Source organism: Schistosoma haematobium, chromosome ZW, assembly GCF_000699445.3.
Source record: "Schistosoma haematobium chromosome ZW, whole genome shotgun sequence".
NCBI lineage: Eukaryota > Metazoa > Platyhelminthes > Trematoda > Strigeidida > Schistosomatidae > Schistosoma > Schistosoma haematobium.
In genome coordinates this window covers 64,421,823-64,491,102 of record NC_067195.1, presented here as the reverse complement: position 1 = coordinate 64,491,102, position 69,280 = coordinate 64,421,823, and the positions used below count along the sequence as shown (strand labels likewise).

At 36.8% G+C, this 69,280-nt stretch overlaps 4 protein-coding genes across 4 annotated transcripts; all 4 read left to right on the top strand.

Annotated features, from left to right (window-relative positions):
* The first annotated feature begins 8,916 nt into the window (after nt 1–8,916).
* On the top strand, nt 8,917–17,126 carry FUT9_4 (Alpha-(1,3)-fucosyltransferase 9). Its single transcript, XM_051212025.1, has 6 exons — nt 8,917–9,054; nt 9,940–10,319; nt 12,066–12,302; nt 13,437–13,655; nt 15,572–15,729; nt 16,629–17,126. Exons 2-6 carry the CDS (start codon nt 10,017–10,019, stop codon nt 16,960–16,962), a joined length of 1,251 nt encoding a protein of 416 aa, XP_051072168.1. The 5' UTR covers nt 8,917–9,054; nt 9,940–10,016; the 3' UTR covers nt 16,963–17,126.
* A 12,473-nt stretch (nt 17,127–29,599) lies between these two features.
* FUT9_6 (Alpha-(1,3)-fucosyltransferase 9) lies at nt 29,600–31,109 on the top strand. Its single transcript, XM_051212027.1, has 2 exons — nt 29,600–29,706; nt 30,591–31,109. The coding sequence occupies exon 2, from the start codon at nt 30,668–30,670 to the stop codon at nt 30,986–30,988; it is 321 nt and encodes a 106-aa protein (XP_051072167.1). The 5' UTR covers nt 29,600–29,706; nt 30,591–30,667; the 3' UTR covers nt 30,989–31,109.
* A 1,036-nt stretch (nt 31,110–32,145) lies between these two features.
* Nucleotides 32,146–33,768, top strand: FUT9_9 (Alpha-(1,3)-fucosyltransferase 9; the record flags this gene model as incomplete). Its single annotated transcript, XM_051218826.1, has 2 exons — nt 32,146–32,394; nt 33,529–33,768. Coding segments are annotated over 2 exons (489 nt in total), but the record flags the coding sequence as incomplete, so codon positions are not given.
* Nucleotides 33,769–45,652: 11,884 nt separating this feature from the next.
* FUT9_5 (Alpha-(1,3)-fucosyltransferase 9) lies at nt 45,653–47,160 on the top strand. The gene is made up of 2 exons (XM_051212026.1): nt 45,653–46,011; nt 46,644–47,160. Exon 2 carries the CDS (start codon nt 46,721–46,723, stop codon nt 47,039–47,041), a length of 321 nt encoding a protein of 106 aa, XP_051072165.1. The 5' UTR covers nt 45,653–46,011; nt 46,644–46,720; the 3' UTR covers nt 47,042–47,160.
* The last annotated feature ends 22,120 nt before the right edge of the window (nt 47,161–69,280 follow it).

The window sequence follows — 69,280 nt, the reverse complement described above, 5'->3', positions numbered from 1 at the left end:
TCACGCCTGCAAGGCCGAGCCATTCCGTCCAACGAATTCAATTTCAAATGAATGTTACCGAGTCCACCATCATCAACCTTCTCTTAGTGTTACACGTTGAGAGTCTATTTTCCAGTTATCTCACGTTCGACTCTGAGGGTTGTGGTTACGATCCAATGACACTATATGTTTTCCACTACTCCTGATGATATTTTGTACCTAAATGTTCGTGTTAATATTCCTCCTTATTACGTAAATCTGTCCTTGAAAATCTTCATATTGGAGATTTAGGTGCTGAGAAAGTGGAGTTCATGGTAAGGCTCACATGTTGTTGACCGGAGATATATGTGCAAATATATGTCATACGGCAAACAATTGTGGAAAATGTGATAAGTTGAAAATTCAACTTTCGAAGTGGACTTCATGGCCAGTATTGTCCTAGGCCTGGTAGAGAATTCGAGCAGAATATTGTGGTCCATTTTTTGGCGAGTGCTACGCACTCGTAGTCATAGATTCTTTTTCTACGTTGTGTGAAGATTATTTTACTACTTCGTCCAATTTCACCTTCACAAACCAATCATTAAGAAAGGTGTGTAGTCGAGAAATGGTTCCCATGGTGTCAGGAAATCTATGGTGTGAATTCTGCACATCAATGATCTCAGTACACACAACCGATATGTCTACCAAATACGATTCGAGGATTCAGTTCAGTTTATTCCAATTTCGGTTGATAATTCTAATCCTGATCATCAGATTCTGGATCATACAGAGCGTATATCCAATACACAGTCTAACAGACATACGATGAACCTACGGAGAAGTTATTCAATTGACTACAAATTTTCGATTCCAATTAAACTCCCTCCGACAACTGCTGCCGATCCCAAGCCCGAATAAAGGAGGAGGGTTGTGGATGGGTTAGCGACACCGTCCCGTAGAAGACTAACTCACACAGAAAACATTCAAAATGGATCTTACAGAGCTGCAGTGTATCCAACATCAGCTTTCGCTGCCTTACGAATGCCTAGTAAGACGAGTGGAAGAGCGTCGGCCCACTGTGAATCGTATACAGCCGATAGTGAAGCATTTAATCGTCGGTGAAAGAGTTCTGCCGACCCGTTTGCTTGTGGGTGATAGGCGGTCGTTCGGGATCGTGTGACTTATATTAGTGTAGTCAAACAATGAATAAGTCCACATTCGAACTGACGCCCACGGTCTGTAATGATAGTTGAGGGGAAGCCGAAGTTTGCTACCCATCGTTCGACCAAAGCGCAGGCCTCTGATTCAGCGATGATGTCCTTGATAGGTACTGCCTCTGGCCATCTAGTGAAACGGTCTACTCAGGTTAAAAGATAAGAGTATCCATTTGAATCTGGTAAAGGTCCTACCAAATCCAGATGAAAATGTTCGAAACGAGCATGAGGAGTTTCGAAAGAGCCTAAGGGACTTTTGTTGTGTCTAATAACCTTAGATTTTCTGGCAGTTTACACAGGAGCGTGCCCACTCACTCACGTGTTTATTCATACCAGGCCAGCAAAACCGTTCTGCTCTGAGTTTGATGGTTGCACGAACACTTGGATGAAAAAATTTGTGCAACGTATTGAAGACTTTGCGTCGATAATGTTTCGGCACGATTGAGCTATCCTTATCTCTGGATGTGTCGCAAAATAAAGTTTCCCTACCTGTTCCAATCTGTTTGACGTGCAGTTTAAAGGTTGTTGATAGTAACTCGTGCTGAATATCAGTGCCTTCTTTTGAAGCTGGGCGAGCTTAAGAAAATCGATTCCTTGGAAACCGTTCAAGGAAGTTATGCGAGACAAGGCGTCTGCAACTACATTGTTTGCTCCAGAAATGTGTTGAATATCTGAAGCAAACTGCGAAGTGTAGTCCAGTTGTCGAGACTCATGTGGTGAGTACTTGTCTGAAGAAGAGCTTAGAGAGAATGTAAGAGGTTTATGGTCAGTAAAAAGGGTGTATTCACAGCCTTCGATATGGTGATGAAAACGCCTTACAGCAAAATACATAGCTAGGAGTTGGCTACCGAATGTGATGTACCTCGATTCAGTGTCTAGCAACCATCTAGAGAAAAATGCCAAAGGTTGCCATGAGCGGTTGACCCATTGTTGTAGGACTCCTCCTATTGCTGGGTCGGATGTGTCTACTGCGATGCTAATCGGTGCTTCAACGTCCTGATGAGCAAGCATTGTTGCTTTAGCGATAAGTTCCTTAATTGTGGAGAATGCTTTACGCGTAGTGTCGTCTAGATTGATAGACTTCTCATTCGCACGAAGTCGGTCGGTTAGCGGTTTCATAATTGACGCACATTTCGGTATGAATCGTATGTAGAAATTTACAAAGCCGTTAAACCTGCGTAAATGCATCTGTTGATGAGGTTTCAATAGGCCATCATCGAAGGTTCTTTGGCTAATAACCTCTCTCATTCTTTGCAACATGTCTGTCACAGAATCGTTTTGCAGGTCGATGTTATTAAGGAGTTGGTCCAAACTTTTCGATCGGTTAGCTCTCTGCGTTTACGGATAGATTGCTTCAGTGTTTCGTTGGGTCCAGGAACATCACTAGTAAACATGCTAGGTGTTACGTAACTGTTGAATCCACGCGGTAGTGCCTTGACTACTGCGAGTAACTGTACACGTGCGTTGTTCACGCCGTGCTCGTCGAAATCGGCTTCTGCGTAGCAAAACCAGGCTTCAGTGTTGTCTGGCCAGAAGAGCATTAGTTGGAACGAAGGTGTGGACATAGTCTTTAACTTAAGTACCTTGGGTGTTTGTTCAGTCATGGTAAAATATCAAGCACGAGAATGAACGAGTGATATATATATGTATATATATATATATATATATATCCAAGAACACGGTAGAAACATATATCTCAATATATAACAAGTTAATATAAGGCAATAATATACAGAATTTCAAAAGAAACAGACTCACAGTTTGCAATTTGGTGCACCAGATCACGTTAGGCTCATCAATGAAGATGCCACAGGTATTCGGAGTTTGACAACGCTTTAACCAGTAACACCTAATATGAATCGTACCCACCAAGTGAAATCAAATGACAGAAGTGAGGAGGTTCAAAGATATATTTGATAGGCTATCAATATATCGAGGATCGTCTGGTCTAATCTGGTTAGCGATTGCAAGGCATATTGAGCACGGCGTTCCCACTCGTGATCTGATGCGAATGCATGATCGAGCGCCTTCAGCTAGGTGAGTCCATTAAAACTGATGTGGTCAGCATCTAATGTCGAAAACTTACAGAGCTATTTATTTTGGGGATTTATTTGCCGCTACACGAGTATACGGATCTTAGTGCAAATTCTTAGTATCTAAGATACGTTATTAATCATTACCAAAAGAGTAACATCCGTTAATTTTGTTTCGGTGTCATCCAGTTCTATGGTCCACATCAACCACCGTGGAATAAAAACTACTTAGACATCGAAAACTTCTACACTTCCAAGTTCGTCAATAATATCAGCGTTAGGTAAACACCGACCAAAGATATTTTGAAGCAAAACAAAAAAACAATTTTATTATTTCTAGTAGGTGTTCTGCTACTTTGTTTAACAAGAATCCACTAATTGAAAAAATTTCGTTCATACGATTATTAAAAGTTTTCGAATTTATGTGCTAACTAAAAATTCCCAAAATGCGTGTATAACTAATTGAACACAGACCAGCACGGTATATTTGTAATTTGTAATGAGCGAACAATCAAGTGAAAAAGGGGCATCAGTTTGTATGAACACCACAACCACCACAGCATAAATTGGAAATCAGATTACTGCAATCGATTGTACTTCTTCTCTCTAGGCTCATCACGTGTATGTCTGGATGCATGTTGGATGTAGACTATATGTGATCCAGAATGTACTAATTAGCATTAGAATTAACAACGGAGATTAATACGGACTCTATTCAGTCCTCGTAACGTATTCGGTTATTGTGACTTGCTTGGATATTAATCATAGATTTATAAACCTTTTTTCAGTAGATTGTGGGAAATCAATTTCTCGATAGTATGTAACATCGATACTATAATCAGTGTTCTTGAAGTGGTCGAAGTTTTTCAAGATGATTTTATTGTTCATGGTTCTAATAACGTAGTTTGTGACGAGAGGCTTATTGCTTTATGGCGTGGTATAATTGGGATGAATACTAGGGTGAATCCAAATAAGTGTTTATCTTTTTTATCTGCTTTTGAATGTCCAGGATATCTAGTTGATAGTATTGGTTTTAGACCAGATATGAAGCGACTATCTCAAATGGCAAATGCACCGTCTCAAAAAATCATGCAGACCTACATTTACTAGTGGGTGCTCTTCAACAGTATTCCCGACTTATTCCTAATTGTTCTGGTTGTGACAATTATTTATCTTATATTTTGACATCCGATTCATTTAACTGGGATGAGGAACAAGAGTCTACTAAGGTCCATTAAAGTTTCTTCAAAGTGATATTGTTCTTCAAAATTACTTCCTTAGTATACATTCCGTACTTATCACTGATGCATCACCTGTAGGTATTGGTGCAGTTTCGAAACAGAAAGATAGAGGAGTAATCTATTTTATTCACAAACCCAGCGAGAAGCATTAACTGTGTTCTGAGCGGTCGAAAAACTCCATAAATATTTATTCGGAGAGAAATTCGCCATTGTTACAAATCATGAGGCTTTAAAGTTCATTTATCATCCTGGAAATTCCTCAGCTCGTTCCTCAGCTGCTGTGGTTCAATGACATACTGCTGCTTTGACTGAAATGTTCAGGAAAGCAATGCCAAACAAATTTAACGTGTTAATTATATTTCACAGGTTGAAATCATGAGTCAGTTGAAGCTAGACCACCATTGAAAACCTGGAAGCACTGGATGGCCGTTTCGTCCTGGTATGGGACTCCTCAGCAGTGCGCATCCACTATCCTGCACCACGCGGGGATCGAAACCAGGACCTACTGGCTTCGCGCGTGAGCACTTAACCACTAGACCACTGAGCCGGCATCCAACGGTGTTAATGTCTAACTTCAACCAATCCACGAAGTTGCACCACCTTACACCATTGTCTTCAGTGAGTTGTTATCTCAGAATAGACCTGGTTGAAATCCACTGGTAACGGCTTCTCACTAGAACCACCGTCCAGTGTTTCCAGGTATTCAATGGTGGTCTAGCTTCAACTGACTCATGATTTCAAACTGTGAAATTTCTAAAACTCTCCACAAAACCCATTCTGATAACTATATTTCAATCATTACAGGACAGACCTGCTAACATTTTAGACCGTTTGTAAGTGCAGCTGGTGGAATGTTCAGACCATATTAGAAATACTCGTCGATATCTCAGATGTATATACAGTGCTTCAAGAAAAAGTTGGACTTACAGTCAGAAACGGAGGTTTCCTACCTACTTCAGGGAGCGGTGTGAGATTGTAGATTTATGATGTACCCCGATATTGGTACTGCTTTAATAAGTCTTGGTCGCAAATTGTAGATTTGTTATGATGTAACTGCCTAATCCATGAGATCTCATATGGAAGTCACATCATTGCCTACCCTGGCTCATCGTATTGTAACAATCATCAATATATGATGAAGAGCACATTTAGGCTGGGGATAGAACAATGTATTAAATATGGAGAAAATATTGTGTTGCATATGTATGATCACGCCTGCAAGGCCGAGCCATTCCGTCCAACGAATTCAATTTCAAATGAATGTTACCGAGTCCACCATCATCAACCTTCTCTTAGTGTTACACGTTGAGAGTCTATTTTCCAGTTATCTCACGTTCGACTCTGAGGGTTGTGGTTACGATCCAATGACACTATATGTTTTCCACTACTCCTGATGATATTTTGTACCTAAATGTTCGTGTTAATATTCCTCCTTATTACGTAAATCTGTCCTTGAAAATCTTCATATTGGAGATTTAGGTGCTGAGAAAGTGGAGTTCATGGTAAGGCTCACATGTTGTTGACCGGAGATATATGTGCAAATATATGTCATACGGCAAACAATTGTGGAAAATGTGATAAGTTGAAAATTCAACTTTCGAAGTGGACTTCATGGCCAGTATTGTCCTAGGCCTGGTAGAGAATTCGAGCAGAATATTGTGGTCCATTTTTTGGCGAGTGCTACGCACTCGTAGTCATAGATTCTTTTTCTACGTTGTGTGAAGATTATTTTACTACTTCGTCCAATTTCACCTTCACAAACCAATCATTAAGAAAGGTGTGTAGTCGAGAAGTGGTTCCCATGGTGTCAGGAAATCTATGGTGTGAATTCTGCACATCAATGATCTCAGTACACATAACCGATATATCTGTAGCGTGTTGTCGAGTCGAGGTTGACTATGAGCACCACTACAGGGAAACGCGTACCAAATAAATCAGAAGGCAAAGATTGAACGTAACCAGATTTATTCGTTGGCGATCTCGTGGTATCGAAAGGATACCAAGATCGTGCCAAAGGAGTACAAGTGGAATTAGCGGGCAAGTGTACGAACATAAAAGGTCACAATCCGCGGAAAAGTAATGGAGAGTAATGGAGTAGGAATATGGCTTTTTTTAGCACAGTTAAACAAACGAGCACAGTAAAACAATCACTGGTACAATTGGTTATAATAATAATCAATCGCGTTCTCTTGGTAAAAGCAGGTCACTACATGTCTATAAAATAGGATTCTAGGATTCAGTTGAGCTTGTTGCAATTTCGGTTGTTAATCCTAATCCTAATGATCATATTCTGGATCATACAGAGCGTATATCCAATACACAGTCTAACAGACATACGATGAACCTAAGGAAAATATGTTCAGTTGACTACAAAACCTCGATTCCAATTCAATCTGTGGTGATCATGGTGTTTGTAAAAACTAATGATTCTTTGGTACTGCATTTGTCTGATTTTGAGTTCCAAATACATTGCGTTTATTTGTACTCCTCAAGTCCTATCTGACTTAAATTGAGTTATTTAGGGGATATCTAGTTCGTATAATATACCCAATACTTTTGGTTATCACAGCTTCTTAAATGGAAGGTTTTCTTGTTTAAGAAATTTCATGTTTGTTTCTTTTGATTACGATCTAAAAATTCTGCACTGAAAGAATTTATATCCTCTTCATTCCTGGTCGTCAATTTCGCAGCAGTAATAGAATTTACATTTGTTTTCGAGGTCTTGACATTTGTTGCTTGCGTTTGAGAATAAGAGAGCTTGGTAGCCGTGAGCAATGTTTTGCATTCAGCATTACAAAAGACACGTGAATGACGTAAGGAAAATTAACCACAGGGTAAACGTTGATCAAACCTGTGTTCACCTCTGTAACATGCATTGCAATTCTTTGTTAAATTGTTAAATTTCCACGAGAATGGGGACCATTATTAAACAGACGCCAGCTTGAGTGGCTTTGAGTATGTAGTTCATCATAACGGCCAAGCAAAGTATTGAAAATTTTCACTGACTGGAAATGAAACTCAGTGACTGCCTTATAAATCAGACATGCTATTTCAGTATCTCGAACTGACATTTTGAGCTTGCGAATTATTTCTTCTTCTAAACTCGTAATACAATTCCAAGCAATCAATAGATCAAGAAGTTGAGTTTCAAATTGTTCTTCAAAACTGCACTTCGTGGCCTGATTCTGTAATTCAAGTATAAAGTCTTTAACTTTCTGATCATTTTGTTGCATCATTTTATGGAACTCCAATCTCACTCTGCATTAGAAACTAACACATTGCACATGACTAAGCAGTAATTCCCTGAGAGATTCATGTTACAATGAATCCGATTTCTCTGGAAAAGCCAGATGTTTTAACAGGTTATAAGCCTGTTTAACGATAAATTCGGGAAATAAGCTATGGATTTGTCATCTCAAATGTCTTTTCTAGTTATGCACCAGATTTTGAACTGCTCCACGTAGTTTTTAAAGTCATATCTACTTGAATTATTGTACAAATCCGTCTCAATGTCTATATGATAATTAGAAGTATTCGAATTCATTTGCTAACTAAGAGTTCCCGAAATAGTTCAATTTAAGACAAGCAGAAGTAGATGACCACAAATGAGAGTCTTATATGTGGAATTTGTAACCAGTGGGCAATCAAGTACAATGGAATCATTAGTTCGTAGAAATACCATAGTTCATCGTTTGCGAAAAAAGCCAACAACTGGAGATATTAGATTAAAACGTCTTAATATAATGTAACGATTCAAATTAACCACTCATTTGTCTTATACAAAAACGTCAAATTATTAACACTGCATTTAGTCAATCTGGAATTTCATTGTACATTTGAACGAAAGACTACATTTATGAAGCATATTTTCTGCAGATTAAAATAATAATGAATGGTGAAGTCTCTAAAATTATTATTATTATATGAATACATACACATAGTTCCCTTTATCATTTTGAAAAGAGCAAGAACAAAGATTCTAGCAGAATAGCATGAATTCATTTTATTTCGTAGGTTCTTGTCAGCTGCTTACAACCTGTGATATTTAAAAATCACAATAACATAATGGGTTTAAATTGCTAACTGAATATTGTAAATATATACCTAATGTGAAAGAATATTCTACAACATTAATTGTGACAACAGTTCAAAAGTGGGTTAGAAACAATCGATTACATAATGAATAAACATTCATAGGAATATAGTGAGTAGAGTTCAGTTGAAAGATTATTAATTTGAAAGATAGTTGAAAAAATAAAATAGAGTCAATGATGTAATAAATTCCAAAGAAAAAAGAAAAATTTTCTTTTTTTCTTTTTTCTTCTTCTTATTGTTAATGATCATCAAAATTCCACAAGCATGCAGAAAGCACGCACACATAGAATCGAATGACCTGGGTGTGAGTGTTGAAAATCCATATATATTCGTGAATGTTAATTGGTTGTAGATAAATTATTGATTGTTTGTATTTACAACCAATGAGAGAATAAATGAATATTGATGTTTAGACATGAGCTCAAGAAGACACACACAACAATTTATTTACTGGATTAAATACTTCAATTACAAATAATACAATAGTTCAATGGGTTCACTACAAAATAACAGGTATGTTTAATTTACCAATTAGTCTGTTTTTCACAACTATTGTAATTCAATTTGGACAACACTATTCATTTTTATCAAGGAGAATTGAAATTTGGTTTGAATATATTTCATACATCCAGATAAACAGTTGAGTACAAATGAATCATCTTTTCGAAAGAAGAGACCTCAGATAACATAAACTCTGTTAAGAGATGAAATGTTTTGGAAATTAAATCGGAAGAGAAGAACCATCAGTTGCACAAATGCTTCAAAGTACATTTGGGTTTCCTATGGTATTTGTTCAGATTCTGTTAATAAAGTTAATTACATAGTTAACAAGTCCGTTGTAATTTATTTATGACTTATTTCATAAATTTTTAAATTGCATGGAAACGTCTATATAAAATTGATTTCAGTAGATTACCGTTAGCTTTGTAAGAACATCTCTATCTCTGTTGGTTACAATTTTTCTTATGGACTACGAGCTCCATTTGGAAGCTATAATGATTTCCGGAAGATTATGACATCTAATCTTAAAGCCTCGAGGATATGAGTGAAAAAGACTAGCATCATTTGTTTTTCGAAAATTCAAATAGAGATAGCATTGTTGTGATCCTAAATTCACTTCACGTAAAACTCTAATACATCGGGTGAATTCATGTTGACTAATTATCATACCTTACGTGAAGATGATTCAGCGATACTCATGAAATAAAGAACTAATGCCAGTTATTATTTTAACATGGAGTTTCACAGGATATCAAACCCAGAACATTCGGTCATACGCACGTGTGCCTAACCTGTAGACCACCTGTAGATTAAAACTATTTGGTAGACGTTAAAAGCACTTGCATCTATGTTTAGTATTCTCACTTTGATAATCTTTCTTTAACTTCGTTTGAAAAGGTACTTCCCATTAACAGATCCAGTTTTGTGTTAATTACAAAGTATCGAATCAAGCATTTTGTCAATTCCATTTCCTCATGAAGCGTGTTAGGCGTCTAGTTGTACTGGCAGTTCAACTTGCAGTCATAGTATGTACAAGTTATCAACTGACAAAATTACTATTTCAATTCAAATGGGAGGAACAATTCGGCTTATCACGAAATGATGATGGTTCCTCCTTCAATGAATTACCACATGAAACTTATTCAAGTTCAGTAGGTAATTTAAATCAGACCTATTATACTGCATCACAAATGAAGAAGTATGAAAATAAAATTACACTCGGATTTACTGAGAAAGATCTTGAAGAATTATATGAAAGGAATTCTACTCCAGCTGCCGTGAGTTTCTTAGAATGACTCTTCTACTAGATTTTGATAGTAATTGCTTCAGTTGACAGAACTTCTCATTTTGTTCTATACATTGTATCATAATCACTCTGACCCTATTTTTACTTAATAATAAGAATGAATTACTCACGATATTGTTATTTCAGACTACTTTTTCACCTAATTATGATGTTGAAAACACTCAAGTTGTACTGATGTTCTGGTTGTTTAGTCGGCATTAATATGAGGAAGAGATTTCTGTGTCTGTCTAACCAATTAGAATTGGACACAATTTCAATTGAACTAAAACTATATTAGCAGTAAATAATATAAGGTTAGGAGGCATTAAACTAAGTTGACATCCTAGCTTCAATTGTCGAAATAGCGTCACATATTGTTGGGATTTCAACACCATTCAATATTCTAGGCTTCATTCAAGTCATTAGATTTCAGAAAGTTTACAAGTTTTCATAATTCATATTAAAATAGGTATCAATACAAAGAATCTTCATACTCTTGGAAGTGCAATCTGAAGGTCTCTTCCACAAAAATAATCAAATTAACAGCAGTCTGCAGTAGTCTTTTACCACAAGAAAATACAAATGTAGAATATTCTTTATAATAACTTGTAATCAAGCTCTACATTTATACAACCGCTTTATTATTCAAAAGATGTAGCCAATTTTAAGACAAATGGATTTTTCGTAATCAAGTTTGTGAATTTAGAATAGTTTGCAGAAGCTGGAATGACTAATATGCAGCGTTGCCTTAAGTCAAGTTTTGAATGGAATGGAATTGTGAGGCCAGCGATTTTAGTTCAGTTCTAAGCTAGTGAAGATAAACAAAAAATCAATATACTTATTTAGAAAGTTACTACAGTAAGTTCCGTTTTCATTGAGATTGAAGGAGAAAAACAGATAATAATACGACATCGTACTAAACTTCTACTTATCATACCTCATAAGTCATAATTGTTAAGTGAATTTCTTTAGAAATAAAGTCGATGGACTGTGTATTGTTGTCAGACTTGTCGTGCACTCAGAACTTTTAATTCTATCTAAATGAAAATAATGACCAGTACTTACTAATGTTTACGGATATTTTAAAGTCTGATGTAGATATTATCACCAAAATTCTATCGTTCTGTATAGCCTTCTGTTATGACCTTGGATCGATTTTACCCCGTGATACTTGTCATGACTTGACCTTGGTCTGTGTAGTCTAAATTATGACCGTGACGCGTTAGGCTGAGTGGCTTAACCTTGAGTCTAATACGCGTGAGTTCGATTGGGGTAGAGGGAACTATTCTAAATCCTGATTGGTTGGCAAGCACGCGAGTGAAAGAAGACAAGACAGTTGGAACACTAAACTCTGGATTCTCTGAATTCGGATTACTACAAAAATGTACATGAATAAATAAGTGCATATCTTGACCACGACGTTCGATAATTTAGAAAAATACAGTTATGCCGAAACAGGGAATTAGGGTAGAAAATACAGTGCAAAATATCATGTTTAAATTACAATATTTTTGGAACAAAAAAGGGTATGCTAATGAATGATACATAGAACGAAAGCTCGTGTTATGTAGAATAAGATAGGGACAAAAATAAATATAAGTGTTTTACAGGTTTTGAATGAAATGCAATAACATCCCAAGAAAATAGCTTTCGTAATTGTCTGGGCTTCTTAATTCCCCGTTCATAACACCTTCGCTTATTCGATTGAAGTATCTCTTCGGTTAATTGTATTTTGCAGAGAAAAATAATTCTCAACTATGGAAACATTCGTATCAATATTATTCGAAACTTCTCCTTCTGTTTCGCTTGTGATTGTGAACTGATTTTCGACAGATCAAGATGGCTTGAAGCCGATGTTATACTCTTGACGGATCGCTTGTATCCCAAAGGTCCAAGACCACCAAATCAACTATGGTTCATTTATGTACATGAATCTCCCACATACATCAGAATCGCTGATGGATTGGAAAATAAAGTGAGTTGAAAAACTTTCGACTTGCTTCAGATATTGGGAAATGTGAAAGCATTCATCAATACGTCTTCTAGTTTCGTCAATTGCATGTGAACGTCCTCTAAAACCTGCATTGACTCCTATAAAGTAGAATTTATCAACGAATTCATTAAAAGTGGAATATCAGATGAAACATCCAAGTATGGTTTTTAGCATAAGGTGGTTTGTTCAACATTTGTTATTTATTATTTGTAACTCAAAATATATAGTGAGTCATTAGTTTAGAACAATAGGACATTATTGAGTAATCTCTGGTTGTATTCACTAGAAATGTTAATGAGACAGCTATGTGATCATCATTACCTTCACGATAACTTAGTTGTTTCGATTATTTCAAACACTGGCAATTGCCTCTACTGATATAATGACAAAACTGAAATATTGTTTGCTTTCCGTTGATTATTCTGTGTTTTGGAAGTCACATGTGATGAAGTTTGATTCTTGCTGGAATAATGTGAACAATCTAGCACCTTGCTTTGTTGAATATGTGGTTATTAAAAGTAAAACAATTTGTTGAGTATACGAAATAATGAGTTTCTATTTGTTTATTCAATGCATGAATAATGTCAATAATATTATGAAATGTACAGTCATCTACATGAACATATATCTCCTGAGACATTGCAGTAACAAACATATATGTATTTTACTTTATTTAAAAATAGACCCTAATGAAATCGTATTATATGCAACTGTCTATAAAAAACACTGAACTGACAATGGTAAGGTTCGGTAGCATTTACTTCGTAGCTTCATGACTGCTTCTTAATGACGATGTGTATAATCGATTAAGTTTATCCTGATTATTGCAATATATTTTCGCTAATTAGAAACCATGCACTGACACAAACGACTCGATGCAAGAGAACATGCATTCATGAAACATGAGGGCTTATGGTTCGATAAAATGTTTCGGTTTTACGCGGCTTAATTCTTTTTCAAAGGATACCGAAAACAGTCACCTACACGAAAACATCAGCTCTCGATTTAGTAGTTACCAGTATATGACTAGACTGTGTAAATATTTTTCCTATTGGCATTCTAAAATTATTCTTCACATATCTAAATGTTTAGCATATTTTGGTGTTTTTCACTCAGGTCAACTACACAATCTCTTATCGAACGGATTCAACAATTTATGTACCGTATCACAATTATATCCCATTTGTTGCTAGTCATGGTCCAGATACAAAATACGTACTCCCTTCCCATAACTATGCCACTGGTAAATCTAAAATGGTAGCATGGTTTGTAAGCAACTGTCAACCTAAAAATCCGAGAATGATGTATGTAAAAGAATTATCTCGTCATATTCAAGTGAGAACCCATATTATATAGTTACCGATTTCATTTCATATGTTTGCCTACAATGGCCCCAGTACATAACAAGTTCAAACGACAACAGGACTTTAAGTCCAATATGAAATGTTTTAGTGTTGTATTTCAGGTAAACATTTTCATCAGATCAAAGCACAAGTTAGGAAGTGGATGGAGTATAAATTTGCCTTCTTGGTTAAATTGTTGTAGAGATTTTCGTCAGTTTGTTTAGTCCAAGAATAGTATGATCACACAGACATACAGCATGTCCCATGTATATAAAAATGGTGTGAGTAAAAGCTAATTGAACAGTGAGAAGACAGGGTTAATCTCGTTGTTTAACTAAATTTTATAAATAACTCATTGCTTTAATAATTAGTATTTCATTCATCAAAATAATTATTAGTATAGTGAGTAAAACATTTAGTACTCAAACGGAAGTTGGGCCTTAAATTGGTTCAGACAAGAATGAGACTAAGTGAGTACGAGTCTGCTGCAATTTATTTATAATTTTGAATCTTATCAGTTCATTATGCTTTGAACTTGCCACTGACTGTTTAGGATTTACTATAACATTCATCTATGATTGATTCTATTTACTGGAACTAAAGTTCATCAAATGCTACACCATAAATAATAACTGTTATTAAGTGACTTTCACGATAATTTTTATTTGCCATATGGACTGTTATTGAGCCAATGTGTGTGGAAATTATGTGAATTTACACACTTTAGTGATTGTTTTCAGTAAATATTATGAACGTAATATAATATCGACAAAGTATGAAACTAGGATTTCGGCTTCGTCATTAAATTCCAATTTTCTGTTGTCTGACGTGTTAATAAATCTGAAAATCGGTGTTCATGGTAGTGATGACCAACATATCAGTCGCATAGTAAGTACTCATTTTTCAGTTTGATCACTCACTGAATTACGACTTACAGCCACTGCATAACTGTTCCTGCATTCCTTTTGTGTGACTGTGTGTTCTGCCAATGAATTGGATATTTATTGCTTGACACAAATCGACGGAAATAAAGTATGACGTATTTTGGAAGACTTGTATCTCTGATAAGCAAAATAATACGGTCAAATGGTGTGGATCAGCCGAAGCAATTATGAGTGTAGCATTAGGATATATGATTAGATCAACTCTCTTTCTATTAAAATTTATTTAATCCTATAAAAAACATGTGTCTGTGATGTGATACAGTGGTCGCATAAGTTCACAAATATCACAGTTTTCTTGAAATTTCTTCCAGCAGAATAAACGATTAGTGTTCTTATTTTATGCTAGCGAGAAAGGAATGTGACTGCGATACTCAAACGTTAGCCTAGATTGGTGTTATATGTATTCCTGCAAGTGTAATATTTCACGTAGATATAATATAGTACATTTTGACGAGTATGAATGTATTATCGGATATTCGGTCATTGCTCCAGATACATATTTGTTCTGTCCTGTTGATAGTTATAGGCATTGCAGTTTGCAATTTCGACTATTTGCTTCGTAACATTACAAGCAAAAAGACTCATGAAAGTAAAAACTTCCACATTCATAAACACTTCATTAACCCTCTTATCTTAGCATCTCAAACTTCTCCTCAGCTTGTTTGCAATTCAAAAACATCAAATTCATTTTGAGAAATTTCTGACTTTTTATGAGAAATCAATATATATATATATATATATATATATATATATATATATATATATATATATATATATAAATCATCAATTTGATCTCTTCAATTTGATTTTGTGTAACAATGTTCGTGGTCGTTATAGTCGACTAGTTTCCATAACGTAGTCTGACATCCGGTTGCAAAATATTTCTGTTTATTACTTATTTCGTAATTACCAGGTTTCTTTCAATGCTAAAGAGATAAACTGCTTTTCTTTGATTTATTCATAGGTTGATATTTATGGTAGATGTGGCACTCTGACATGCACTAGAAAAGTCGATGCTCAATGTTTTACTCTACTTGGAAAGCATTATAAATTCTACTTGAGTTTTGAAAACAGTTTATGCCCTGATTATATTACGGAAAAGTTTTACGGAAATGCATTAATGTAGGTAAACAATGAAATTTTAATAATACTGTTAATTGTTTACTACATTTCCAACATCTTCCAGTTTATAGCTGCAGTGTATCATCTCTGTGTTTGACGTGGCATTTGATGAACATACTATATCATTTGCTGCTTCTCTACTAACTCTCGTCGAACAAATTTATTTAGAGCTGTACTAAATATTCGTAGAGCCAAATATCCCGGTTGTATATATTTCAGAGGGTGTAAAATTGATTCGGTAGATGAGTACAGTGTTGTAATTATTCGATGACAGCAATATTCAAAAATTGATGAAGTCTAGTCAGCTTCAACAAGACACACCACGATTTTAATGTCCTGGTACGGCCGCTCTCCCTCTCGAAATACTCTCACATGGCCACGGGTATACAGCCTCTACCAGGGAAGTCCTACTCATTGCCTTATCGTGGCGGGTGTGTTGTTTACGAAATTGAGAGGACGAAAAGCGAATATCCGGCGCTTTAACCGGATCACAAACCAATGGTGCACATGGGCTCCAGTATCCTGAGGGAGCAAATGACGTATGAACCAATCGTTAGTCACCGGCTACCATGGGATCGCATCTCCTTACGATGCTCCACTGCCTTGTGGGTTAGACCTTTAGGTCAAACGCTCGGGTTGTGGCCCCCTAAGATAACTACCTGCTTCGGTTTGGGCACCCGGGCAGTATCACACCCCACACACAAATGATGAACTCTTATGGCGCTCTCTCCCCACGATTTTAATAGACTATAACATATCACTCGTTTTCAAAAGATAGATCAGGGTGGTCAAGTTCAATTATCTGTGATGAATAATTTATTTTCTCTCACTTCATTTGTCATTTCCATCACCTCACTAAAGCATTCATCTATTGTATCTGGTTTGTTTAAATAACATAGCAACAATGTAATTCCAGTTGTGATGGGTGCCTCATATGAAGAATACAAGCGTGTCGCTCCTCCTCATTCATTTATTCATGTGGATCAGTTTGAATCCCCAGAAAAGCTTGCCAATTATTTGAAGTATTTGGACAGAAACGATACTGCGTACAATGAGTACTTCTCATGGCATGAACATGGGACCATAGGGGCTTGGTTTCCATTGCCTCAATGCGCTATATGCTTATTGGCACATACCGCTCATAAACTGAAATCGTATACATTCCCAAATGTTTCGAAATGGTGGAACGATGCTTGTGTTGGTCGTAAACTACGCTGGAATTCTGTCGATTAGCGATTTTTCACAGTTTTGAATAATACTTATATCACAGGTTACTATGATTTTGACTCTGTATACTGTAAAGTGATTACGATTTTATTAGTTTGTTATTTTTATCAAAAATTCACTCAAAAGTATTTATGGGATACTTTAGACAGAATAAAATGTGTTCATTAATATTTCCAGTTTATTGTCTCTACAACATAAATTTACAAACAGCATAATCTATTTAACAGTAATTATATCGTATACAAATTGTTTAAAGTTTAATGAAGGAAGATGAAAAGAGTGATTGACAACCGACCGACTGAGCACAACTTGTGTATTCTTAAACTTATATTGTCTTGAAAAACTGAGTGTTTACTTAATCGTTGATTTGTTCAGCTTAATATTTTATTTATAAGCAACAGTCGTGCTGAGGGTTTGCCAAGACCTAAACATCAGTTGAATTAACTAATTTCGGGAGTCTCATCCCATTTCCAAATTTCACTAATTACATCTGAGGTCAGTTTTAATTATATGGTTAACCTTCTTCAAAAGTTGTCAATGTATCGCAGCAGTGAAGCTCTCCTTTGACATAGACTGATGTGATCGCAGAAATAGGAAACTAGTTCGAAACGCTAAATGTACTGAAATGCTCTGCGAATTTCAGGAAGTTTTCTATCACTCGAGAAGTCGTGATGCACATAACTTATAGTAAATTTATTATTAAGTACTTTCGCATTTATTGTTACAATTGTTTATGAATTAGATGATCAACAGATGATAGAGTAAGAAGACAAGAAAGTCGATTCATAAAATCATCAAATGACGGATGATCGATTATCGTCGACTGCGTTGACCGAATGTGACTGATATCAAATTGAAATAAAGAGAACATTCTTAGAAACGACAAATGTCCTTCGACTGACTCTTATTTCTGACACACCGGTTAGAAAGTTGACGGAATTGATGCAAACCTGTAGAAAATGAATTTTTATGAACGGCTAGCCAATAATATTGGAAGTGTTTCATCGTAGCTTCGTAACTATTAGGCAGGTGTCTTGTAAAATTTAATTCGTTGCTTGGTGATATATATGAGAAATCTTTAAAGTTTGCTAACTACAATATATGTGTGCGACGATCTGTGTTGTTCATTCAACCTTCTTTTCTCATTTGATAAAGAAAGAATTCACAACTTTGTCAATCCATTCACAGGAGACACTGCATTTATTTACATATAGATGTAACTCGTTTCCCTTGGTTGTTATATTAAACTGACCAACCACAAAAGCTGAATAATTTAACACCCAACTGGTTTAGCATCATTGGTGAGACTATTTATTCAAAGCTTACCACACTATATTCTGGAGTTGTTGAAGTTAATAAACAGTGGAGTAGTCTCTAGGGCTCATAATAGATTATTTATAGAGAAAGTATTTGAATTCAAATCATACTAATGAGATCCTATATAGGATTTAGAAACTGTTATTGGTAGGACGATAACGATCGTCTAGAGGATAGCCTCAAACCATGATCAGATTGTACCTTTTTGTCGTGTCGGTTATTATGTTAAGCTCATATACCTTATTCTAGCTTTCGTACAGCCCATTCTATTCATTCTACTTGAGTCTCATACTGACCTTGTTATTTATTCGCTTATCAATCTTGACTGTTTTATATTAGCGCGTAGGTGTTGTGTACATTTCTTATCCCATTACTCATCACATGTCTGTAACTTACTTTTGTGTAACTATAATTACTGATTAACGCTTGGTTAAATGGGAGTTGACTTACCAGCCATCTCCACTCTGCGTCGTTTTTCTTCTTTCTACTCCATTCGCTCTATATACAAAATATATGTATTCAAAAGTCCATTCTCGTTATTTGACTTATTTAATTCCGTTATTGACTAACGCGATTAAAGTCGATGATTATATACGAGAATAGGTGATAACAAACATTCTATACGATCTAATTGGAGTCAGATTCACGAGCCACTAAAGTGGAAAGCCCTTTCGACAACATCGTCCGATTTAAACGACGCAAAATAACGGGCCCCACTAAATTTTCTTGCATAATTCAAAACTGAATTTCAGTCAATAACCGTAATATCACAAATGCATTTTTACTAGAATACATGATAAATTATTATACATTGCTCATTTAAGGTTAAAATTTTGAGTTTATTTGACAACAGAAAACTACTATTGAATAAATCATTTGGGTTCCTCATAACAAACAAAAGCATCAGTTCACGTCATCTTTTTCTCATTATCACATAATTATTTTCTCAAAAGTTATTTCAGTCAAAAATATCATAATAATCCCGCATATTTTATTCCACCATACTGTTGTATCAGAATTTTATGGCTTCTTTGTTTAAAACATAAAAATGAAATGAATGAAGATGTTAAACAATAAAATTTTATTACAAACATTCAGACATATTCTGTGTCGTACTTCTTGAAGTGATTTAAAATATGTGAGCTCATTTTTTAAGTATTATTCACCATAATCAATACAGTTATTGAACCTTAAATAATGCCATCAATAATCTGAATATACAGGCGGATATAAATTTTGACCGACTAGAGCAAAAGACATTACAGAACATTTGATGTTCATTGCCCAGTGGTGGCACTTTGAATAGAATCGCTATTCATGCGCTTTTATCTGAATCTGATAACAAGAGGACCATATATTTAGAGCAAATCAATCTTGAAGTTTGTTATTTCACATGTCATTGTGAAGATATCATTCATAGCACTCTTTATATTTGATGTAGCAAAGGTCTTCGTTTTGAAGTTGACAGGGTATTTTATAAAGAAGTCTCCAATAGACCACTAGTTGAAAAGAAAGTGTTCGATATTTCCAAACTTTCTGTGTATGCTAATTATGGAGAACTGGGAAAGGTTTACGAAAGGCTTCCATATCCTGCTTGGAACGCCGTACACTAAATTCTATTTTGTCAGCCATTTTGCGCTTTTATTTAGCATAATGCTGCCTAATAGTCGTTAGTAGCACGAATTGAATTCGTACATTTCTGTTTTGAAAGTGTTACAACTGATACCCCACGTTTGAGACATTTCACTGATCACATCGCAATTCTAAAGTATTAATCAGTGACATATCAGTCATATTTGAATCAGGCTGGATAATTGATTAGTGGATGCGAAGATTTCAGTACATTTAAGCAAGTGCTCAATGTATAGACTACACTAAAAACCACCTAACATCTGAAAGTTCAAAACATTTTACTCAATTTGTAGTGCATCTCATTTCATGCATTATATTTTATGACCCGTAGTTACTGTTTTAGTCTGTTCATTTCAAGGTAGAGCTAACATGTTAATGACGGATTTATGTATTTGATGTAACTTGTCTTTATCTCCCAACATATGGTAGGGGATGTTATGTGTGTTTCCGTTGATCCAGTGAGTCAGATGTAACCATAGGTTTAATTTCCCGTCTTCAGTCTATCGCCACCAAAATACCTATACAATTTGTACTCCACCCCAAGCCTAAGTTACAGTTACATACTGAGTCTGTACAATTCAATTTTGAAATCCCTAATAAGGATGTTCTGATTACAATTAGTCATCTTTGTTCTCAAAAATGATTGGATTACGTCATATAAATAAGCGTGTAATGAGAAATCCCTAGCATAAGCTTATAAGGTTAAATGTAGTTAAATAAATCAAATTAAGTTGATGTCCTTTCCCATCATCAAGATAGACTACTATCCTGCGAATTGGCATCAAATTTTCACAGTTCAGTAATTATTCTTTATATAACAGTTTGACAGATCATCCATCATATTATTTTGCCTCTGATCCTTCAGGCCAGTAATATAGGGTTTAATACTTACAGTAGTGAGCTTAGAAAATATTGGTTGCTGGTGATCTAAATTGTTTCGCAGCTACGGTGACATTTCGAGCAGGAAATATGTAGACAAATTGGTCCGATGGTAAATTTCTCATACATAATATTGTTCAACTACAGCCAAATACCTCATGCATATTTTTCGTCCAATTCTGGAAAATATGTTACATAGGGTGGGTCACGATCGAGAGATTTTCCAGCTGGCATCAAAATGAGTGCGGTTAAAGGTAAATATGAAGACAAACATCTATGTGTTTTAGAAACAATGTGTTTTACTGTCTATTTTCTGTCCATGCACATTATAATGATCACCCTACCACAAATGCAAATAAGGAGATATATTTCCATTCCATGTACTTAAGACTCAACAGAATTAAAATTGTGGACGTGCGGAATCGCAAAATGAAGTCAACCGGTTCAGAGTTAAATCGTTCAGGACCGTCCACTATCAAATAGCTCCTCACGTTCAACAGAAGTGTCGTTTACTATTAGCGGCAAATTCCAAATAAAGTACAAATTTCGCGTTCGTTATGGTTCTATAGGATTAGTATAGTATGCAATGCAGCTCACAGAGCTGTCCAACGAAACTCACACAATCAAACTTGTCAACGAAGAGATTGTTTAACACAAAGTGAGGGACGTAATTATGATGACTGGAGATCATATAACTTAGTCATTCAGATAAAGATACTTGATTGTCTAAACGAATGATCCCGGTATTTGGTGTGAATGAAAAGCTGGCAAACCGAGTTTTATTCGATTAGACCAAACTGCATTTCGTGGTGGGGGTGTTGTTTACGTAATTGGAAGGACGAAAAGCGAATATCCGGTACTTTAACCTGGTCCACCTAGGAGAGTTGGGAAACTCTGATTCCAAACCAATGGTGTACATGGGCTCCAGTATCCTGAGGGAACAAGTATCGTTTGGACCGATCGTTGATCACCGGCTACCATGTGACTGCATCTCCTTACGTTGCTCCACTACCTTGTGGATTAGACCCTTAGGTCGAAGTCTCCGGGTTTGGCCCCGTAAAACATTACATGCTTCGTTCGCACACTAGTGCGGATCGGACAACAAATAAGGCTAGCTATGTCTTTGGAAAGTCTTAATATCGACGTTTGTTGTCTATCCGAGACCCGTATTGAAGACTGGTAAAGTACTACAAACTCGCTTTCCATCTGTTTCTTCAAAAGGCTTATTTTACGTGCACCTAAACGAGAACCCTGTGGTATCTTCGTCTGGTCTTGCTGGCGTTGGTGTCTCACTAAGCTCTAAATCTGAGGCAGCACCAATCGATTAACAGCCGATTATGTGCTGTTAGATGAGATAGTTCCATCAAAGTGGCCAGTGAATTCATCGTTCTAAATAAATTGATGCCAGTAAACTGATTGCAGCTTACGTTGCAACCAAGTATCAAACAGAGGCTAGCTACCATCCCACCGAAAAGTATAGATGAGCATTGGTTGTAATTGCATGACGCCATGAAAATGGCGAGTAAGGTGGCTTGTGGCCCACTTATAGACATTGGGTTTCTTCAGGCTTCTTACAACTCATCGAGACCCGTCAGTCTACTCCGAGTGACCGTGAGTTTAAACACAAACGAGGGATGTTACGTAATGAAATTGGACAAAGCTTGAGTAAGGACCGAGATGCCTGGAGGTCTGAGCGTGCTAATGAGTTGGAAACAGCAGCTGCATCTGGTAACTTCCGGAAGATCTTTCAGCTCATCCGAGTCACTGGCAGCAAGAAGTCTGGTGTGAGTGAAACAATCTGTGGGGATGATGAGGTGCCAATCACTAACATCCATCGACGTCTTGGACGATGGACAGAGTTCTTCGAAGAGCAGTTCAACTGGCCTACTACTCCGGCAACATCGATCAGACTCTCCTGCCCTTCATGAACGGTGAAGACTGATCCACCAAATGTGGCGGGAGTTCGCAAGGAACTCCAACCCTTGAAACGCTACAAATCATCGGGCCCAGATAACCCACTCCCGGCTCTTTTTAATGATGGTGGCGACTTTCTGGTTAAGGAAATGTTATGAATCGTGGCCCAAGTGCCCTGTTAATGTACAACGTAATAATACCGCCAATCAGAAAGCAGTGAACTATCGATCGGACCAAGAACGCGTAAAACACGTGCGAGCAACCTAGCCCAGCCATTTGAGTCCAGAACACCAATCTCAGCCTCTGCAATATGAATCATTTATTTCAAGCATACTGGGTTCATAGACCAATCAAACAGTCAACACCGTACCATAAAATAGGAAACGACATTTGTACAAAATGTGGCCAAATGTAACTGTGAATGTGGGAGGTAGTGATTAACAGGCATGGAATAATTCGAGAATGGTAAAACGTATAATAATAGTTCATAGGTCAAAATAAAGCTTATAATAAGAGGGACATGAATATGAGTAGTTTAGTTAATTAACAATTATACGATAAAGATATACGTTTAGTATTGATCCATAAATGGATCCTAATGTTACCATTCATTACGCTTATTGGAACCGAAAAGAAACTAACTGCGTTGTTTACAAGGGCTTGAGAGCCAGAGGTTGTTCCAATAACACTGAATGAGTCCACAGTTGTCTCTATCTTTAAAAAGTCCACCTCGTTCCTGTAACAACTATTGGGAGATAAGTCTACATCCGATTGCGTCCAAACTATTGGCTTCCGTCATACATCGTAGGTTGTTTAAAACCCGAGAAAGATTGACTCGAGAGGAGCAGGTTGGTTTTCGTTCTGGTCGAGGATGTATTGATCATATCTCCACCCTACGCCAGGTGTTAGAACACCGCCATACTTATCACGGGCCGACAATCGTAGTGTTTCTTGACATCAGGGTTGCCTTCGATTCGTTGGACAGGACCGCGCTCTGAGATTGTCTGTTGAGGAAGGGTGTGTTATGACCTTGGATGTCTGGTTTTCTATCACACGATTTATCTACCAATCCGAATACGACTTATGCGAATCTTCACACTAGGCCAACCAATGACGTTCAACCGGTGTGGGCAGTTTAGCGTCCTTATTGGTCCTATGTCCTCCGAGCCCTTCCACTTGAGTCCAGAACACAATACCAGCTTCCGAATATGAATCGAATCAGAGCAGATCAGACCAGATCATTTATTTCAGACATACCCGGTTTATATATCAATCAGACAGACCACAACGCACCATAAAATAGGAAATAATATTTGTACACAAATAAGCCCCAAAAGTGGCTGTGAATATGGGAGGCAGTAGATAGTAAACTGAACATAACTTAAGAACCGTAAATCGTACAATAATAAATCATAGGTCAAAATAAAGCTTATCATAAAAGGAATGTAAATATACATAGTGTAATTGTTGAGTAGTTATACAATAAGAATATTTATAGAATATTAGTCCATGAATAGTCCTCGGAAGTTACCTGTAATTTAATCTTCACCGGATATAACAGGGTGTGCCTGAGGAGTTTACTAACATCCTAAAAACCTATATACAAATACCTCGGACAGAGTGAGAGCATTCAACCTCTTCTCTCCACTGTTTCACTCAAGAAGTGGGGCTAGACAGGGTTGCAAAATCCCACCATTCTTTTTCAACTTTGCTATCGATGACGTTCTGGAAATAGCTCTGATTGATGTAAGTAAAGGCGTCGTGAATCTGTCGGAGAATGACTTTCCACCCTTGAGTATGCGGATAATATTGACTTACTGTGTGATATTTTCCAAGCCATGCGATCCGCACTTAATCAGTTGGCAATTAGTATCCGTAAGTGTGATATGTGCTTCGCACCTTCTAAGTGGAAAGTACGTTTACAAGACTGGCAGCACCCTGATCCTATATTCAGCTTGAGTAGTGAGCAGGCAGAAGTAGTTGAGAAGTTCGTGTGCCTAAGAAGCCACATAGATGTTGACGGTAGCGTGAGTGGCGAGATCTATTCACGTATGTTCAAGGCCAAAGAGGCTCATGCCAGTCCGGACGACTTTTAGCGCCTTCATGGTGTTAGCCTTACTGTAAGAAGTCGGAGCAACAACATATCGGTGAGAGCAGTTTTACTCTATGCATGTGAAACGTGGCCTCTTCGAGTTGAGGTTGTTAGACGACTTGTGTCTGATCATTGTTATCTCCGAAGGATTGCTGACATCCAGTGGCAACACCATATTATTCATGCAGAGGTTCGGCATCTTGTGTTCCTGCAGAGCGACGATAATTCGATTGGTGTCACCATCTTGAAATATCGACGCCGGTGGTCTTGATATATCCTGCGAATGTCATCACACAAAATTCCTCGTCATGCGTTATCTGCTGATTCTGAGACCGGTTGTAAAAAGTTGTGAGTTCTTCAGTGTACGACATGCTATCGCGTTATAGAAGAAAGCTGCACAGGACTAGTCTCTGTCGGTCCTTCACGGATTCCCGGTCGGGATCCTAGAGATGGTGCAGCACAATGACTAGTGACGTTATTAGATATGGCTCAGGATAAAACTAGTGGCGATCCTGCTGTAACTTTCTCTTACTTTCTTCATAAAAAGTGATCGTAACTTCTTTAACTGAAAGAAACATTCATTTCACTACTATACACTAATTTGTGGTCGTTACTGTTCTTTTTTACACGCACTTTACATCCTTTATCTTCTTCCATTCTCATTATTATTGTATGGCGCATAATGCAATGTTTGTAACAATTTGGTCCTGCCTGTCAATTAGCACGCCTCATGTAACTTGTGGTTAGTTATTAATAAATTATTAATTATATATTTTGCTCTGTCGATCACTAACGTATAACCATGACAATGTCTTAAGCCTATGCGTACATATGTGCCTGTCCACTTCTTACATTTCATAAGTGACGTAAAACCTGAGTCAACTTTTCATTCTCTGAGTCGTTGTTGCGAGACTCGAATTCATTTGCAAAATGTCAATCAATCGTCTCAGACTTTATTGCTCTTTCGTTTCCACATCAGTCACTCTTTGTCGTCGTCCTCTTTTCTTTGATCTTCTTAACCTTCTGCCTCCAGACATTTCACTTTCGATTGATGATACATACTACTTATATCAGTCGACATCAGTGGCAAACACCACACTCGTCTCCCTTTAAGGCGATCTTTCTGCTCGCCTAGCCACTTTTCTGCAGTGTGTGCCACGCTCTCCATCGAGATTTCGAGTCTGTGGCTCGTCGACCTTGGATCTCCGTTGACTTGCCGCGACATCTAAATCCAACATGCGCCCAGCACTCTGGACGTTCAACACCTGCGTTCCAGCGACCTGCTGCGTCATCTACATCTAATGTCCGACCAGCGGCCGCGCGTCACATCGCTCCTCTCCATCGACAGTACCACGCTACGGTCAACACCTATGTGACTTCCTAGATACACGATCTTCTCGACTACTTCTATATGCTTACGTCCCAGGGTGAGAGTTTCGTGGATGTAGGTAACTCTCTTGCTATCGATGGAACAAAACCAAAGTACTAGTGTATATAGGTCTTCAGTGTACGATAATATGAAATATAATGCCTATACATAATGAGTACTTGAACTCTATTGTTAATTGCTTTGAGGTCGCCCCCTGAATAGTCACACGAAAAATCGGTTCGTTGGTTTACCAATATCATTCATACTGGTGGTTGCGTTTTAGTGTTCTCAAGGGTCGTCGTCATTGGAACATTGTAAGGCATATCACCATTGCTAACATAAATGAGTTTAACCGTCATGTGAGCGGAATAGGTCAACTTTGTTCTGTTCATGATGTGCATAACTGATTTACACGATTACTGATCGGAATAATTATACGTATGATGAGTATGTGTCAAGAAATGGTGCGACTGGTCCACCAGTGTGCCGGCTACCCCGACGAACCAGATCTTTAGAATTTGCATACAGAATATGCCCACAGGGCATCATGTAGTTATTGAAACGCTCACAAGCACATGGCGCACGTGATGTATCAGCAACATACATCATACCCCTGTCGTTGCACCGGATGTATTATCCTCCTATAAATTCGTGTCTTATTGTCCGAACGCGTTCATAATTTACAGGTACGATTTTAACTGCAAAAGATGTGAACTAATTTAAAAGCGTTCGAAATGACATTGGAACCCGGAATTAATGATACATTTAACTATGTTTCTTACCTGAAGAATTGGAAAACGTGAAAGATCCTTTACAGCGTCATATGGACGCAAACGTACGTCAGTGTCTGTTTTACTCCAGATATTCTACAGGCAAATGAGAACGAGAGACGTGTGTGTAACAGTGTATTTACGAGCAGTTAGCAGAGTGTGTCATGCTATGAGCGGTTCAAAACGAAAGAGAGTGGGTTCAAGATCATGCACTTAAACAACTTTTACAATCATTTGTGGTAAATGTACAAACCATGAAAATTAACAACACAAATGCAAATAATATCAAAAAGTATTTACAAAATAAGTTTGTTGTGCCTATCTCCACAGTAGGATGTGAATGACAAAGTTTGATATTACTTGCGATGAAATGCACAGTGGGTTTGCAAATCGACTGGATGTGTACTATTTTAACACACATGAAGCATTTAGCATTACAAAAGACACGTGAATGACGTAAGGAAAATTAACCACAGGGTAAACGTTGATCAAACCTGTGTTCACCTCTGTAACATGCATTGCAATTCTTTGTTAAATTGTTAAATTTCCACGAGAATGGGGACCATTATTAAACAGACGCCAGCTTGAGTGGCTTTGAGTATGTAGTTCATCATAACGGCCAAGCAAAGTATTGAAAATTTTCACTGACTGGAAATGAAACTCAGTGACTGCCTTATAAATCAGACATGCTATTTCAGTATCTCGAACTGACATTTTGAGCTTGCGAATTATTTCTTCTTCTAAACTCGTAATACAATTCCAAGCAATCAATAGATCAAGAAGTTGAGTTTCAAATTGTTCTTCAAAACTGCACTTCGTGGCCTGATTCTGTAATTCAAGTATAAAGTCTTTAACTTTCTGATCATTTTATGAAGCATATTTTTGTAGATTAAAATAATGATGAATGGTGAAGTTTCTAAAATTATTATTATTATATGATTACAATTAAAAATCAGGATCTGTGTAGATTCAGTTGATAAGTACCAAATAGAACGAAGGAAACGCTTTGAATTTCATGGCTCTTTGCTTAGAAGAAACAAATAATAAGTATATATGATGTGAAAATAATAGTGATGAATCTGCTTTGAAATGTTTAAATGTCAATTAATACTGATGGCTTGAGGCATTAAGACAATCGGAAATACTATATTTTCTTGCCAGTAAACCTTTTCGTCGAATAGCTACATTATTTACATATATCTTCAAAACCGATTAGTTAGCTGTTTTTGTGGTAATGAGTGGAATGAGTGTTAATCCGTCATATTGTTGTAACTAATGTAGTGCCTTTCATTACGTCGATTACACGTACAAATTAATTAAATTGTTTTAGCAAACGCATTATTGTATGCAATATACAATTTTAATAATGGTCTGTCATTTTCATACATAGATTTAGGATACAGTGTGTTTTTAGCCCATAGCACCTCTCCTACAATTAAATTTGTCTACGGTTAATTGTGTCAAACACCTCAACTAATTTATTTAACAGACAGACACTACTAGCCTATGCTATTAACATTTATGCAAGCTTTCGTTTTTAGATAGTTGAATAATGGATATCTTGATAGTTTTATCCAGGTTTATGGGCATATTTGCTTCTTCCTGACACTTCTCTCTTCAATTTATATGTGTTTAAGTAAGGATTGTTGTCAAGGAATTCACCTAGCCTGTTACAAATTGACAGCCAGGCTATCGTATTTTCATAAGACACCTAGAAAACGTATACAAAATTACCAGAAAGATGATATATTCGATTGAAGACAGGTGATACACATAGCTGATGAATGAACTGCTACATGTCGTCAATCAATCAGTCCACGTTATTCTTCCTTGTATTTAGGAAAGGTCAGTAAACAATTAAATATCTAGTAAATAATCTTCTAAGACGGCCTCACTTTCAGCTGAGGGGATCATTTGCGTAGTGTTCAGAGATGTTCTTCAGATCCTACATATTTATGAAACCAGAGGAAGCGTTCGGTATATGCTAACTAAAATATTTCGGGAATTCAAATTTGCCAACTGAAGTGTTCTATATGCTTTTGACGAGATATTATGTCGGTAAAGAAAAGGATAGTTTATCTGAGGGCCATACTGATACCTAGTTTGTCAGTCGTTTTAATCGCTTGGGAAATATTCGTAACACATTCGACACTGTAATACCTATAAATAAATGAAACGAAGTATTTCCAGTGATAGGAAAGTTGTTATTTGACTGTTATTACTACTAATATTGTTGAATTAAAGTAAATATCTGCTTCTTTAGTAAGACAGTAGATGTGTTCTCATTAAATTTACTTTGGAAATATCTGACTAATCTCGATTACCGATTGTATATGATTACTATTAGAAGATCTACTGAAATTGTAATCATTTTGGGAATTTGTGAAACCGTGGAGGTTAATCCCGCTATGTCTGACTGAAATAAATAATATCCCGTTAGCTGAGTAATTATGTAGGCTAAATCTCGAGATTATTCAAAAGCCTGAACACCAGTTGTGGAGATAGTTTATTGTTAATGATCATCAAAATTCCACAAGCATGCAGAAAGCACGCACACATAGAATCGAATGACCTGGGTGTGAGTGTTGGGAATCCATATATATTTATGAATGTCAATTGGTTGTAAATAAATTACTGATTGTTTGTATTTACAACCAATGAGAGAATAAATGAATATTGATAAGCAGACATTAATTTATATACTGGATTAAATGCTTCAATTACATTGTAGTGAACAAATAATACAATAGTTCAATGGGTTCACTACAAAATAACAGGTATGTTTAATTTACCAATTAGTCTGTTTTTCACAACTATTGTAATTCAATTTGGACAACACTATTCATTTTTATCAAGGAGAATTGAAATTTGGTTTGAATATATTTCATACATCCAGATAAACAGTTGAGTACAAATGAATCATCTTTTCGAAAGAAGAGACCTCAGATAACATAAACTCTGTTAAGAGATGAAATGTTTTGGAAATTAAATCGGAAGAGAAGAACCATCAGTTGCACAAATGCTTCAAAGTACATTTGGGTTTCCTATGGTATTTGTTCAGATTCTGTTAATAAAGTTAATTACATAGTTAACAAGTCCGTTGTAATTTATTTATGACTTATTTCATAAATTTTTAAATTGCATGGAAACGTCTATATAAAATTGATTTCAGTAGATTACCGTTAGCTTTGTAAGAACATCTCTATCTCTGTTGGTTACAATTTTTCTTATGGACTACGAGCTCCATTTGGAAGCTATAATGATTTCCGGAAGATTATGACATCTAATCTTAAAGCCTCGAGGATATGAGTGAAAAGACTAGCATCATTTGTTTTTCGAAAATTCAAATAGAGATAGCATTGTTGTGATCCTAAATTCACTTCACGTAAAACTCTAATACATCGGGTGAATTCATGTTGACTAATTATCATACCTTACGTGAAGATGATTCAGCGATACTCATGAAATAAAGAACTAATGCCAGTTATTATTTTAACATGGAGTTTCACAGGATATCAAACCCAGAACATTCGGTCATACGCACGTGTGCCTAACCTGTAGACCACCTGTAGATTAAAACTATTTGGTAGACGTTAAAAGCACTTGCATCTATGTTTAGTATTCTCACTTTGATAATCTTTCTTTAACTTCGTTTGAAAAGGTACTTCCCATTAACAGATCCAGTTTTGTGTTAATTACAAAGTATCGAATCAAGCATTTTGTCAATTCCATTTCCTCATGAAGCGTGTTAGGCGTTTAGTTGTACTGGCAGTTCAACTTGCAGTCATAGTATGTACAAGTTATCAACTGACAAAATTACTATTTCAATTCAAATGGGAGGAACAATTCGGCTTATCACGAAATGATGATGGTTCCTCCTTCAATGAATTACCACATGAAACTTATTCAAGTTCAGTAGGTAATTTAAATCAGACCTATTATACTGCGTCACAAATGAAGAAGTATGAAAATAAAATTACACTCGGATTTACTGAGAAAGATCTTGAAGAATTATATGAAAGGAATTCTACTCCAGCTGCCGTGAGTTTCTTAGAATGACTCTTCTACTAGATTTTGATAGTAATTGCTTCAGTTGACAGAACTTCTCATTTTGTTCTATACATTGTATCATAATCACTCTGACCCTATTTTTACTTAATAATAAGAATGAATTACTCACGATATTGTTATTTCAGACTACTTTTTCACCTAATTATGATGTTGAAAACACTCAAGTTGTACTGATGTTCTGGTTGTTTAGTCGGCATTAATATGAGGAAGAGATTTCTGTGTCTGTCTAACCAATTAGAATTGGACACAATTTCAATTGAACTAAAACTATATTAGCAGTAAATAATATAAGGTTAGGAGGCATTAAACTAAGTTGACATCCCAGCTTCAATTGTCGAAATAGCGTCACATATTGTTGGGATTTCAACACCATTCAATATTCTAGGCTTCATTCAAGTCATTAGATTTCAGAAAGTTTACAAGTTTTCATAATTCATATTAAAATAGGTATCAATACAAAGAATCTTCATACTCTTGGAAGTGCAATCTGAAGGTCTCTTCCACAAAAATAATCAAATTAACAGCAGTCTGCAGTAGTCTTTTACCACAAGAAAATACAAATGTAGAATATTCTTTATAATAACTTGTAATCAAGCTCTACATTTATACAACCGCTTTATTATTCAAAAGATGTAGCCAATTTTAAGACAAATGGATTTTTCGTAATCAAGTTTGTGAATTTAGAATAGTTTGCAGAAGCTGGAATGACTAATATGCAGCGTTGCCTTAAGTCAAGTTTTGAATGGAATGGAATTGTGAGGCCAGCGATTTTAGTTCAGTTCTAAGCTAGTGAAGATAAACAAAAAATCAATATACTTATTTAGAAAGTTACTACAGTAAGTTCCGTTTTCATTGAGATTGAAGGAGAAAAACAGATAATAATACGACATCGTACTAAACTTCTACTTACCATACCTCATAAGTCATAATTGTTAAGTGAATTTCTTTAGAAATAAAGTCGATGGACTGTGTATTGTTGTCAGACTTGTCGTGCACTCAGAACTTTTAATTCTATCTAAATGAAAATAATGACCAGTACTTACTAATGTTTACGGATATTTTAAAGTCTGATGTAGATATTATCACCAAAATTCTATCGTTCTGTATAGCCTTCGCTTATTCGATTGAAGTATCTCTTCGGTTAATTGTATTTTGCAGAGAAAATAATTCTCAACTATGGAAACATTCGTATCAATATTATTCGAAACTTCTCCTTCTGTTTCGCTTGTGATTGTGAACTGATTTTCGACAGATCAAGATGGCTTGAAGCCGATGTTATACTCTTGACGGATCGCTTGTATCCCAAAGGTCCAAGACCACCAAATCAACTATGGTTCATTTATGTACATGAATCTCCCACATACATCAGAATCGCTGATGGATTGGAAAATAAAGTGAGTTGAAAAACTTTCGACTTGCTTCAGATATTGGGAAATGTGAAAGCATTCATCAATACGTCTTCTAGTTTCGTCAATTGCATGTGAACGTCCTCTAAAACCTGCATTGACTCCTATAAAGTAGAATTTATCAACAAATTCATTAAAAGTGGAATATCAGATGAAACATCCAAGTATGGTTTTTAGCATAAGGTGGTTTGTTCAACATTTGTTATTTATTATTTGTAACTCAAAATATATAGTGAGTCATTAGTTTAGAACAATAGGACATTATTGAGTAATCTCTGGTTGTATTCACTAGAAATGTTAATGAGACAGCTATGTGATCATCATTACCTTCACGATAACTTAGTTGTTTCGATTATTTCAAACACTGGCAATTGCCTCTACTGATATAATGACAAAACTGAAATATTGTTTGCTTTCCGTTGATTATTCTGTGTTTTGGAAGTCACATGTGATGAAGTTTGATTCTTGCTGGAATAATGTGAACAATCTAGCACCTTGCTTTGTTGAATATGTGGTTATTAAAAGTAAAACAATTTGTTGAGTATACGAAATAATGAGTTTCTATTTGTTTATTCAATGCATGAATAATGTCAATAATATTATGAAATGTACAGTCATCTACATGAACATATATCTCCTGAGACATTGCAGTAACAAACATATATGTATTTTACTTTATTTAAAAATAGACCCTAATGAAATCGTATTATATGCAACTGTCTATAAAAAACACTGAACTGACAATGGTAAGGTTCGGTAGCATTTACTTCGTAGCTTCATGACTGCTTCTTAATGACGATGTGTATAATCGATTAAGTTTATCCTGATTATTGCAATATATTTTCGCTAATTAGAAACCATGCACTGACACAAACGACTCGATGCAAGAGAACATGCATTCATGAAACATGAGGGCTTATGGTTCGATAAAATGTTTCGGTTTTACGCGGCTTAATTCTTTTTCAAAGGATACCGAAAACAGTCACCTACACGAAAACATCAGCTCTCGATTTAGTAGTTACCAGTATATGACTAGACTGTGTAAATATTTTTCCTATTGGCATTCTAAAATTATTCTTCACATATCTAAATGTTTAGCATATTTTGGTGTTTTTCACTCAGGTCAACTACACAATCTCTTATCGAACGGATTCAACAATTTATGTACCGTATCACAATTATATCCCATTTGTTGCTAGTCATGGTCCAGATACAAAATACGTACTCCCTTCCCATAACTATGCCACTGGTAAATCTAAAATGGTAGCATGGTTTGTAAGCAACTGTCAACCTAAAAATCCGAGAATGATGTATGTAAAAGAATTATCTCGTCATATTCAAGTGAGAACCCATATTATATAGTTACCGATTTCATTTCATATGTTTGCCTACAATGGCCCCAGTACATAACAAGTTCAAACGACAACAGGACTTTAAGTCCAATATGAAATGTTTTAGTGTTGTATTTCAGGTAAACATTTTCATCAGATCAAAGCACAAGTTAGGAAGTGGATGGAGTATAAATTTGCCTTCTTGGTTAAATTGTTGTAGAGATTTTCGTCAGTTTGTTTAGTCCAAGAATAGTATGATCACACAGACATACAGCATGTCCCATGTATATAAAAATGGTGTGAGTAAAAGCTAATTGAACATTGAGAAGACAGAGATCCTATATAGGATTTAGAAACTGTTATTGGTAGGACGATAACGATCGTCTAGAGGATAGCCTCAAACCATGATCAGATTGTACCTTTTTGTCGTGTCGGTTATTATGTTAAGCTCATATACCTTATTCTAGCTTTCGTACAGCCCATTCTATTCATTCTACTTGAGTCTCATACTGACCTTGTTATTTATTCGCTTATCAATCTTGACTGTTTTATATTAGCGCGTAGGTGTTGTGTACATTTCTTATCCCATTACTCATCACATGTCTGTAACTTACTTTTGTGTAACTATAATTACTGATTAACGCTTGGTTAAATGGGAGTTGACTTACCAGCCATCTCCACTCTGCGTCGTTTTTCTTCTTTCTACTCCATTCGCTCTATATACAAAATATATGTATTCAAAAGTCCATTCTCGTTATTTGACTTATTTAATTCCGTTATTGACTAACGCGATTAAAGTCGATGATTATATACGAGAATAGGTGATAACAAACATTCTATACGATCTAATTGGAGTCAGATTCACGAGCCACTAAAGTGGAAAGCCCTTTCGACAACATCGTCCGATTTAAACGACGCAAAATAACGGGCCCCACTAAATTTTCTTGCATAATTCAAAACTGAATTTCAGTCAATAACCGTAATATCACAAATGCATTTTTACTAGAATATATGATAAATTATTATACATTGCTCATTTAAGGTTAAAATTTTGAGTTTATTTGACAACAGAAAACTACTATTGAATAAATCATTTGGGTTCCTCATAACAAACAAAAGCATCAGTTCACGTCATCTTTTTCTCATTATCACATAATTATTTTCTCAAAAGTTATTTCAGTCAAAAATATCATAATAATCCCGCATATTTTATTCCACCATACTGTTGTATCAGAATTTTATGGCTTCTTTGTTTAAAACATAAAAATGAAATGAATGAAGATGTTAAACAATAAAATTTTATTACAAACATTCAGACATATTCTGTGTCGTACTTCTTGAAGTGATTTAAAATATGTGAGCTCATTTTTTAAGTATTATTCACCATAATCAATACAGTTATTGAACCTTAAATAATGCCATCAATAATCTGAATATACAGGCGGATATAAATTTTGACCGACTAGAGCAAAAAGACATTACAGAACATTTGATGTTCATTGCCCAGTGGTGGCACTTTGAATAGAATCGCTATTCATGCGCTTTTATCTGAATCTGATAACAAGAGGACCATATATTTAGAGCAAATCAATCTTGAAGTTTGTTATTTCACATGTCATTGTGAAGATATCATTCATAGCACTCTTTATATTTGATGTAGCAAAGGTCTTCGTTTTGAAGTTGACAGGGTATTTTATAAAGAAGTCTCCAATAGACCACTAGTTGAAAAGAAAGTGTTCGATATTTCCAAACTTTCTGTGTATGCTAATTATGGAGAACTGGGAAAGGTTTACGAAAGGCTTCCATATCCTGCTTGGAACGCCGTACACTAAATTCTATTTTGTCAGCCATTTTGCGCTTTTATTTAGCATAATGCTGCCTAATAGTCGTTAGTAGCACGAATTGAATTCGTACATTTCTGTTTTGAAAGTGTTACAACTGATACCCCACGTTTGAGACATTTCACTGATCACATCGCAATTCTAAAGTATTAATCAGTGACATATCAGTCATATTTGAATCAGGCTGGATAATTGATTAGTGGATGCGAAGATTTCAGTACATTTAAGCAAGTGCTCAATGTATAGACTACACTAAAAACCACCTAACATCTGAAAGTTCAAAACATTTTACTCAATTTGTAGTGCATCTCATTTCATGCATTATATTTTATGACCCGTAGTTACTGTTTTAGTCTGTTCATTTCAAGGTAGAGCTAACATGTTAATGACGGATTTATGTATTTGATGTAACTTGTCTTTATCTCCCAACATATGGTAGGGGATGTTATGTGTGTTTCCGTTGATCCAGTGAGTCAGATGTAACCATAGGTTTAATTTCCCGTCTTCAGTCTATCGCCACCAAAATACCTATACAATTTGTACTCCACCCCAAGCCTAAGTTACAGTTACATACTGAGTCTGTACAATTCAATTTTGAAATCCCTAATAAGGATGTTCTGATTACAATTAGTCATCTTTGTTCTCAAAAATGATTGGATTACGTCATATAAATAAGCGTGTAATGAGAAATCCCTAGCATAAGCTTATAAGGTTAAATGTAGTTAAATAAATCAAATTAAGTTGATGTCCTTTCCCATCATCAAGATAGACTACTATCCTGCGAATTGGCATCAAATTTTCACAGTTCAGTAATTATTCTTTATATAACAGTTTGACAGATCATCCATCATATTATTTTGCCTCTGATCCTTCAGGCCAGTAATATAGGGTTTAATACTTACAGTAGTGAGCTTAGAAAATATTGGTTGCTGGTGATCTAAATTGTTTCGCAGCTACGGTGACATTTCGAGCAGGAAATATGTAGACAAATTGGTCCGATGGTAAATTTCTCATACATAATATTGTTCAACTACAGCCAAATACCTCATGCATATTTTTCGTCCAATTCTGGAAAATATGTTACATAGGGTGGGTCACGATCGAGAGATTTTCCAGCTGGCATCAAAATGAGTGCGGTTAAAGGTAAATATGAAGACAAACATCTATGTGTTTTAGAAACAATGTGTTTTACTGTCTATTTTCTGTCCATGCACATTATAATGATCACCCTACCACAAATGCAAATAAGGAGATATATTTCCATTCCATGTACTTAAGACTCAACAGAATTAAAATTGTGGACGTGCGGAATCGCAAAATGAAGTCAACTGGTTCAGAGTTAAATCGTTCAGGACCGTCCACTATCAAATAGCTCCTCACGTTCAACAGAAGTGTCGTTTACTATTAGCGGCAAATTCCAAATAAAGTACAAATTTCGCGTTCGTTATGGTTCTATAGGATTAGTATAGTATGCAATGCAGCTCACAGAGCTGTCCAACGAAACTCACACAATCAAACTTGTCAACGAAGAGATTGTTTAACACAAAGTGAGGGACGTAATTATGATGACTGGAGATCATATAACTTAGTCATTCAGATAAAGATACTTGATTGTCTAAACGAATGATCCCGGTATTTGGTGTGAATGAAAAGCTGGCAAACCGAGTTTTATTCGATTAGACCAAACTGCATTTCGTGGTGGGGGTGTTGTTTACGTAATTGGAAGGACGAAAAGCGAATATCCGGTACTTTAACCTGGTCCACCTAGGAGAGTTGGGAAACTCTGATTCCAAACCAATGGTGTACATGGGCTCCAGTATCCTGAGGGAACAAGTATCGTTTGGACCGATCGTTGATCACCGGCTACCATGTGACTGCATCTCCTTACGTTGCTCCACTACCTTGTGGATTAGACCCTTAGGTCGAAGTCTCCGGGTTTGGCCCCGTAAAACATTACATGCTTCGTTCGCACACTAGTGCGGATCGGACAACAAATAAGGCTAGCTATGTCTTTGGAAAGTCTTAATATCGACGTTTGTTGTCTATCCGAGACCCGTATTGAAGACTGGTAAAGTACTACAAACTCGCTTTCCATCTGTTTCTTCAAAAGGCTTATTTTACGTGCACCTAAACGAGAACCCTGTGGTATCTTCGTCTGGTCTTGCTGGCGTTGGTGTCTCACTAAGCTCTAAATCTGAGGCAGCACCAATCGATTAACAGCCGATTATGTGCTGTTAGATGAGATAGTTCCATCAAAGTGGCCAGTGAATTCATCGTTCTAAATAAATTGATGCCAGTAAACTGATTGCAGCTTACGTTGCAACCAAGTATCAAACAGAGGCTAGCTACCATCCCACCGAAAAGTATAGATGAGCATTGGTTGTAATTGCATGACGCCATGAAAATGGCGAGTAAGGTGGCTTGTGGCCCACTTATAGACATTGGGTTTCTTCAGGCTTCTTACAACTCATCGAGACCCGTCAGTCTACTCCGAGTGACCGTGAGTTTAAACACAAACGAGGGATGTTACGTAATGAAATTGGACAAAGCTTGAGTAAGGACCGAGATGCCTGGAGGTCTGAGCGTGCTAATGAGTTGGAAACAGCAGCTGCATCTGGTAACTTCCGGAAGATCTTTCAGCTCATCCGAGTCACTGGCAGCAAGAAGTCTGGTGTGAGTGAAACAATCTGTGGGGATGATGAGGTGCCAATCACTAACATCCATCGACGTCTTGGACGATGGACAGAGTTCTTCGAAGAGCAGTTCAACTGGCCTACTACTCCGGCAACATCGATCAGACTCTCCTGCCCTTCATGAACGGTGAAGACTGATCCACCAAATGTGGCGGGAGTTCGCAAGGAACTCCAACCCTTGAAACGCTACAAATCATCGGGCCCAGATAACCCACTCCCGGCTCTTTTTAATGATGGTGGCGACTTTCTGGTTAAGGAAATGTTATGAATCGTGGCCCAAGTGCCCTGTTAATGTACAACGTAATAATACCGCCAATCAGAAAGCAGTGAACTATCGATCGGACCAAGAACGCGTAAAACACGTGCGAGCAACCTAGCCCAGCCATTTGAGTCCAGAACACCAATCTCAGCCTCTGCAATATGAATCATTTATTTCAAGCATACTGGGTTCATAGACCAATCAAACAGTCAACACCGTACCATAAAATAGGAAACGACATTTGTACAAAATGTGGCCAAATGTAACTGTGAATGTGGGAGGTAGTGATTAACAGGCATGGAATAATTCGAGAATGGTAAAACGTATAATAATAGTTCATAGGTCAAAATAAAGCTTATAATAAGAGGGACATGAATATGAGTAGTTTAGTTAATTAACAATTATACGATAAAGATATACGTTTAGTATTGATCCATAAATGGATCCTAATGTTACCATTCATTACGCTTATTGGAACCGAAAAGAAACTAACTGCGTTGTTTACAAGGGCTTGAGAGCCAGAGGTTGTTCCAATAACACTGAATGAGTCCACAGTTGTCTCTATCTTTAAAAAGTCCACCTCGTTCCTGTAACAACTATTGGGAGATAAGTCTACATCCGATTGCGTCCAAACTATTGGCTTCCGTCATACATCGTAGGTTGTTTAAAACCCGAGAAAGATTGACTCGAGAGGAGCAGGTTGGTTTTCGTTCTGGTCGAGGATGTATTGATCATATCTCCACCCTACGCCAGGTGTTAGAACACCGCCATACTTATCACGGGCCGACAATCGTAGTGTTTCTTGACATCAGGGTTGCCTTCGATTCGTTGGACAGGACCGCGCTCTGAGATTGTCTGTTGAGGAAGGGTGTGTTATGACCTTGGATGTCTGGTTTTTCTATCACACGATTTATCTACCAATCCGAATACGACTTATGCGAATCTTCACACTAGGCCAACCAATGACGTTCAACCGGTGTGGGCAGTTTAGCGTCCTTATTGGTCCTATGTCCTCCGAGCCCTTCCACTTGAGTCCAGAACACAATACCAGCTTCCGAATATGAATCGAATCAGAGCAGATCAGACCAGATCATTTATTTCAGACATACCCGGTTTATATATCAATCAGACAGACCACAACGCACCATAAAATAGGAAATAATATTTGTACACAAATAAGCCCCAAAAGTGGCTGTGAATATGGGAGGCAGTAGATAGTAAACTGAACATAACTTAAGAACCGTAAATCGTACAATAATAAATCATAGGTCAAAATAAAGCTTATCATAAAAGGAATGTAAATATACATAGTGTAATTGTTGAGTAGTTATACAATAAGAATATTTATAGAATATTAGTCCATGAATAGTCCTCGGAAGTTACCTGTAATTTAATCTTCACCGGATATAACAGGGTGTGCCTGAGGAGTTTACTAACATCCTAAAAACCTATATACAAATACCTCGGACAGAGTGAGAGCATTCAACCTCTTCTCTCCACTGTTTCACTCAAGAAGTGGGGCTAGACAGGGTTGCAAAATCCCACCATTCTTTTTCAACTTTGCTATCGATGACGTTCTGGAAATAGCTCTGATTGATGTAAGTAAAGGCGTCGTGAATCTGTCGGAGAATGACTTTCCACCCTTGAGTATGCGGATAATATTGACTTACTGTGTGATATTTTCCAAGCCATGCGATCCGCACTTAATCAGTTGGCAATTAGTATCCGTAAGTGTGATATGTGCTTCGCACCTTCTAAGTGGAAAGTACGTTTACAAGACTGGCAGCACCCTGATCCTATATTCAGCTTGAGTAGTGAGCAGGCAGAAGTAGTTGAGAAGTTCGTGTGCCTAAGAAGCCACATAGATGTTGACGGTAGCGTGAGTGGCGAGATCTATTCACGTATGTTCAAGGCCAAAGAGGCTCATGCCAGTCCGGACGACTTTTAGCGCCTTCATGGTGTTAGCCTTACTGTAAGAAGTCGGAGCAACAACATATCGGTGAGAGCAGTTTTACTCTATGCATGTGAAACGTGGCCTCTTCGAGTTGAGGTTGTTAGACGACTTGTGTCTGATCATTGTTATCTCCGAAGGATTGCTGACATCCAGTGGCAACACCATATTATTCATGCAGAGGTTCGGCATCTTGTGTTCCTGCAGAGCGACGATAATTCGATTGGTGTCACCATCTTGAAATATCGACGCCGGTGGTCTTGATATATCCTGCGAATGTCATCACACAAAATTCCTCGTCATGCGTTATCTGCTGATTCTGAGACCGGTTGTAAAAAGTTGTGAGTTCTTCAGTGTACGACATGCTATCGCGTTATAGAAGAAAGCTGCACAGGACTAGTCTCTGTCGGTCCTTCACGGATTCCCGGTCGGGATCCTAGAGATGGTGCAGCACAATGACTAGTGACGTTATTAGATATGGCTCAGGATAAAACTAGTGGCGATCCTGCTGTAACTTTCTCTTACTTTCTTCATAAAAAGTGATCGTAACTTCTTTAACTGAAAGAAACATTCATTTCACTACTATACACTAATTTGTGGTCGTTACTGTTCTTTTTTACACGCACTTTACATCCTTTATCTTCTTCCATTCTCATTATTATTGTATGGCGCATAATGCAATGTTTGTAACAATTTGGTCCTGCCTGTCAATTAGCACGCCTCATGTAACTTGTGGTTAGTTATTAATAAATTATTAATTATATATTTTGCTCTGTCGATCACTAACGTATAACCATGACAATGTCTTAAGCCTATGCGTACATATGTGCCTGTCCACTTCTTACATTTCATAAGTGACGTAAAACCTGAGTCAACTTTTCATTCTCTGAGTCGTTGTTGCGAGACTCGAATTCATTTGCAAAATGTCAATCAATCGTCTCAGACTTTATTGCTCTTTCGTTTCCACATCAGTCACTCTTTGTCGTCGTCCTCTTTTCTTTGATCTTCTTAACCTTCTGCCTCCAGACATTTCACTTTCGATTGATGATACATACTACTTATATCAGTCGACATCAGTGGCAAACACCACACTCGTCTCCCTTTAAGGCGATCTTTCTGCTCGCCTAGCCACTTTTCTGCAGTGTGTGCCACGCTCTCCATCGAGATTTCGAGTCTGTGGCTCGTCGACCTTGGATCTCCGTTGACTTGCCGCGACATCTAAATCCAACATGCGCCCAGCACTCTGGACGTTCAACACCTGCGTTCCAGCGACCTGCTGCGTCATCTACATCTAATGTCCGACCAGCGGCCGCGCGTCACATCGCTCCTCTCCATCGACAGTACCACGCTACGGTCAACACCTATGTGACTTCCTAGATACACGATCTTCTCGACTACTTCTATATGCTTACGTCCCAGGGTGAGAGTTTCGTGGATGTAGGTAACTCTCTTGCTATCGATGGAACAAAACCAAAGTACTAGTGTATATAGTGTTAGGATAGTCGGAAAATTATACCAATAATTATCGTGTTAAGTCTATGGTGGCCTTGGACCTTAAATGTACATTTCTTATTGGTCGATGTTTATTTCACTTGTAAATATTTTTTAAATGTTGTTCTCTATTTTATGGTACTATATGGTTTGTTTGTTTGGTATATAAATAGAGTATGTCTGAAATACAATGATTCATAACTCAGAGGCTGTGACTTGTGTTCCTGACTCAACTGGCTGGGACAGACTGCGAAGCTGGACCAATCAGGGCACTAGGTCGTCCGTCACGTGTTTACGTGTCCACTGTCATTGAAGCGATCAATAAAACGCTGAGCATATAACCTGCAGTCACCCGTTACAACATATAGGTCTTCAGTGTACGATAATATGAAATATAATGCCTATACATAATGAGTACTTGAACTCTATTGTTAATTGCTTTGAGGTCGCCCCCTGAATAGTCACACGAAAAATCGGTTCGTTGGTTTACCAATATCATTCATACTGGTGGTTGCGTTTTAGTGTTCTCAAGGGTCGTCGTCATTGGAACATTGTAAGGCATATCACCATTGCTAACATAAATGAGTTTAACCGTCATGTGAGCGGAATAGGTCAACTTTGTTCTGTTCATGATGTGCATAACTGATTTACACGATTACTGATCGGAATAATTATACGTATGATGAGTATGTGTCAAGAAATGGTGCGACTGGTCCACCAGTGTGCCGGCTACCCCGACGAACCAGATCTTTAGAATTTGCATACAGAATATGCCCACAGGGCATCATGTAGTTATTGAAACGCTCACAAGCACATGGCGCACGTGATGTATCAGCAACATACATCATACCCCTGTCGTTGCACCGGATGTATTATCCTCCTATAAATTCGTGTCTTATTGTCCGAACGCGTTCATAATTTACAGGTACGATTTTAACTGCAAAAGATGTGAACTAATTTAAAAGCGTTCGAAATGACATTGGAACCCGGAATTAATGATACATTTAACTATGTTTCTTACCTGAAGAATTGGAAAACGTGAAAGATCCTTTACAGCGTCATATGGACGCAAACGTACGTCAGTGTCTGTTTTACTCCAGATATTCTACAGGCAAATGAGAACGAGAGACGTGTGTGTAACAGTGTATTTACGAGCAGTTAGCAGAGTGTGTCATGCTATGAGCGGTTCAAAACGAAAGAGAGTGGGTTCAAGATCATGCACTTAAACAACTTTTACAATCATTTGTGGTAAATGTACAAACCATGAAAATTAACAACACAAATGCAAATAATATCAAAAAGTATTTACAAAATAAGTTTGTTGTGCCTATCTCCACAGTAGGATGTGAATGACAAAGTTTGATATTACTTGCGATGAAATGCACAGTGGGTTTGCAAATCGACTGGATGTGTACTATTTTAACACACATGAAGCATTTAGCATTACAAAAGACACGTGAATGACGTAAGGAAAATTAACCACAGGGTAAACGTTGATCAAACCTGTGTTCACCTCTGTAACATGCATTGCAATTCTTTGTTAAATTGTTAAATTTCCACGAGAATGGGGACCATTATTAAACAGACGCCAGCTTGAGTGGCTTTGAGTATGTAGTTCATCATAACGGCCAAGCAAAGTATTGAAAATTTTCACTGACTGGAAATGAAACTCAGTGACTGCCTTATAAATCAGACATGCTATTTCAGTATCTCGAACTGACATTTTGAGCTTGCGAATTATTTCTTCTTCTAAACTCGTAATACAATTCCAAGCAATCAATAGATCAAGAAGTTGAGTTTCAAATTGTTCTTCAAAACTGCACTTCGTGGCCTGATTCTGTAATTCAAGTATAAAGTCTTTAACTTTCTGATCATTTTATGAAGCATATTTTTGTAGATTAAAATAATGATGAATGGTGAAGTTTCTAAAATTATTATTATTATATGATTACAATTAAAAATCAGGATCTGTGTAGATTCAGTTGATAAGTACCAAATAGAACGAAGGAAACGCTTTGAATTTCATGGCTCTTTGCTTAGAAGAAACAAATAATAAGTATATATGATGTGAAAATAATAGTGATGAATCTGCTTTGAAATGTTTAAATGTCAATTAATACTGATGGCTTGAGGCATTAAGACAATCGGAAATACTATATTTTCTTGCCAGTAAACCTTTTCGTCGAATAGCTACATTATTTACATATATCTTCAAAACCGATTAGTTAGCTGTTTTTGTGGTAATGAGTGGAATGAGTGTTAATCCGTCATATTGTTGTAACTAATGTAGTGCCTTTCATTACGTCGATTACACGTACAAATTAATTAAATTGTTTTAGCAAACGCATTATTGTATGCAATATACAATTTTAATAATGGTCTGTCATTTTCATACATAGATTTAGGATACAGTGTGTTTTTAGCCCATAGCACCTCTCCTACAATTAAATTTGTCTACGGTTAATTGTGTCAAACACCTCAACTAATTTATTTAACAGACAGACACTACTAGCCTATGCTATTAACATTTATGCAAGCTTTCGTTTTTAGATAGTTGAATAATGGATATCTTGATAGTTTTATCCAGGTTTATGGGCATATTTGCTTCTTCCTGACACTTCTCTCTTCAATTTATATGTGTTTAAGTAAGGATTGTTGTCAAGGAATTCACCTAGCCTGTTACAAATTGACAGCCAGGCTATCGTATTTTCATAAGACACCTAGAAAACGTATACAAAATTACCAGAAAGATGATATATTCGATTGAAGACAGGTGATACACATAGCTGATGAATGAACTGCTACATGTCGTCAATCAATCAGTCCACGTTATTCTTCCTTGTATTTAGGAAAGGTCAGTAAACAATTAAATATCTAGTAAATAATCTTCTAAGACGGCCTCACTTTCAGCTGAGGGGATCATTTGCGTAGTGTTCAGAGATGTTCTTCAGATCCTACATATTTATGAAACCAGAGGAAGCGTTCGGTATATGCTAACTAAAATATTTCGGGGAATTCAAATTTGCCAACTGAAGTGTTCTATATGCTTTTGACGAGATATTATGTCGGTAAAGAAAAGGATAGTTTATCTGAGGGCCATACTGATACCTAGTTTGTCGGTCGTTTTAATCGCTTGGGAAATATTCGTAACACATTCGACACTGTAATACCTATAAATAAATGAAACGAAGTATTTCCAGTGATAGGAAAGTTGTTATTTGACTGTTATTACTACTAATATTGTTGAATTAAAGTAAATATCTGCTTCTTTAGTAAGACAGTAGATGTGTTCTCATTAAATTTACTTTGGAAATATCTGACTAATCTCGATTACCGATTGTATATGATTACTATTAGAAGATCTACTGAAATTGTAATCATTTTGGGAATTTGTGAAACCGTGGAGGTTAATCCCGCTATGTCTGACTGAAATAAATAATATCCCGTTAGCTGAGTAATTATGTAGGCTAAATCTCGAGATTATTCAAAAGCCTGAACACCAGTTGTGGAGATAGTTTATTGTTAATGATCATCAAAATTCCACAAGCATGCAGAAAGCACGCACACATAGAATCGAATGACCTGGGTGTGAGTGTTGGGAATCCATATATATTTATGAATGTCAATTGGTTGTAAATAAATTACTGATTGTTTGTATTTACAACCAATGAGAGAATAAATGAATATTGATAAGCAGACATTAATTTATATACTGGATTAAATGCTTCAATTACATTGTAGTGAACAAATAATACAATAGTTCAATGGGTTCACTACAAAATAACAGGTATGTTTAATTTACCAATTAGTCTGTTTTTCACAACTATTGTAATTCAATTTGGACAACACTATTCATTTTTATCAAGGAGAATTGAAATTTGGTTTGAATATATTTCATACATCCAGATAAACAGTTGAGTACAAATGAATCATCTTTTCGAAAGAAGAGACCTCAGATAACATAAACTCTGTTAAGAGATGAAATGTTTTGGAAATTAAATCGGAAGAGAAGAACCATCAGTTGCACAAATGCTTCAAAGTACATTTGGGTTTCCTATGGTATTTGTTCAGATTCTGTTAATAAAGTTAATTACATAGTTAACAAGTCCGTTGTAATTTATTTATGACTTATTTCATAAATTTTTAAATTGCATGGAAACGTCTATATAAAATTGATTTCAGTAGATTACCGTTAGCTTTGTAAGAACATCTCTATCTCTGTTGGTTACAATTTTTCTTATGGACTACGAGCTCCATTTGGAAGCTATAATGATTTCCGGAAGATTATGACATCTAATCTTAAAGCCTCGAGGATATGAGTGAAAAGACTAGCATCATTTGTTTTTCGAAAATTCAAATAGAGATAGCATTGTTGTGATCCTAAATTCACTTCACGTAAAACTCTAATACATCGGGTGAATTCATGTTGACTAATTATCATACCTTACGTGAAGATGATTCAGCGATACTCATGAAATAAAGAACTAATGCCAGTTATTATTTTAACATGGAGTTTCACAGGATATCAAACCCAGAACATTCGGTCATACGCACGTGTGCCTAACCTGTAGACCACCTGTAGATTAAAACTATTTGGTAGACGTTAAAAGCACTTGCATCTATGTTTAGTATTCTCACTTTGATAATCTTTCTTTAACTTCGTTTGAAAAGGTACTTCCCATTAACAGATCCAGTTTTGTGTTAATTACAAAGTATCGAATCAAGCATTTTGTCAATTCCATTTCCTCATGAAGCGTGTTAGGCGTCTAGTTGTACTGGCAGTTCAACTTGCAGTCATAGTATGTACAAGTTATCAACTGACAAAATTACTATTTCAATTCAAATGGGAGGAACAATTCGGCTTATCACGAAATGATGATGGTTCCTCCTTCAATGAATTACCACATGAAACGTATTCAGGTTCAGTAGGTAATTTAAATCAGACCTATTATACTGCATCACAAATGAAGAAGTATGAAAATAAAATTACACTCGGATTTACTGAGAAAGATCTTGAAGAATTATATGAAAGGAATTCTACTCCAGCTGCCGTGAGTTTCTTAGAATGACTCTTCTACTAGATTTTGATAGTAATTGCTTCAGTTGACAGAACTTCTCATTTTGTTCTATACATTGTATCATAATCACTCTGACCCTATTTTTACTTAATAATAAGAATGAATTACTCACGATATTGTTATTTCAGACTACTTTTTCACCTAATTATGATGTTGAAAACACTCAAGTTGTACTGATGTTCTGGTTGTTTAGTCGGCATTAATATGAGGAAGAGATTTCTGTGTCTGTCTAACCAATTAGAATTGGACACAATTTCAATTGAACTAAAACTATATTAGCAGTAAATAATATAAGGTTAGGAGGCATTAAACTAAGTTGACATCCTAGCTTCAATTGTCGAAATAGCGTCACATATTGTTGGGATTTCAACACCATTCAATATTCTAGGCTTCATTCAAGTCATTAGATTTCAGAAAGTTTACAAGTTTTCATAATTCATATTAAAATAGGTATCAATACAAAGAATCTTCATACTCTTGGAAGTGCAATCTGAAGGTCTCTTCCACAAAAATAATCAAATTAACAGCAGTCTGCAGTAGTCTTTTACCACAAGAAAATACAAATGTAGAATATTCTTTATAATAACTTGTAATCAAGCTCTACATTTATACAACCGCTTTATTATTCAAAAGATGTAGCCAATTTTAAGACAAATGGATTTTTCGTAATCAAGTTTGTGAATTTAGAATAGTTTGCAGAAGCTGGAATGACTAATATGCAGCGTTGCCTTAAGTCAAGTTTTGAATGGAATGGAATTGTGAGGCCAGCGATTTTAGTTCAGTTCTAAGCTAGTGAAGATAAACAAAAAATCAATATACTTATTTAGAAAGTTACTACAGTAAGTTCCGTTTTCATTGAGATTGAAGGAGAAAAACAGATAATAATACGACATCGTACTAAACTTCTACTTATCATACCTCATAAGTCATAATTGTTAAGTGAATTTCTTTAGAAATAAAGTCGATGGACTGTGTATTGTTGTCAGACTTGTCGTGCACTCAGAACTTTTAATTCTATCTAAATGAAAATAATGACCAGTACTTACTAATGTTTACGGATATTTTAAAGTCTGATGTAGATATTATCACCAAAATTCTATCGTTCTGTATAGCCTTCGCTTATTCGATTGAAGTATCTCTTCGGTTAATTGTATTTTGCAGAGAAAATAATTCTCAACTATGGAAACATTCGTATCAATATTATTCGAAACTTCTCCTTCTGTTTCGCTTGTGATTGTGAACTGATTTTCGACAGATCAAGATGGCTTGAATCCGATGTTATAATCTTGACAGATCGCTTGTATCCTAAAGGTCCAAGACCACCAAATCAACTATGGTTCATTTTTGTACATGAACCTCCCACATACATCAGAATCGCTGATGGATTGGAAAATAAAGTGAGTTGAAAAACTTTCGACTTGCTTCAGATATTGGGAAATGTGAAAGCATTCATCAATACGTCTTCTAGTTTCGTCAATTGCATGTGAACGTCCTCTAAAACCTGCATTGACTCCTATAAAGTAGAATTTATCAACAAATTCATTAAAAGTGGAATATCAGATGAAACATCCAAGTATGGTTTTTAGCATAAGGTGGTTTGTTCAACATTTGTTATTTATTATTTGTAACTCAAAATATATAGTGAGTCATTAGTTTAGAACAATAGGACATTATTTAGTAATAATGAATTTCTACTTTTTGTTCACTGACTAGAATGAAACAATTCAACTTCAGCCGATTTATGCAGAAAGTCATATCATTATAAAATTTTAAGTGAAAGCTCATTTCAAATGAGCAACTAAATATTCTGTATTTACAATCCTGTAACTAGACAGTTTATCAAATACCCAAGACTGTCTCTCATCTATTAGAAAGTTTTGGTTAGTCAAACAAACCACTCAATAAGATGGTGGAAATAAGAGGATTGGTAACAGTGAGGCCTCGAGATAAATAACACTTGATCTATAAATAAGTTCAAGAGTTTAGTCATATCCTGGAAATCAAAACAGAACAATATTTTCAAACTGAGGATAAGTTCGGAAACTAAAGAAGCCTCAACAACTCAGTGATTAACTTGAACGAATATCTCATTGTGATGTCCCAAATATTTATCAACACCCAATGGGTTTATTGTTACTTTATACATGTACCACTCTTAGGCATGTAAATTCAAAAGTGTGTAATATGTATTGGTTGATATTTTAACTGAATCACATTTTTAGACGCCTTATCTGACAATTACCTAGTCGCGCAAACTTTAACTGGATATTATTCGGTAAAACAGTATTACGTCAAGAATAATGTCAATAATATTATGAAATGTACAGTCATCTACATGAACATATATCTCCTGAGACATTGCAGTAACAAACATATATGTATTTTACTTTATTTAAAAATAGACCCTAATGAAATCGTATTATATGCAACTGTCTATAAAAAACACTGAACTGACAATGGTAAGGTTCGGTAGCATTTACTTCGTAGCTTCATGACTGCTTCTTAATGACGATGTGTATAATCGATTAAGTTTATCCTGATTATTGCAATATATTTTCGCTAATTAGAAACCATGCACTGACACAAACGACTCGATGCAAGAGAACATGCATTCATGAAACATGAGGGCTTATGGTTCGATAAAATGTTTCGGTTTTACGCGGCTTAATTCTTTTTCAAAGGATACCGAAAACAGTCACCTACACGAAAACATCAGCTCTCGATTTAGTAGTTACCAGTATATGACTAGACTGTGTAAATATTTTTCCTATTGGCATTCTAAAATTATTCTTCACATATCTAAATGTTTAGCATATTTTGGTGTTTTTCACTCAGGTCAACTACACAATCTCTTATCGAACGGATTCAACAATTTATGTACCGTATCACAATTATATCCCATTTGTTGCTAGTCATGGTCCAGATACAAAATACGTACTCCCTTCCCATAACTATGCCACTGGTAAATCTAAAATGGTAGCATGGTTTGTAAGCAACTGTCAACCTAAAAATCCGAGAATGATGTATGTAAAAGAATTATCTCGTCATATTCAAGTGAGAACCCATATTATATAGTTACCGATTTCATTTCATATGTTTGCCTACAATGGCCCCAGTACATAACAAGTTCAAACGACAACAGGACTTTAAGTCCAATATGAAATGTTTTAGTGTTGTATTTCAGGTAAACATTTTCATCAGATCAAAGCACAAGTTAGGAAGTGGATGGAGTATAAATTTGCCTTCTTGGTTAAATTGTTGTAGAGATTTTCGTCAGTTTGTTTAGTCCAAGAATAGTATGATCACACAGACATACAGCATGTCCCATGTATATAAAAATGGTGTGAGTAAAAGCTAATTGAACAGTGAGAAGACAGGGTTAATCTCGTTGTTTAACTAAATTTTATAAATAACTCATTGCTTTAATAATTAGTATTTCATTCATCAAAATAATTATTAGTATAGTGAGTAAAACATTTAGTACTCAAACGGAAGTTGGGCCTTAAATTGGTTCAGACAAGAATGAGACTAAGTGAGTACGAGTCTGCTGCAATTTATTTATAATTTTGAATCTTATCAGTTCATTATGCTTTGAACTTGCCACTGACTGTTTAGGATTTACTATAACATTCATCTATGATTGATTCTATTTACTGGAACTAAAGTTCATCAAATGCTGCACCATAAATAATAACTGTTATTAAGTGACTTTCACGATAATTTTTATTTGCCATATGGACTGTTATTGAGCCAATGTGTGTGGAAATTATGTGAATTTACACACTTTAGTGATTGTTTTCAGTAAATATTATGAACGTAATATAATATCGACAAAGTATGAAACTAGGATTTCGGCTTCGTCATTAAATTCCAATTTTCTGTTGTCTGACGTGTTAATAAATCTGAAAATCGGTGTTCATGGTAGTGATGACCAACATATCAGTCGCATAGTAAGTACTCATTTTTCAGTTTGATCACTCACTGAATTACGACTTACAGCCACTGCATAACTGTTCCTGCATTCCTTTTGTGTGACTGTGTGTTCTGCCAATGAATTGGATATTTATTGCTTGACACAAATCGACGGAAATAAAGTATGACGTATTTTGGAAGACTTGTATCTCTGATAAGCAAAATAATACGGTCAAATGGTGTGGATCAGCCGAAGCAATTATGAGTGTAGCATTAGGATATATGATTAGATCAACTCTCTTTCTATTAAAATTTATTTAATCCTATAAAAAACATGTGTCTGTGATGTGATACAGTGGTCGCATAAGTTCACAAATATCACAGTTTTCTTGAAATTTCTTCCAGCAGAATAAACGATTAGTGTTCTTATTTTATGCTAGCGAGAAAGGAATGTGACTGCGATACTCAAACGTTAGCCTAGATTGGTGTTATATGTATTCCTGCAAGTGTAATATTTCACGTAGATATAATATAGTACATTTTGACGAGTATGAATGTATTATCGGATATTCGGTCATTGCTCCAGATACATATTTGTTCTGTCCTGTTGATAGTTATAGGCATTGCAGTTTGCAATTTCGACTATTTGCTTCGTAACATTACAAGCAAAAAGACTCATGAAAGTAAAAACTTCCACATTCATAAACACTTCATTAACCCTCTTATCTTAGCATCTCAAACTTCTCCTCAGCTTGTTTGCAATTCAAAAAACATCAAATTCATTTTGAGAAATTTCTGACTTTTTTATGAGAAATCAATATATATATATATATATATAAATCATCAATTTGATCTCTTCAATTTGATTTTGTGTAACAATGTTCGTGGTCGTTATAGTCGACTAGTTTCCATAACGTAGTCTGACATCCGGTTGCAAAATATTTCTGTTTATTACTTATTTCGTAATTACCAGGTTTCTTTCAATGCTAAAGAGATAAACTGCTTTTCTTTGATTTATTTCATAGGTTAATATTTATGGTAGATGTGGCAATATGACATGTCCTAGAAAAGTCGATGCTCAATGTTTTACTCTACTTGGAAAGCATTATAAATTCTACTTGAGTTTTGAAAACAGTTTATGCCCTGATTATATTACGGAAAAGTTTTACGGAAATGCATTAATGTAGGTAAACAATTAAATTTTAATAATACTGTTAGTTGTTTACTACATTTCCAACATCTTCCAGTTTATAGCTGCAGTGTATCATCTCTGTGTTTGACGTGGCATTTGATGAACATACTATATCATTTGCTGCTTCTCTACTAACTCTCGTCGAACAAATTTATTTAGAGCTGTACTAAATATTCGTAGAGCCAAATATCCCGGTTGTATATATTTCAGAGGGTGTGAAATTGATTTGGTAGATGAGTACAGTGTTGTAATTATTCGATGACAGCAATATTCAAAAATTGATGAAGTCTAGTCAGCTTCAACAAGATACACCGTGATTTTAATAGACTGTAACATATCACTCATTTTCAAAAGATAGATCAGGGTGGTCAAGTTCAATTATCTGTGATGAATAATTTATTTTCTCTCACTTCATTTGTCATTTCCATCACCTCACTAAAGCATTCATCTATTGTATCTGGTTTGTTTAAATAACATAGCAACAATGTAATTCCAGTTGTGATGGGTGCCTCATATGAAGAATACAAGCGTGTCGCTCCTCCTCATTCATTTATTCATGTGGATCAGTTTGAATCCCCAGAAAAGCTTGCCAATTATTTGAAGTATTTGGACAGAAACGATACTGCGTACAATGAGTACTTCTCATGGCATGAACATGGGACCATAGATGTTTGGTTTCCATTGCCTCAATGCGCTATATGCTTATTGGCACATACCGCTCATAAACTGAAATCGTATACATTCCCAAATGTTTCGAAATGGTGGAACGATGCTTGTGTTGGTCGTAAACTACGCTGGAATTCTGTCGATTAGCGATTTTTCACAGTTTTGAATAATACTTATATCACAGGTTACTATGATTTTGACTCTGTATACTGTAAAGTGATTACGATTTTATTAGTTTGTTATTTTTATCAAAAATTCACTCAAAAGTATTTATGGGATACTTTAGACAGAATAAAATGTGTTCATTAATATTTCCAGTTTATTGTCTCTACAACATAAATTTACAAACAGCATAATCTATTTAACAGTAATTATATCGTATACAAATTGTTTAAAGTTTAATGAAGGAAGATGAAAAGAGTGATTGACAACCGACCGACTGAGCACAACTTGTGTATTCTTAAACTTATATTGTCTTGAAAAACTGAGTGTTTACTTAATCGTTGATTTGTTCAGCTTAATATTTTATTTATAAGCAACAGTCGTGCTGAGGGTTTGCCAAGACCTAAACATCAGTTGAATTAACTAATTACGGGAGTCTCATCCCATTTCCAAATTTCACTAATTACATCTGAGGTCAGTTTTAATTATATGGTTAACCTTCTTCAAAAGTTGTCAATGTATCGCAGCAGTGAAGCTCTCCTTTGACATAGACTGATGTGATCGCAGAAATAGGAAACTAGTTCGAAACGCTAAATGTACTGAAATGCTCTGCGAATTTCAGGAAGTTTTCTATCACTCGAGAAGTCGTGATGCACATAACTTATAGTAAATTTATTATTAAGTACTTTCGCATTTATTGTTACAATTGTTTATGAATTAGATGATCAACAGATGATAGAGTAAGAAGACAAGAAAGTCGATTCATAAAATCATCAAATGACGGATGATCGATTATCGTCGACTGCGTTGACCGAATGTGACTGATATCAAATTGAAATAAAGAGAACATTCTTAGAAACGACAAATGTCCTTCGACTGACTCTTATTTCTGACACACCGGTTAGAAAGTTGACGGAATTGATGCAAACCTGTAGAAAATGAATTTTTATGAACGGCTAGCCAATAATATTGGAAGTGTTTCATCGTAGCTTCGTAACTATTAGGCAGGTGTCTTGTAAAATTTAATTCGTTGCTTGGTGATATATATGAGAAATCTTTAAAGTTTGCTAACTACAATATATGTGTGCGACGATCTGTGTTGTTCATTCAACCTTCTTTTCTCATTTGATAAAGAAAGAATTCACAACTTTGTCAATCCATTCACAGGAGACACTGCATTTATTTACATATAGATGTAACTCGTTTCCCTTGGTTGTTATATTAAACTGACCAACCACAAAAGCTGAATAATTTAACACCCAACTGGTTTAGCATCATTGGTGAGACTATTTATTCAAAGCTTACCACACTATATTCTGGAGTTGTTGAAGTTAATAAACAGTGGAGTAGTCTCTAGGGCTCATAATAGATTATTTATAGAGAAAGTATTTGAATTCAAATCATACTAATGAGATCCTATATAGGATTTAGAAACTGTTATTGGTAGGACGATAACGATCGTCTAGAGGATAGCCTCAAACCATGATCAGATTGTACCTTTTTGTCGTGTCGGTTATTATGTTAAGCTCATATACCTTATTCTAGCTTTCGTACAGCCCATTCTATTCATTCTACTTGAGTCTCATACTGACCTTGTTATTTATTCGCTTATCAATCTTGACTGTTTTATATTAGCGCGTAGGTGTTGTGTACATTTCTTATCCCATTACTCATCACATGTCTGTAACTTACTTTTGTGTAACTATAATTACTGATTAACGCTTGGTTAAATGGGAGTTGACTTACCAGCCATCTCCACTCTGCGTCGTTTTTCTTCTTTCTACTCCATTCGCTCTATATACAAAATATATGTATTCAAAAGTCCATTCTCGTTATTTGACTTATTTAATTCCGTTATTGACTAACGCGATTAAAGTCGATGATTATATACGAGAATAGGTGATAACAAACATTCTATACGATCTAATTGGAGTCAGATTCACGAGCCACTAAAGTGGAAAGCCCTTTCGACAACATCGTCCGATTTAAACGACGCAAAATAACGGGCCCCACTAAATTTTCTTGCATAATTCAAAACTGAATTTCAGTCAATAACCGTAATATCACAAATGCATTTTTACTAGAATACATGATAAATTATTATACATTGCTCATTTAAGGTTAAAATTTTGAGTTTATTTGACAACAGAAAACTACTATTGAATAAATCATTTGGGTTCCTCATAACAAACAAAAGCATCAGTTCACGTCATCTTTTTCTCATTATCACATAATTATTTTCTCAAAAGTTATTTCAGTCAAAAATATCATAATAATCCCGCATATTTTATTCCACCATACTGTTGTATCAGAATTTTATGGCTTCTTTGTTTAAAACATAAAAATGAAATGAATGAAGATGTTAAACAATAAAATTTTATTACAAACATTCAGACATATTCTGTGTCGTACTTCTTGAAGTGATTTAAAATATGTGAGCTCATTTTTTAAGTATTATTCACCATAATCAATACAGTTATTGAACCTTAAATAATGCCATCAATAATCTGAATATACAGGCGGATATAAATTTTGACCGACTAGAGCAAAAGACATTACAGAACATTTGATGTTCATTGCCCAGTGGTGGCACTTTGAATAGAATCGCTATTCATGCGCTTTTATCTGAATCTGATAACAAGAGGACCATATATTTAGAGCAAATCAATCTTGAAGTTTGTTATTTCACATGTCATTGTGAAGATATCATTCATAGCACTCTTTATATTTGATGTAGCAAAGGTCTTCGTTTTGAAGTTGACAGGGTATTTTATAAAGAAGTCTCCAATAGACCACTAGTTGAAAAGAAAGTGTTCGATATTTCCAAACTTTCTGTGTATGCTAATTATGGAGAACTGGGAAAGGTTTACGAAAGGCTTCCATATCCTGCTTGGAACGCCGTACACTAAATTCTATTTTGTCAGCCATTTTGCGCTTTTATTTAGCATAATGCTGCCTAATAGTCGTTAGTAGCACGAATTGAATTCGTACATTTCTGTTTTGAAAGTGTTACAACTGATACCCCACGTTTGAGACATTTCACTGATCACATCGCAATTCTAAAGTATTAATCAGTGACATATCAGTCATATTTGAATCAGGCTGGATAATTGATTAGTGGATGCGAAGATTTCAGTACATTTAAGCAAGTGCTCAATGTATAGACTACACTAAAAACCACCTAACATCTGAAAGTTCAAAACATTTTACTCAATTTGTAGTGCATCTCATTTCATGCATTATATTTTATGACCCGTAGTTACTGTTTTAGTCTGTTCATTTCAAGGTAGAGCTAACATGTTAATGACGGATTTATGTATTTGATGTAACTTGTCTTTATCTCCCAACATATGGTAGGGGATGTTATGTGTGTTTCCGTTGATCCAGTGAGTCAGATGTAACCATAGGTTTAATTTCCCGTCTTCAGTCTATCGCCACCAAAATACCTATACAATTTGTACTCCACCCCAAGCCTAAGTTACAGTTACATACTGAGTCTGTACAATTCAATTTTGAAATCCCTAATAAGGATGTTCTGATTACAATTAGTCATCTTTGTTCTCAAAAATGATTGGATTACGTCATATAAATAAGCGTGTAATGAGAAATCCCTAGCATAAGCTTATAAGGTTAAATGTAGTTAAATAAATCAAATTAAGTTGATGTCCTTTCCCATCATCAAGATAGACTACTATCCTGCGAATTGGCATCAAATTTTCACAGTTCAGTAATTATTCTTTATATAACAGTTTGACAGATCATCCATCATATTATTTTGCCTCTGATCCTTCAGGCCAGTAATATAGGGTTTAATACTTACAGTAGTGAGCTTAGAAAATATTGGTTGCTGGTGATCTAAATTGTTTCGCAGCTACGGTGACATTTCGAGCAGGAAATATGTAGACAAATTGGTCCGATGGTAAATTTCTCATACATAATATTGTTCAACTACAGCCAAATACCTCATGCATATTTTTCGTCCAATTCTGGAAAATATGTTACATAGGGTGGGTCACGATCGAGAGATTTTCCAGCTGGCATCAAAATGAGTGCGGTTAAAGGTAAATATGAAGACAAACATCTATGTGTTTTAGAAACAATGTGTTTTACTGTCTATTTTCTGTCCATGCACATTATAATGATCACCCTACCACAAATGCAAATAAGGAGATATATTTCCATTCCATGTACTTAAGACTCAACAGAATTAAAATTGTGGACGTGCGGAATCGCAAAATGAAGTCAACCGGTTCAGAGTTAAATCGTTCAGGACCGTCCACTATCAAATAGCTCCTCACGTTCAACAGAAGTGTCGTTTACTATTAGCGGCAAATTCCAAATAAAGTACAAATTTCGCGTTCGTTATGGTTCTATAGGATTAGTATAGTATGCAATGCAGCTCACAGAGCTGTCCAACGAAACTCACACAATCAAACTTGTCAACGAAGAGATTGTTTAACACAAAGTGAGGGACGTAATTATGATGACTGGAGATCATATAACTTAGTCATTCAGATAAAGATACTTGATTGTCTAAACGAATGATCCCGGTATTTGGTGTGAATGAAAAGCTGGCAAACCGAGTTTTATTCGATTAGACCAAACTGCATTTCGTGGTGGGGGTGTTGTTTACGTAATTGGAAGGACGAAAAGCGAATATCCGGTACTTTAACCTGGTCCACCTAGGAGAGTTGGGAAACTCTGATTCCAAACCAATGGTGTACATGGGCTCCAGTATCCTGAGGGAACAAGTATCGTTTGGACCGATCGTTGATCACCGGCTACCATGTGACTGCATCTCCTTACGTTGCTCCACTACCTTGTGGATTAGACCCTTAGGTCGAAGTCTCCGGGTTTGGCCCCGTAAAACATTACATGCTTCGTTCGCACACTAGTGCGGATCGGACAACAAATAAGGCTAGCTATGTCTTTGGAAAGTCTTAATATCGACGTTTGTTGTCTATCCGAGACCCGTATTGAAGACTGGTAAAGTACTACAAACTCGCTTTCCATCTGTTTCTTCAAAAGGCTTATTTTACGTGCACCTAAACGAGAACCCTGTGGTATCTTCGTCTGGTCTTGCTGGCGTTGGTGTCTCACTAAGCTCTAAATCTGAGGCAGCACCAATCGATTAACAGCCGATTATGTGCTGTTAGATGAGATAGTTCCATCAAAGTGGCCAGTGAATTCATCGTTCTAAATAAATTGATGCCAGTAAACTGATTGCAGCTTACGTTGCAACCAAGTATCAAACAGAGGCTAGCTACCATCCCACCGAAAAGTATAGATGAGCATTGGTTGTAATTGCATGACGCCATGAAAATGGCGAGTAAGGTGGCTTGTGGCCTATTACTCCGGCAACATCGATCAGACTCTCCTGCCCTTCATGAACGGTGAAGACTGATCCACCAAATGTGGCGGGAGTTCGCAAGGAACTCCGACCCTTGAAACGCTACAAATCGTCGGGCCCAGATAACCCACTTCCGGCTCTTTTTAATGATGGTGGCGACTTTCTGGTTAAGGAAATCTTATGAAACGTAGCCTACGTTCTCTGTTAATGTATAACGTAATAGTACCTCCAATCAGAGAGAAGTGAATTATCGATCGGACCAAGAACGCGTAAAACACGTGCGAGCAACCTAGAGTCCTGATTGGTCCTGCTTTCCGGCTAGCCCAGCCATTTGAATCCAGAACACCAATCTCAGCCTCTGCAATATGAATCATTTATTTCAAGCATACTGGGTTCATAGACCAATCAAACAGTCAACACCGTACCATAAAATAGGAAACGACATTTGTACAAAATGTGGCCAAATGTAACTGTGAATGTGGGAGGTAGTGATTAACAGGCATGGAATAATTCGAGAATGGTAAAACGTATAATAATAGTTCATAGGTCAAAATAAAGCTTATAATAAGAGGGACATGAATATGAGTAGTTTAGTTAATTAACAATTATACGATAAAGATATACGTTTAGTATTGATCCATAAATGGATCCCAAAGTTACCATTCATTACGCTTATTGGAACCGAAAAGAAACTAACTGCGTTGTTTACAAGGGCTTGAGAGCCAGAGGTTGTTCCAATAACACTGAATGAGTCCACAGTTGTCTCTATCTTTAAAAAAGTCCACCTCGTTCCTGTAACAACTATTGGGAGATAAGTCTACATCCGATTGCGTCCAAACTATTGGCTTCCGTCATACATCGTAGGTTGTTTAAAACCCGAGAAAGATTGACTCGAGAGGAGCAGGTTGGTTTTCGTTCTGGTCGAGGATGTATTGATCATATCTCCACCCTACGCCAGGTGTTAGAACACCGCCATACTTATCACGGGCCGACAATCGTAGTGTTTCTTGACATCAGGGTTGCCTTCGATTCGTTGGACAGGACCGCGCTCTGAGATTGTCTGTTGAGGAATGGTGTGCCTGAGGAGTTTACTAACATCCTAAAAACCTATATACAAATACCTCGGACAGAGTGAGAGCATTCAACCTCTTCTCTCCACTGTTTCACTCAAGAAGTGGGGCTAGACAGGGTTGCAAAATCCCACCATTCTTTTTCAACTTTGCTATCGATGACGTTCTGGAAATAGCTCTGATTGATGTAAGTAAAGGCGTCGTGAATCTGTCGGAGAATGACTTTCCACCCTTGAGTATGCGGATAATATTGACTTACTGTGTGATATTTTCCAAGCCATGCGATCCGCACTTAATCAGTTGGCAATTAGTATCCGTAAGTGTGATATGTGCTTCGCACCTTCTAAGTGGAAAGTACGTTTACAAGACTGGCAGCACCCTGATCCTATATTCAGCTTGAGTAGTGAGCAGGCAGAAGTAGTTGAGAAGTTCGTGTGCCTAAGAAGCCACATAGATGTTGACGGTAGCGTGAGTGGCGAGATCTATTCACGTATGTTCAAGGCCAAAGAGGCTCATGCCAGTCCGGACGACTTTTAGCGCCTTCATGGTGTTAGCCTTACTGTAAGAAGTCGGAGCAACAACATATCGGTGAGAGCAGTTTTACTCTATGCATGTGAAACGTGGCCTCTTCGAGTTGAGGTTGTTAGACGACTTGTGTCTGATCATTGTTATCTCCGAAGGATTGCTGACATCCAGTGGCAACACCATATTATTCATGCAGAGGTTCGGCATCTTGTGTTCCTGCAGAGCGACGATAATTCGATTGGTGTCACCATCTTGAAATATCGACGCCGGTGGTCTTGATATATCCTGCGAATGTCATCACACAAAATTCCTCGTCATGCGTTATCTGCTGATTCTGAGACCGGTTGTAAAAAGTTGTGAGTTCTTCAGTGTACGACATGCTATCGCGTTATAGAAGAAAGCTGCACAGGACTAGTCTCTGTCGGTCCTTCACGGATTCCCGGTCGGGATCCTAGAGATGGTGCAGCACAATGACTAGTGACGTTATTAGATATGGCTCAGGATAAAACTAGTGGCGATCCTGCTGTAACTTTCTCTTACTTTCTTCATAAAAAGTGATCGTAACTTCTTTAACTGAAAGAAACATTCATTTCACTACTATACACTAATTTGTGGTCGTTACTGTTCTTTTTTACACGCACTTTACATCCTTTATCTTCTTCCATTCTCATTATTATTGTATGGCGCATAATGCAATGTTTGTAACAATTTGGTCCTGCCTGTCAATTAGCACGCCTCATGTAACTTGTGGTTAGTTATTAATAAATTATTAATTATATATTTTGCTCTGTCGATCACTAACGTATAACCATGACAATGTCTTAAGCCTATGCGTACATATGTGCCTGTCCACTTCTTACATTTCATAAGTGACGTAAAACCTGAGTCAACTTTTCATTCTCTGAGTCGTTGTTGCGAGACTCGAATTCATTTGCAAAATGTCAATCAATCGTCTCAGACTTTATTGCTCTTTCGTTTCCACATCAGTCACTCTTTGTCGTCGTCCTCTTTTCTTTGATCTTCTTAACCTTCTGCCTCCAGACATTTCACTTTCGATTGATGATACATACTACTTATATCAGTCGACATCAGTGGCAAACACCACACTCGTCTCCCTTTAAGGCGATCTTTCTGCTCGCCTAGCCACTTTTCTGCAGTGTGTGCCACGCTCTCCATCGAGATTTCGAGTCTGTGGCTCGTCGACCTTGGATCTCCGTTGACTTGCCGCGACATCTAAATCCAACATGCGCCCAGCACTCTGGACGTTCAACACCTGCGTTCCAGCGACCTGCTGCGTCATCTACATCTAATGTCCGACCAGCGGCCGCGCGTCACATCGCTCCTCTCCATCGACAGTACCACGCTACGGTCAACACCTATGTGACTTCCTAGATACACGATCTTCTCGACTACTTCTATATGCTTACGTCCCAGGGTGAGAGTTTCGTGGATGTAGGTAACTCTCTTGCTATCGATGGAACAAAACCAAAGTACTAGTGTATATAGGTCTTCAGTGTACGATAATATGAAATATAATGCCTATACATAATGAGTACTTGAACTCTATTGTTAATTGCTTTGAGGTCGCCCCCTGAATAGTCACACGAAAAATCGGTTCGTTGGTTTACCAATATCATTCATACTGGTGGTTGCGTTTTAGTGTTCTCAAGGGTCGTCGTCATTGGAACATTGTAAGGCATATCACCATTGCTAACATAAATGAGTTTAACCGTCATGTGAGCGGAATAGGTCAACTTTGTTCTGTTCATGATGTGCATAACTGATTTACACGATTACTGATCGGAATAATTATACGTATGATGAGTATGTGTCAAGAAATGGTGCGACTGGTCCACCAGTGTGCCGGCTACCCCGACGAACCAGATCTTTAGAATTTGCATACAGAATATGCCCACAGGGCATCATGTAGTTATTGAAACGCTCACAAGCACATGGCGCACGTGATGTATCAGCAACATACATCATACCCCTGTCGTTGCACCGGATGTATTATCCTCCTATAAATTCGTGTCTTATTGTCCGAACGCGTTCATAATTTACAGGTACGATTTTAACTGCAAAAGATGTGAACTAATTTAAAAGCGTTCGAAATGACATTGGAACCCGGAATTAATGATACATTTAACTATGTTTCTTACCTGAAGAATTGGAAAACGTGGAAGATCCTTTACAGCGTCATATGGACGCAAACGTACGTCAGTGTCTGTTTTACTCCAGATATTTCAGAACGTCAATAGCAGGGAATCACCTCTTCTGTGACATTCTTTTACGTGTTTATGAGCACTTTCGACATGGTTGTTTGTGCGGTTTCCTAGTCTTGATACATGTCGCCGGTAACATCGAGCCCACATTGACTTCCGTGTAATTCAGTAATCTTTTATATTGAAGCGTGGTGTCGAGTCCCAGTTGACTATGAACACCGCTACTGAGAAGTGCGTGCGAAATAAATCAGAAGGCGAAGTGGAACCAAGTTTAATTGATTGGCGATCTCATGGTATAGAAAGAATACCAAGATCGTACCAAGAAAAGGTACAAGAAGAAGCAGCAGAGGGAGTACGTGGGAGCGAAGCCACTAACCGCGGAACAACGATGGAGAATAATAGAAGCACAATATGTCTGTCATAAGCACAGTTAAACAAAACAAGCACAGTAAAACAATCGCTGGTACAGTTGGTTATAAGGATAATTGTTTTCATTAAACCAATCGTGTTCCCGTGATAAAAGTAAGTCACTACAGGAGCTTCTAGCTAGAAAGAGTTTACACTTTCGATAAATAGCGGTTTAAATCGTGGAACTGATCGGCTGACGAGCGATTGTAGGACGGATGATTTGGCGGAACAGGAAAGCCATCATTGATCGTCGAGTTGCCAACTAAGGTCTTTTTCGGATAAAGGTACCAGGAGCAGTGTTCTGTATTTGTTGTTCGAGTTAGCATACCACACCAGAGTGGTTTATATCCAGGATCTGAAGATTGCGTTCGTAATCGAAGCGAGCATCCGGCGTAGTGAAAGTGCCAAGGGGGTCAGCTACGTGCCTGTGCAATTTCGATCGTTGACGTTGTAAGCATTGCTTCGCCCACAGACGAACATCTTTATTCATGGACGGCCAGACATATCGTGCAGCGATGAGACGTAGTGTGGCTGCGATACCTGGATGAGACAATCCATGCAGGGCATCAAATACGAGACGGTGGTAAGCAGAGGGCACGGTGGGTCGAGGAAGACCGTTAGAAGTGTCGCATAAGATGGTGCCTGAAGTCGTGGCTAGTGGTACTTCCTGGCACTGAAGGGACGTGGATTGTGGTGCTTTGGTACAACAGGGATCGTTTGCTTGGGCGGCGGCCATAGCAGGGAGATCGAGCACCAGTGAAGTAACTGCATTCATTTGGGTACGTGACAGAGCATCGGCAACATAGTTTGACTCGCCTTTAACGTGACGAAGGTCTGTCGTGAACTGGGAGATATAGTCCAAATGTCTGCACTCTCATGGTGAGTAACGGTCAGACTTGGTGTGCAAGGCATTTGTTAAGGGCTTGTGGTCGGTGGATAGGATGAATTGACGTCTTTCTAGTGAGTGCTGGAAATGCTTGATGGCACAGTAGGCTGCTAGCAGCTCGCGACCAAAAGCGCCACATCTCGTCTCCGTGGGAGTAGGGCGTCGTGAGAAAAATTCAAGAGGTTGCCAACTTCCGGAGATGTTCTGTTGCATAACGGTTCCTATATCAAAATCCGATGCATCAACCGCTATACTAAGCGTGGCCGATAGGTCAGGATTGGCGAGAAGTGTGACTTGCGTCAGAGCCGTTTTAATCTCTGAGAATGCAGTACGCGCGGTATCGTTCATTTATAATTTGCGTGGATTACCGCGAAGTAAGTCGGTTAATGGTCGTAACCGTTCTGCCGCGTGTGGGATGAAACGTCGGTAGAAGTTAACCAAACCGAGAAATGCCTCCAGTTCCTTGAGTGAGGACGGCACGTTGTACTCTTTCATTGCACGTACTTTATCATCACAAGGTAAAATACCCTCTTGTTCAATGATGTGATCCAGAAACGTTATTTCCGACTTGCCTAATTCACACTTGTCTGGGTTGACTACTTTTCCAGTATCCGAAAGGCGTTGGAATAATAGTGTAAGATGTTGATAATGTTCATCTACGTTTGATGATACGATTAGCAGGTCATCAATATAGACGTGAACAAAATCTAAGTCTCATACTATGCTACGATAAACCTTTGGAAAGTTTGAGCAGCATTCCGTAATTCAAAAGACATTCGTAGGAACTCAAACAAACCAATCGCGTTCTCGTGATAAAAGTAAGTCACTACAGTATAATCATACCCCGTGAGAAATGGATTATAACATGTTCGTACTTCTGAGTATATCTAAATATAGTGCGTTATGAGTTGACATTATATCAGTTTACGTTTGGAAAGGACAGGGGGCTTGATGGCCTGTGTTAGTCCTGACAATGTTGGTCTCTCATTTGATCCAACTTTCTTTGAAAGAGTCGACGGACGGAGCCTCAACCACGTGCTGGGGTAATGAAGTTCACTCGTTGATGTTTCGGTGGTTAGGTGGATAGTCAACTGACAAGTAATTTGTTCTGGGCCTGTGAACTTTTTAGAGTGTCCTCGTAAATTCTCTGTTTCGGAAAACAGGAAGAATGAGGACATATCAGTTGCGAATTCATCACTAAGCAATTTGAAAACTATAATCAAGTCGCCTCTAGTTCTACGATAAGACAACGGGAACAGGTTTAGCTTGGCCAGTCGAGCATCATACAGAAGCTTCGCTATTCCGGGAATCAGCTCAGTTGCTGTTCTCTGAACCTTTTTCAAAAGGTTTCAAAAGCTAACTGTCGTTTTTTAAGCAAGGGCTATCCACTTGTATGCAGTACTCAAGTTTAGGACGTACGAATACTGAATACAAAGTCAAGAACGTTTTAGCGTCGACATGAATAAAAGCCCTATGTATTGACCAACGTTTACTTAACAAGTTAATCAGCGTCAACACTGACAGCTGGATAACCAACTGGCTATGTTCCTACCTCTCTGGAAGGGAGCAGTACACTGTGTTTGGAGAAAAGTGTTCAGAATCTCTACTGTCTCATGAAGGTGTACCACAAGGAGCTGTTATTCCACCTATTCTTTTCTCTTTTTTTTCTGCATGATCTACCATCTTCCATAGAAAACACTTTTGTGAAATATGCGGATGTTCTCACTGTATGTATGTCTATCTCTTCCTCTTTACATCCCATAGAAATGAATGGGTTTTTGTCCCGTATTGATTGTTGGTTTGTTGTTAATGGTCTCATACTTAATCCGTCAAAATGTCAAGCTGTAAACTTTAGCATGAGACATGAACGGCATCTAAACACCATTTTGAGATCCCATAATGCTTGTACCATCGGAGACTGTTTGATAAACACAGTGTCGAAGGTCAATTATCTTGGTGTTACCGTTTCCTCTGATCTGTCTTGGTCTTCTCACGTTTTATTATTATCAAAGAAGGTTTACCGTCTCACCTACTACATAAAGTGATTGCATGTTTTTGGGATTACTCGTCATTTACTCTTACAATTTGTCAATTCTTGCATATTACCTACTATTCTTTACTGGTCTCCGTTATTCTTTCCCGAGCTTTTGAGAAGAGACTTTGCTGTATTGCGGAGAGTGCCGAAGGCAGTTAGCAAGATGTGTGGTGAATCTTTCGAGGTCATAAGTAATATGATTGTGGATAGACATCCAAAGTCATGCAAACTCCTGGCAGGTGTTATCTTTTCAGATACTAGCCATCCCCTTCGCTCTTATCTTTCTCCTTGTATATCTTCTGGTAGAACAAGACGTAATTACATTAAAATTCATGCACGCAAACAAAAGTATAAACGTTCTATAATACCTTACCTAGCAAATATGCTCTGTGACGAACAGGTTGTTAGAGTTAACCTAGTCAATAACCTGCATTCTTAACATGTCTTTAATTTTAAAAGTTGTACAGTTTTTCGGTTTTTTTTAAAAAAAACCTTTTTTTATTTTTTTTATTTGTTACTGTGTTTTTGTTGTTGTTGTTGCGTAAGTAACTTGTTGAAATACCCTGTGCTGAGAATTCTATATTGTACCAAAATATAATATATAATAAGGCCAATAATAATAAACGTTTTGAGATTGCCGCCTATGCATTATATATTGAAAAAATATACATATTAGTACAGTAAATCATCCAATAAAGCCGTTGAACTCGCCTGGACTATTCTTGGGATTTAGATCATTCAATAGATTTGACACATATAAGACCATTTGTGACGAGTAGCAGTGATGCGAAAGCATCCAGATTAAACATGCAGTATGGCAACTAATTCCAGAGAGCTTGGTGCTGTTGACCTTGCTGTCACTCGCTCAAGTCAGAACAAATGAAAGTGTCCAGATAATTATGTGGCTGTCATTGTACGAACCATCTAGAATGACCTCAAGTTTGCAGACAATTTATAGATTAAACTCATCGTAAGTTTCTGTGATATTATTATTGTTGTTTGGCAATGGGACTCAAAATTGGGAATTAGTCAGGCAGTGGTCGGAAGATAGGATATTACAGGATAGTACACAGCTTAAAACAGATTGAGACGTTGAGTGAAGAAAGAATATGAAGAATTAGATCCAGACAATTATTCAGACCTTGCTTACGTTGCTACTCAATGTATATTTACGTTATTTACATGTCATATTTGCTAGAACTTGGTGTTTTAACAAGTTTATTTCGCTGAAGTATGTAAATGCTATTAAAGCTTGCTAATGAACCATCGCAGCTAATAATTTGTATAGATGACCTATTTTTATTATCGATTGAGCTAGTAAGTTATGAGTACTAATCAGCATTACAATACACAATGCACATGAGCATTAATTTGAGGACCAAAATAATAATGGATTAACATGAGTAAATATCGATCGACAAAATTAAGGTGGAAATAAGGATTAATAGTAATAGGCTGCGTTTATTTGGTCGGGCTTACCAAGGTAGATTAATGATATATTCCGATATTGGTTCTGCTCTAATAATAGACCTAGTCGCAAAATTGTAGATTTGTCGTGATGTAACTGCCAAATCTATGAGATCTTACGTGTGTAAAATCCCAACTAAGGTTTGGACTGAAGAATAGCTGTCTAGGTGTGTTAGATATCCGACCTTGCCCAGTTGAAACCAAAACAAAGTAATTGAGTAAAATGGCGGTTCTATAATTCATCGTAAATTTAAATGTACATTGTTACCTAAACAAATATGACCACCCAGCTACTCAGCCAATAAGCGTTCAATTAATCAAATCTAAATTACAATAAATAAGCGAGTTGATAAAGGATGCGAGAAAACTACCAATTGCAATAACTAAGTGCTATTCTATCCTGTCTGGGTAGACCACGAACAGATTCGTTCAAAAGATAATATTTGGTTGCATTATGTCACCGAGTGTTTCCAATTCTGGAAGAGTGCCTCAATTCAAAATCGAAAATGCACAATTCCAGTCAATACAAGCAACACAATCAAAGGGAGGAACAAACCAATGTGGCTGCCGCCAAGACCAACTATCAAGTAAAACAACATAAATGCAGTTCAGGAAGAAATACGGGAACTGAGTGAAGGCGTAAGAAAAATAAAAACTATGATAAAGCACAAATATTAACAACTTAAATGTAATCAAAAAGACTAACAAAATGTACAACTAAAGGAATCAACAGGAACAAACTGCAAGTGTATACATGGAGGGATTTTCACACACAAAACATTCAACATGAATCTTACAATGTGGAAGTCACATCATTGCCTACCCTGGCTCATCGTATTGTAACAATCATCAATATATGATGAAGAGCACATTTAGGCTGGGGATAGAACAATGTATTAAATATGGAGAAAATATTGTGTTGCATATGTATGATCACGCCTGCAAGGCCGAGCCATTCCGTCCAACGAATTCAATTTCAAATGAATGTTACCGAGTCCACCATCATCAACCTTCTCTTAGTGTTACACGTTGAGAGTCTATTTTCCAGTTATCTCACGTTCGACTCTGAGGGTTGTGGTTACGATCCAATGACACTATATGTTTTCCACTACTCCTGATGATATTTTGTACCTAAATGTTCGTGTTAATATTCCTCCTTATTACGTAAATCTGTCCTTGAAAATCTTCATATTGGAGATTTAGGTGCTGAGAAAGTGGAGTTCATGGTAAGGCTCACATGTTGTTGACCGGAGATATATGTGCAAATATATGTCATACGGCAAACAATTGTGGAAAATGTGATAAGTTGAAAATTCAACTTTCGAAGTGGACTTCATGGCCAGTATTGTCCTAGGCCTGGTAGAGAATTCGAGCAGAATATTGTGGTCCATTTTTTGGCGAGTGCTACGCACTCGTAGTCATAGATTCTTTTTCTACGTTGTGTGAAGATTATTTTACTACTTCGTCCAATTTCACCTTCACAAACCAATCATTAAGAAAGGTGTGTAGTCGAGAAGTGGTTCCCATGGTGTCAGGAAATCTATGGTGTGAATTCTGCACATCAATGATCTCAGTACACACAACCGATATGTCTACCAAATACGATTCGAGGATTCAGTTCAGTTTATTCCAATTTCGGTTGATAATTCTAATCCTGATCATCAGATTCTGGATCATACAGAGTGTATATCCAATACACAGTCTAACAGACATACGATGAACCTACGGAGAAGTTATTCAATTGACTACAAATTTTCGATTCCAATTAAACTCCCTCCGACAACTGCTGCCGATCTTAAACCCGGATAAAGGAGGAGGGTTGTGGATGGGTTAGCGACACCGTCCCATAGGAAACTAACTCGCTATAAAAAGTGCTAACCAGAAAAAATTATGAAAACGTTTTAAACTCTGCCCTGTGAGTCAGGTATTCATTTAGAAGAGTTATGAGGTCTCATCATGGAAGCCGAGCTCCTTCGGTAGTCACGAGGCTGATGCCACTTCTGACAACCAGAGCAACCATTTATTTAGGTACATGGAATACTTGTACAATGCGGGAGACTGTCAGAGTCTTCCAAATTACTGCAGAAATGAGGAGATACAACCTAGAGGTGCTTGGGATCAGTGAAACACATTGGACAAAAACGACTACCTTCAGAGGAGCCTCTGTTATACTCTGGCCATGAAGAAGAAAATCCCCCACATACACAACGAGTTGTGCTGATGTTATCAAAACAAGTTATTTAATTATTTATTGAAACACATAAACATTGGCATAAGGAGGCACCAAATACATACGCGCCACACAAATCTCATTCGATATGTATGAGGGCTGTGA

Excerpts from the sequence above, each read along its gene's own strand:
- FUT9_4 (XM_051212025.1), top strand. The coding sequence starts at position 10,017 with ATGAAGCGTGTTAGGCGTCTAGTTGTACTGGCAGTTCAACTTGCAGTC. Across the intron at positions 10,320-12,065 it reads GGAATTCTACTCCAGCTGCC|AGAAAAATAATTCTCAACTA; the intron begins GTGAGTTTCTTA and ends TGTATTTTGCAG. Across the intron at positions 15,730-16,628 it reads TTTTACGGAAATGCATTAAT|CAACAATGTAATTCCAGTTG; the intron begins GTAGGTAAACAA and ends TAAATAACATAG.
- FUT9_5 (XM_051212026.1), top strand. The coding sequence starts at position 46,721 with ATGAAGCGTGTTAGGCGTCTAGTTGTACTGGCAGTTCAACTTGCAGTC.
- FUT9_6 (XM_051212027.1), top strand. The coding sequence starts at position 30,668 with ATGAAGCGTGTTAGGCGTTTAGTTGTACTGGCAGTTCAACTTGCAGTC.